Consider the following 64,194-nt stretch of genomic DNA (forward strand, 5'->3'; position numbering starts at 1 on the left):
TTGGCCTTATACTGACACAACTTCAGATTAACGTATACTACCATCTACTGTCAAAAAAAATGTCCCGATGTGTCGACTCCCATATCCAGTGGCGGATCTAAGGGAGCCCCCTCCCCTGGTCCCCCAAACAGGTAAATTAAACCCTTTTTTTTATAGAAAAAAGAAGACGGACCCCCCCCCCCCTAGCTCAAGGGGGGGGGGGGGGGGTGTTGAGTAAAAAAAGAAATGCTCACTACCTTCACCCCCTCCCCCCGTTGGGGCACGAAAACAAAAAAATACAGAGCTAAATATTTTCTCACGAATTGGGGGGAAAAATTAGTGCTCCTTACCCCCCCCCCCCCCGCTTATTGCTTAATATTTCCCACGTATTGGACCCCCTAGTTAGCCCCTTCCCATGCCGCCGACTGGATCCGTTGCCCATGTCCCACTATACATCGCTCCCCCCCCCCCAGAAAAAAGAGAAAATCTTGATTAAGATTGGATTCGAGCACAGGCAAGGCTCGTGTACAAAAAGAATGAAAGAACCCCAGCACTCTATAGCCCCCGCCCTATAAGCCTCCCCTTAATATTCTAGAACCAAGCCTGAGAGCATTCTTAAAGGTAATACAAAGTTTTGGGAAATTTCGAAAATTGGCTGGATAGTGAATCTTAACAATTTTGGTATATTTGGATGCCCCTGTGGATTATTATAAGCACTACAAAATGTAGCCCCTAAAACCCTTCTGCTAAAACCCTTCTGCTTTCGAGAAAAACTGTATATAAAAATTTTGATAAACTTCAAATAGCGCCTACGGCCGTATAATGTACGTAGCTGCGACCATGAAACTATCAGAATACATGTATGTAGTTGTGATATATAATTTCCAAACGGGAATAGCTAATCGGTCGATTTTAGTCAAGAAACTTTGTTTTATAGTTAATTAATATCTTGACTTTGAGAGGGAGCTATACAACATAAAGAGTTCATAACTTTAGACTCAATTTCAACTGCGACAACGATCACTGAATATTGTAGGATCGCATACGCTTCCAATATGTTCATTTGAACCAAATTCATGATCCCGTACCAAAACTTTGTATTACCTTTAATATGGCTACCATAACAAAATCTTGAATCAATGCTATGCAATTGTGTCGTGTATTCTAGCAGTGCACAATATCAGACAAGACAGCAATAAAACGTTTGGCGCCACATCCCGTGACATCAATCTTCGTATCGCGTCTAAAAATAGCTGTGATATGGCGGCGGTAAGGTGTCGGGTAGCCTAACCATGGAAATTATTCTCATTGGCCATAAATATTCCGAATTAATGCGTTTCATATGCCATAGTATTGTTGTGTATGTATTCAGCAGTGCACAATATGAGGCAAGTGTACCTTTGCAAAAAATAAAACGTCTAGCCACATCCCGATCCCGTGATATCAATTTACGGACATATCGCGTCTAAAAATAGCTATGATCGGATGGCCGTATGGTAATGCAGACTAATCATGGAAATTGTTTTCAGTGGTCATATTTGCATTTGAATAGCAGGTCAGGCGGGTGGGGGGGGGGGGGGGGGGGGGAGAGTTAATGAATAAATGCAGTCGATGTGTGTAATGTACTACGTGTAGTACCACTCCCCTATATTGGACTCTATATTATATAGGCAGGCCGGCGGCGACCCTGGTGGATAGGGGAGCTATAGTCACGCCCTTAGAAATATTTCATGGGTATATTTTTAAAAACCGAGATTGAAATCGGGACACGTCATAGAAATCAGCGCCACCATTTGCCTGCACTTAAGGGCGGCGGTACAAGTGGGGATGCACCAACTAAAAATGGCACTTCCTTTAAGAAAGGCCAGTATTCAAATAGTTATCTTAAAGTTTTTAAAAAAATACAATTGTTAGACGATGTTTTATAATTCTACATTGTAATTAATACATTAACGTTGACGATGTTCAACATTTTCTGTTTACGTGACCCATTATACTGCGTCACTTAACAAATACATTTCTGCTTTTTGTTATGTGTGATTTTCTGAAGATTCATTTGCGAGCGAGCAAAAAAGAAAATTGAAATTTGTGAGGTCGCATTACGACCCATTACATTTTATTATTTAGATGAAATCACCAACCATGATCAGATTTTAAGCACAATTTCATAATGAACTAATGAACAAGACCCTTTTGTGTAGGGGCACATGTTTAAAGGAGTCTATAAGAAATTTATTGTCTCGGGGGAGGTGAGGGGTGATCATCATGTCAAAAGACCGTTTATGAAATTATGATTGTCTCATTTTATGGTTTTAGTTTGAAAACTCCTTCATGGCTTGAACCTTTATATTCTTAAACAAAGGGCATTTGATTAACTAATTTGTATTCTACGAAGTTCAAAAGGGCATGGGTTTTAATGAGAATTTAGGAAATGCCTATATTACGGTAGTTTAATAGGGTTAACGTTTAGTGTTTAAAAAAGAAGAAAAAAAAAGGCAAACTTATATAATTAAAATGACTTTTCTAGAAAAGAGACATATGATACAACTGAAAACGAACACGAGTATTCTAAAAAGGGGCACAACTCACTCTTATCACATTTGGAGCAGTGTGCTCCCCTTCCCCCCGCCTACTGCCTTTCATCGTGGTGATCGGAAAAGGGTACCTGTTACTACACGCAGTTTCTCCGAATCTTTGAAACATAGGGAGATCATAAGGGGTACTTAAAGGGCGGTAAAAAAACGAAAAGGAGCACGCGCCGATGTAAAAAAGGGACACTTATCGGAGGGGCAATCCCATAAAAAGGGGGCATTTAGGGGAAAGTTGCCTTTATTCAAAGTTAAAGGGGCATTTAGATTTGTTTAGGAGCACTAAATATCAGAGGTGGAAAGGGGCATTTATTAGAAAGGGAAGGGGCACTTATTTATAAATAAACAGGATAAGGGCACTTATCAGAAGGGAAAATGGTATCAGAAAGTAAAAAGGTCACTTCTCGCACCTAAAGTGGGGCATTCATCAGATGTCCTTACATATGAAAAAGGGTACCTACTACCTAGCTGAGTATCATTATAGTTCTCCTCTAAATCAAAAAGATAAGTGGTGATAGATTTGCAAAATCGACTGATTTATTATCATTTTTTTTAATTATATTTTCCATTCAGCTATCTTATGCCGCGTAGACACAACACACATACACACTCTGAAAGCATAGTATAGTCGCTGGTGAAGTAAGCAACTTGGCGATCAGTACATAATGGGTATTACGTTACCGTGCGTACTAGTGCGTACGTCCGTGTGTTGCCCTCAACCCGCGCTAGACCCACGTATATAAAATTATAAATGCAATACCGATATGTGGTGTTTCCGTAGTGTAGTGGTTATCACGTGAGTCTAACACACTCAAGGTCCCCGGTTCGAGCCCGGGCGGAAACTCTTTTGCTTTGCATTTTCTTCTTTCAATTATCTTTAAAAAGTTTTTTCTCATGTTTTTTCCCCTAAGGTTACCTTTCAATACTGATTTTTATGAAAATGGTAATAAAAGCGACTTAAAATTCATACACGAAAGTGGTTATCTGTAGTTATGCTCATATAGTAGGTCTATTGTTATAATTTCTCGGGAAATAATCAAATACTAAGCTGCAAAACGAGTATACAATGAGTCAACCATCATGATGGGATCGAAAGCTTTGGAGTTTGGATTTGTGTGAAAGTCAGGCTTTTTCATAAGATTTAGCTTTACTGTTAAGCATTTTTATATTGGTTGACAAAGAGCATGAAATTAGGAACAAGCTCACTATAGGCCAGATATTGCCATTATATCGCGGACTAGTGGCCGACTGTTATCATCTCAGTGTATTTATTTGTTAGACTTAGAGAAATGCATGACGGTACTGTCATCTATACAACAGTTTTCATTTGCTACAATAATAATGATGATGATGATGATAATTAAGATGATGATGATGATGATAATAATGTTGTTGATAATGGCAAGTGATAATTTTTTGGTAGCTGACAATTCGAAAACAAAAACCTTGCATACCCGAAAACAAACGAATATTACTAACAAGCTATGAAATGTATAAACATAATTCCTTGCTTTTAAGTAAGTAGAAGTAATGATTTCAAATTAAACATTCATGAAATTAATCCATACGCTTTAGGCCTAAATTTATTATGAGCAGCATACCAGCAATATTTTGAAATTGTGCAAAATTTTGTTTGTTTGCTCACAGCTACCATCAAAACAAGGTCCGTCGCGATCGCGGTATATATGTTATGTGTGAACTTCGCAACTTTTCGCATCGTGGACATTAGAATCTAGATTTCTTTTGACAACCTCCCAACCGTGAATCCTTTAGAAAGATTGCTGGAAAATAAGGTACGTCTCAAGTTTGTCCCCAGTGACTCGGATGACGATATAGCCGAAACTATATAGCTTAATTTAACGTTTGTTTGTTAACGTGTGTGAATGTGTTCGACGATACGGTCGATAAGCCTGGCGCAGTTAGTGCGGTGACGGAGCCCGAGACGCTCGTGGCAGGCATGGCTATGGGATGGGAGGCCGTAACTCCGGCGTCGGAGCTCCAGAGCCTGAGCCTGCATAGGAAAACGATTAAAACAGCGGGTTGGGTCACATTTTTTCGAAATGTAAAGAAGTAGTAATGACAATTTTGGACTTACAATGTTCAACAACTTGAAATTATAATTTAAAGAAGCCTTCCATGTGGAAAAAGAGTGATTCCTCGCTTCATTAACCCAATTCATGTTGTTCACTTGGGGCCCGTTCCTAGAAACCGTCATAAGTCTAACTGCTTGACTATCCCATTGAAACGTGTGTTATAGAATTAACATGCGTTTCAATGGGATAGTCAAGAAGTTAGACTTATGACGGTTTCTAGGAACGGGCCCTTGTTCACTCGATTCAACATGGCGAAGAGAAAATGCGCAGTATCTCGTGTGGCGCTCTGTGCATGCGTAATTTCTCTTTGCCATTTTAAATCAACAATATACAAGATGGGTATTACTATTAGGACGAGTAATCGTTTAGGGATAATCTGTTATTCCCTCTGAGCTCTGGGGAGTAGTTTCTATCGAGTTCTAAATCACACTAGGCTAAATGTGAGTTCTATGTCCTTTGCAATAATAAAACTTCAAGAGTCGGTGTGTGATTTAATGCTCTGTTAAGTATTCATCACCCATGGATTTATGCTCTTCCTGTTATTACCTTTCTCTTTACACCTTCATTACTTATTTGACTGTATTTTCATATCTTGACTCTAATTGTACATGCAGTTACCAGTTTATTGAATTTACCCTCTTCCTCGTTTAAAATGCATATTTTGTAAGTCGTGAGCAATACAGCCACTGTCGGCCATTCACTAATTATAAAAAAAACATGAATAAGTCAATAAAATGTTGAATTTTCTCATTTTTTTGTGTACTATATGAAGGTCTATTGGGAGGATGAGTAGTCTTCGTGTCAGAGGTCAGAAGGTTGTGTTGCCTGAAGGGGTTGTGGCTCCAGCCATCATAGAAATCAAAGATGGAGTCATACAGGCCATTCACCGTTCAGATTTGGATCAGGTGCCCTGGAATCAAGACAGAGTAAGACTTTTTTTAAATATATTTTTCATGTGGATCTATTATTTTCAACAAGGACATATTTGTGATCAGTGTATACAGTATATTTTTATAACTTGTATAAGTTGGTGCCAGGGGCAGGGCTTAAACTAATCCAAGGCCATGGCCATGGATGCTCCTTTGATTGGCCTCAATGCCCCTCTCATTGGCCTTGGAGATTTTTTGTGCCCTCTCCAATTCTTCCTATTTGTGCTGTAATATAGGAATGTGCCCTACAGAAAAGTGGCCTTGCCCTAAAAATATCGAAATTTAAGGCCTGCAGGGGCAATATGATTTTTGGTCGTGACTATATTTGCATTGGAGCAATTTTAACCAAACTGCATGAGCATGCAAGGGTTAACGGATTAGAGTTCAGATAAAGGGGTCAATGGTGGAAGATGATAAGGTCATGAATTTTAATATTTTAAATAGAATTAATTATATACCTCATTTAAGAAATCCAGCCATCTGATTGGTCGAATTGCATTCATAAACTTCAACTGTTCCTGTAAAATTCCCGGTAACCATGCATAAAACATTTACTATTTTTAATAACCATGGTTATTAAAAAAATAGGTCAGCCTCCATGGTTACCCCATAGGTTTACATGTTAAAAAATGGTTTGAGCGATCGAGGATACCGTATGTGTGCGAAGGATTGGTCGGTAATTTCAATACAATTGAATCTCGATCGATCTTACCGACAATTTTATCTTGCATTGTTGACATGAAGACGAAAATAAACTTCCAAAAACAAAAAAACAACATCTGCCGATAGATCTTGATCTAAGTTCGTGCCAATATGCATTGCAAAAGTAAAAGAAGGGTGCTTTTGCGAAGCATTCATCACGCCGAAGCCGGTTTCAATCCACTTTAATGTATATATTGTACAAAACTGCCAAGCTCGTGAACAGCGCGCGATGGCCGAGTGGTGTAAGGCGTTGGAATAAGATTCATCACTCATTGTACGCGAGAGTTCGACTCTCACCTTCGACAAAAAAAAAATTATTTTTTATTTTTTATTTTTTAGTCTATTTTTTTTCGGCATATAAAAGTATTAATGACTGCTTTAATATTCGAGAAATAGTTGTTTTCATACGCTCTCGGGAAGGTTACAATTGGGCTATTCCCCTCGGCAAGCCTCGGGGAATAGCACAATTCTAACCTTCCCTTGAGCGTAATAAAACAACTATTTCTCTCAAAGCAGTCATTAATACTATACTATTAACCAGAACTGCAGAAGGTGTTGCCGGGGGCATTATGCTTTCAGGTTGTCAGTTCCGCTTTTCGTTACAGCAATATCTCTCATAATAACTCTCCTTACACGAACTGCTAGTGTGACCAGCTGTCAACTCTCTATTGATAGTTGCTATCAGTCCATTGCCTTGATGTTACCTTTTAGCTTCACTCTTGTGCTCCTGTGACCAGTTTAGTATATGTCTTGCGGCCCATGGGATCGCTGATCTCCGAAATAGCGGAGGAAGAACAAGATGATGATACCTGAACTGACTATTGTTTTCAGTTACACAATAAACACATACAAACACACACAGAAATCTGCCACTTCTTACAAAGTCTGTTTGTTCTTTTTGCAGGATATAGATGCAGGCCAAAATTTGGTAATGCCAGGAGTTGTGGACAGTCATGTACATGTCAATGAACCTGGTCGAACCCTGTGGGAAGGGTACAGGACTGCCACTAGAGCTGCAGCAGCTGGTGGAGTCACTACCATCGTTGACATGCCACTGTAAGTGTTCAAGGGATCCGTTAACTTTGTCTTAGATCCTTTAAAAAATTCTTTGATTTAGCTCATGCTGCAATGATAATTATAAACATTTAGGTCAGTCAGGAACCCCATGACTTTTACAAGCTGATCGCCTGTCTGATTATCAAGATATTTATGATTGAAAATCGATATCAAATTTCGTGTTTGCCAAACGGTTTTCATAACACTACAGTCTATTGGAGAAAACAAGTATGGTATAACCGGTTACCGGTCACTCAAAGGTTTTCACTTTTTTGAGGCACTTCGTGATCATTTTGAAGCTCAATTTTTTTAGGGCTTCAATATAAAACCATATCACAGACACTGATTACAGGTAGGGCCATGCATCTCAGATTTAACATAAACGATCCCTTTAAATCATAAGCACATAGCCAACACACACACACTCACTTGCTCCCTCACGTACCAGCAAAAATATTTAAAAGAATTTAGAAAATACATTTCATTGAGGCCGTTCACACTGCAATGAGATAGCGCGGTCTATCGTAGCACCCCCTTTTTTCTAGCGCGCGCTAGACCGCGCTATCTCTCGTGGACCACCCCCAAGAGGTGCTCCAGTGGCACGCCATTTTGGCTCGCCGTGGCTCGCTGTTGGGCGGACCGAAACGACGTAGTACCTTCCAAACCGCAGAGATAGCGCGGTCTAGCGCGCGCTATCTCTGCCGGTGTGAACAGCCTCATTGTTCTATATATTGCAGTTCTCATAGTGCTTTACAAACAAAAGTAATAAACTTATAAAAGGAGAGCAGGTAGTTACATGTATATAAAAAAAAGTAATTGCAACTAATTGTGTAGGAAATAAAACGGTAAGGAAGTTATAACAATAATAATAATGGGTTCTTATATAGCACTCATGTCAGTCAGATTTGACCCTCCTGGTGCTCCCGATTATTACCCTGTCTTTAGCACGGCTGCCATACGGCGCTCTAGCATTTCAAGGAAAAAATTCCTACCAGATACCCATTTACCTCGCCTGGGTGGAGTGTGGCAAATGTAGATCAATGTCTTGCCAAAGGACATGAGTGCGGCGGCGGGACTCGAACCGTGGACCTTGTGATCGACAGTCCGGCGACGTATCCACTCGACCGCAACACCTCTACATATCTATTATGTAATCATTTCGTTCTGACTGAGAGCAATGATTAGAATTATACATGTACCGGTACATGAAATAACAAAGTAGGCAATAATACAAATCTCTGTATTAAAGTAACAGACACATTTAAACAGAGAGCAATTGCCCAGCCTTGAAGGAAAAGAATAAATAGCACATTTCCTCTGTTTGTTTTTCCAGGAATAGCATTCCACCCACAACGACATTAAACGCATTCCATGAGAAGATGTCACATGCCAAGGCTTCATCCTATGTGGATGTGGCATTCTGGGGAGGAGTTGTGCCCCAAAACCAGGTAGGCAAAAACAAAGGGTCCTCACAATTCTGATAGCACACACAGGTGGTGTGTAATTCAAAAGATTGCTTTCAATAGAAGGGGTGTCCTAGTCAAGTGGTTTAATTACCTGGCTGGAAATGCAAAGGACAATAATATCAGCTTTTTGGTCAGTTTGTTTGTTTGTTTGTTTTTATTTATTTATCCACGGTTAAAAACACCTGCTATCAGCCACAAGGCTGTTTTTCAGCAAGTCCGTTAAAAACATTCACACAATATACATAAACAAAACAAATATAATTCATTATACAAATTAAAATAACAAGAATACACATGTGGAAATAACAACAAGAATACAAATGTCTAAATAAATGAATAAATAAATAAATAAATTCTTAATAACAAAAATACAAATGTGTAAATAACTCTTAATAACAATCAGAAATTTGAGGAGAAATACAATTTAGTGAAGTCACAAGCTCCTTATCACAAAACAAATCATCAGGTGTAGTTTAATTATTAGGCACTATAAAAGAAACATGTAGTGATTACTTTGCCCCTGTGGCGAGCAATGTTAATTAAACATATCTTAACTCTCTATAATTATGCCACACATATAGCTCTAAATGCCACATTGTATTTATCATGTGGTATACCAAAAGCCTTAACCTTTTTAATTGTATTTTTAATTTTTCAAAGTTCTTGTTATTCAATAAACGATGTTTCTTTATGTTCACCATTACAGCACGTAGAGAAATAACATTTGTGATATAATCATGTGCTTTACAAGAACTGTATCTTCCTTTTTCTTTTCTCACGGACCAGTTTGACCTACGACCCATGATCCAGGCCGGTATAGCTGGGTTCAAATGCTTTCTCATTCACAGTGGAGTGGATGAGTTCCCTCATGTCACTGAGGAAGATCTTCATGAGGCCATGAAACAACTCAAGGGTACTAACAGCGTTCTTCTGGTAAATATCTAGCATCAGAGCTGCCAACTAGTATGGATTTCCCGTAATTGGCACGGAAATTAACGATCATTACGGCAGTACGGAATGTTGTCTCAAATTACGGATTAAACTGAATATGATTTATCGTAGCGAGTACTGTGCAGTATGGCGGCCATCCAACATTCGCTGAGAAAGACGAAAAATATCAAGTATTCTCTTAATAGAAGCCAATATTTCATGAAAAACTGATGTGTCGTGATGACTTAAAAATCAATATTTAGCAAATTTGTGTGAGTAAAATCACCAACAATTTCAGATGATCATGCGCTCATGCGTCCGCGCAGTGATGTCGTGCCGTTTTTTAAAGATTCATAGCGCCGCCTAGGAAATTACTGATTTATTCCCAAAATTACTGACTTTGAGCCTTGTGATTCCTGATTTTTCGTTCTGGAGGTTGGCAGCTCAGATACATTTATCATACATGTTTGCTGACTTGTATTCCCATTTCAGCAGAATGAATCCTGTTTTGTGCCTTCAAACTAATATTATGAACCCTTTATTGCTTTCATTTTTTGAAAAACATCTGTATGAAAGCATGTAAAACACAAGGGATGTAATTTTGGCCTTGGAGATTACCAATTTTTGTAGTATTATCAGTAGTTAGGTTAGAGTTGACAGATAAAGGTCAGAATGAATTCAACTTTCTTATCCTCAAATTTCAAGTTGAAGTTGTAATCACTCAAACACAATTTTGCAACTGTGAAGGGAGGTCCTCTCCCATTTGCTAAATTTTTTTAGTTGTTGATAAAGCCATAATCTTTTCCTACAGGGGTATTGTAGAAACATATGTACCACAATTATATCTAGATGGCATATATGATTGAATATGATTGAATTATTAATTTGTCTTTGCATCCTCCGCAAAAGGCACTATATGAATCCATTTATTGTCATTACCATTTATAATTATTATTATTAAGAATCTACATATCGAGTTATAAGTCCTGTTTATAATTATTATTATTAAGTAATTATATATCGTGTTCTCCCTGTTTGATTAAACTCTAGTTCCATGCTGAGATGGAGATACCGAGCTCAGAGCAAGCCCCAGAGGTAGACACGTCTGCTGAGTATAACGACTTCCTAAACTCCAGACCTAAACAGATGGAGAACAAGGCAATAGAGCTGGTGGCTAAGGTGTGCCTCCAATATAGGTACGGTGAACATTTTACTGAATGTTGAAAGAGGGAGGAAAAGAAGAAGAGAGAGAAAGAAGAGGATAGAGGTCAAAGTGCATGACAGAACAAAAGTAACTTGCAGAAGGGTAAACAGAGAGAAAGAGAGATGTAGAGAGACAGAGAGAGAGAGAGACGGACAGGGAGAGAGAGAGGAAAAATGATTAGACAAGAGACAGAATAAAACTATATATCTTTGAGGAGAGGGAGAGAATGGATGCATCATTACTTTTCCTTATTTTCGTTTGTTTGTTTTGTCTTATTTTCACTTTTCCCATCACACAGACTCATACTTCCTTAAAGGCCCACTGCGCTACTTGTAGCTACATGCGCCCTCTATATAACAAACAATGTCTAATTGGTGACCATTGGTCTCCCATGATCCTCTTTTTCTTATGTTAACTGAGAGCTGAGTTGATGAGATAACCACCTGTCCAGTGACCTTGCTGGGCGCTCTAATCCCTCCTGTAAACTATGGCAGATAAGCTTTAAAACTAAATAATTCCTTTTAAGCACCAGAAGTATAATTGTAGAGTGACTTTCTATCATAAAGGTCCCCCAAAACATAACAAAATCATGGGAATTTGGTTATTAATTTGATCTTTTCAATCCTTAATTTAAAAAAAAAAAATGGCTCATTAGAAAAGGAGACCCTGCTCGGTGTGTACATGTACAAGTCTGTAGAGAAATTTGACCTCCAGTTGCCTTTTTCGGTCCTGTGTAATAAATGGGAATTCCTGGAATGTTGTAAAGCTAAGAACTGTAATGGAAGCATATAACTCAAGCTGTTTGATACTGGAGCAGCATAAGCCACTTATTCTAGTGGATGTAAGGATATTGTGCAACCTGTTTATAAAGACCACTCCAGGGACAAAGTAAAGGTGGTCTTTACGGACAGGATGTTTAAATTTAAGGCACCGCCATACTAGTTTGGCCAGGAAGGATTAGACCTCCCTGCATGGTCACTGACAGGTGGTTAATCTCATCAATTTAGCTCTCAGTTAACATAAGAAAAAGGGGATCATGGGGGACCAATGGGCACCGCTTAGGCATTCTTTGATATATAGAGGGTGCAAGTAGCTTCAAGTAGTGCCGTCCTGCATTAAGTACAAGTTTCAACACAAAGTAATTGTCAAGGGAAACTAGTTGGTGGTCTTTCTATGCAGGTGTTCGCTAAAGCAGGTTTTACTATCATATATTTGTTATCATTACTATTGGCAGGGTCCCATGCCACATTGTCCACCTCTCCTCTGCCGATGCTCTCCCCATTATCCGGGATGCCCGTCGCCAAGGTGCCCCCCTCACCGTAGAGACCTGTCATCATTACCTCTCTCTCAACGCAGAGGATGTACCGCAGGGGGGAACCCATTTCAAATGCTGTCCTCCAATCAGGGATAAAAACAACCAGGTAAGCAGGGAAAAAAATACTTGGGGGTTCAGGGGGAATTTGCCCCCCAAATGCCCAAAAGAGCCCCCGAAAGTCATAAAAGAGCTCCAAAATATTTGCATGGAGTTCAATACAAAACTAAGTAATGAAAATTAAAGAGTGTTATTTTCATGGAAGCAAGCTTGAAAAGTAGCCCCCCAAATTTGTTAAATATTTTTTTCCCTGCAGATAAGGTTTAAAAAATTCTACCACTCGCGCTTTAGGTTCCACATGACATGGGAATTAATATGTTTAAAAAATCTGCCGTAGCAAAACAAAATGATATAAGTTATGTAAAATAGTCTGACAATTTTGTATTTCTTTTCCTTTCCATTCTGATCCCTCACATCCTAATATCCTTTGTAATTTGTCTCCCCTTCTGCACTGTTCATCTCTCCTCTCTAGACAATCACCCCTCCCCCCCCCCCCCCCCCGAGGACAATCATTAATGATTCTATGTTAATGTATATATGACATTGTGGGATTTTGATGGAAACAACCAGAGAATGATTTGTATGCCAATTTTACTTTTAATTTGTGCATGACCAATAAATTGAATTGAATTGAGTTCTCTCTTCTCTCATGAATTGGTAGGTGGTGTTGTGGGAAGCACTCAAGAATGGTGACATTGACATGGTTGTCTCGGACCATTCTCCATGTACTCCAGAACTCAAGCTTCTTGAACAAGGAGACTTCATGAAGGCCTGGGGTGGAATTTCTTCCATGCAGTTTGGTAAGAAAAGCCTAGACACATTTCTCCATTATGAAGTCAAATGACTATGGATTGAAAACAAAAGATTATCAATTTTTGAACTATTTGAAAATGTTTTGACTGTATATACAGTACCATGAGCAGAGCATCTGCAGAGAGTAACTGATATCCAGGATGTATTATATTTTATATGTATTCATTGGGCTGTTTCGTATCAACCGACATCAAAACAAGGGTAAACATGTTAGAGAATTCCGCTACGAACAATGAGCTCATCGATGCACATGCGCACTACTAAAAAAAATGACCGCATAAGTAGTAGTCCACTAGCGAAAAGCAAATCAAAAAGTCCCTAGTGTATCCACTAGAACAGGACAAGTCTACATAACATGAATACCATTTTCATCTTTTTTTAGTAGATGTTTCTGCATTTATTGAAAAATCAAGTACCAAATATTCAAACAACAAATATATTATATTAGATAATTGATTTACATGAAATGTTACAACTGAATTACAAAAATAAATACATAGATATGATTGAAAATCTGAAAGTACATAGGTAAATCAAAGAATCAATATAAATTCACAGGCCAACTATCATAAGCATGAATGCTAGAGTCAATAGCAGCCAGGAGGGGGTGAGGGGGCACATGACACTGTTATAGGAGAATGGAGTGTCACAAATACTGATTTTTTTTTTCTTCCAAAAAGTATCTAAATAATAAGTTTGAAGAAAGAAAAGAAAAGAAAAAGGATTGCAAGTGGGTGCAGGTGAAGTAAGTCTTTGACTCATTTTGTTCAAACCCTATATTGCATCCAGGTCTATCACTGTTCTGGACGGGAGCTCAACAGCAAGGAATGGGACTCCATGATATGGTCAGGTTAATGTGTGAGCGGACGGCAAAACTAGCAGGAGTCTCCCATCGCAAGGGCTCCCTCGCTGTCGGCATGGACGGAGACATTGTTATTTGGGATCCTGATGCATGCATCACGGTAAGTGCAAGATGTGTTTTAATCTGAAATACACACAATATTTATCAAAACTAAATCTATCTTATAAAGAGTTGATAAGCGCAACTTATTTGTGATTGATATTAATCGCAACTATGTACATTAGAGATAGTAGACTGCAAACTTGCGATTAATTTGGTGGACTTTATAAGATGGGACATTTCATAACTTCATCATTGAGTATAGAGGGAATGCTTCATTCTATTATTTCAAACCAGTAGATGGATGAATGCACACCTGACTTGACTGCTCTTAAAGCCTGTCTGCACTAGTTTGACAAGGAGGGATTAGACCTCCCTGCATGGTCAGTGATAGGTGGTTATCTCATCAAATCAGCTCTCAATTAACATAAGAAACAGGGGATCATGGGGGACCAATGGGTACCCCTTAGGCATTGTTGGCTATATAGAGGGCACAAGTAGATACAAGTAGTGCAGTCCCGCTTTAAATCTGTTTAAAGGGTGGATATACATATATGTATCTCGAAAATGTATGTTATGGACCTCTTTATTAGGAAAGCAGAGAAGATGCATTTTATGAAAATGTTAAAAAGAGAGAAATGACATGTGAATTTGCCTGGATTTTGTGGTGACAGGTCAGGTATAAAACCTTGGCCCTGTGAAATAAAAAACTCCAATCTTGCTGCACTAAATTGTTTCTGACCATGCCTTGTTGAATCTATCCTCAACTTACAGTCATTGTAAATTACTATTTCATGTAAAGTTATGATTGATGAATGGAGATGCAATTAATCATAACTTTGATGTTACAGGACCCATATTCAACATCTTTCATTCCAATTTCTTTTTTTCTACCAATACTGCGTAATAGTCTTAAAGGTAAAGACCAGTTTTGAAAGCGCCCTCCTCTCAAAAAATGAAATGGAAGCTCTTATGACCAAACATGTGAAAGAATATGTTTTGACTAATACTTGATGGTACAAATTTTGCTTGGAAACCGCCTACTAATTGATGTATTTGGTAAATTATTATATCTATCTGGACCGGATAGATATTGCGCATGTGTCACGCATGTGTCGCGTAGTCCCATATACATCTTTCTGTGTACATTGCTTGTAACTTTAGCAAGACTGGGCCAAATTTTCTTATAATTTTGATTATTTTAGAAACTTGCAGTACACACCAATACTTATATGCTACATGTTCAACCTTTTCTGATCGATTCCACAATGTTTCTTTCACAATGTAATTGCATGACCAGAACTGATCTTTACCTTTAATGCGGAATTGGGCATATCTTAACTTTTGTTGTTGTTGATTGCATCTTTGTTCATATATATAGATCCAGCCTGAAAACATTCACCACAGGCACAAGGTGACCCCCTACAGTGGCCTGACCCTTAAAGGAGCTGTACAGGTCACCATAGTGAGAGGTCAGGTCGTCTACAAACAGGGTACCTTCAGTGAAACTCACAAAGGATCACTTATTATGTGCGACCCAAGCCGAAAGAGAGAGTCCTTAACACCAAATGCCCACCTCTGAACAAATTTATTGTATGACCAGGGGGGTGTTTCATAAGGCTGTTCGTAAAGTTATGCATGACTTTACAAACGACTTGTATATGAAAAGCCAAATAGGATGCTCAATCATTATTGATTATTATTTATTAAGTTGAACTGTGCAGATGTAGATTAACATTCTTATTATAACAACCATTTTTAAGTATATTTTGTGCCATAATTTAGTTTATTGGAAATTTCAGAACATTTTTTGGGCATCCTATCTGGCACTTCATATACAAGTCGTTCATAAAGTCATGCATAACTTTACGAACTGGGGTGTTTCACAAAGACTTAGATTGACTTGTAGTTGGACTTAACTATGGCAGGCCGTTCATGCCACTGTTTGCTCTCACCATTGGCATTGGTCTCTCAAGGGACGTACAAATCATGGTCACAAATCTACAGAACTTACATTTCTGATAATTCATTATTGAAGGGTAAAATATCATATCAATATCATAATGGTGAGAGCAATCAGTGGCATGAACCGCCTGCCATAGTTAAGTTCAACTTAAAATCGATCTTAGTCTTTGTGAAACACCCCCCTGGAATCCGAACTTGATCATGATTTTCTTTACGTGACTACGAGGAAAGGAAGTATATATCCGTGTAGATAAGCACTAATAATGAATGTATTTTGTTCTTTTATAGCACTTCTCTTGGTATGATGTAATGTCCCTATGCGCTTCCAAAGCACCTTGGACATTATGCTCTTGCATTATGCAAACGGGGAAATCTATGGTTTCAATTCCTATCTGATGGACGTGGTGATTAGGATCAATGTCTATCTGCAAACTTTCAGTTTACTCATTAAAAGAATAAAATAATCAATGAAACAGTGCTTATAAAGTGCTTTAATTTATTAGTGTGCAATCTCTTTTAACTTTCTATGTTGATTAGGATCAATGACTATCTGTTAACGTTCAGTTTACTCATTAGATTCTGCTAGTATATAATTCTTTAGTGTGAAACCTCTTTTAATTCTCTACCACGGTATGTATTCACTTTTTTTTAACGCATTACTGGAGCTTGACTTGATGACGTAGCAAATGAAGAGATAAGTTTTCCCAGTGTTTAAAGTGGAGTATATGTTGAGTGATTGGATTTATAAAGAAAATATTCAGAAAAATTATTGAAGAATTGATTATGTATTACTAAAAGAATATTTTTGTATTGTGAGATTTTTTTAATCATGAAAATTATCAAAAAATCAACTTGATCTTGGTGAAAACCAAGCATAGTGAAAAGAAATACACACATATATGTTTTGTAAGGCGTAACATGTACATGCAGAATCTAAATTTGGTCAAAAATTATTTCATATTTGAAATACAATGGCATTTTAAGAACAAAACTTTTCATGAAACATCATGTCGCTTGTCTGATATGACTGTATTTCACTTTGGAATAAATTGAATGATAAAATCCACACATTATTTTCTGTTAAACTTCAGTGCCTTGAACTGGCCTAATTGTGCCTTTTCTTGCCCATTCTCTACTCTTTACCTACTATCAATTCAATTTAGATTTATAATACTTATATAATACATACTTAAGATTATTTCTTTTCATGAAATGTTCTGTTTAAAACATGTTTGAAAGGGGAGGGGGGGGTTGCAATAATCAAGCTGTTTTGCTGCCTAAGCATTAGTGTCGTTTAAATAAATAATGATCCTTTTCAAAGATATACATGTACAGGTAATACAGTAATATATTCACTGTTCTCTTTATATCTCATTACTAGAGTTCTGCCTGATCATTTTGGCGTGTGTGGGTGTGGGTGTGCGTTTGTGCATGTACATGATAAAGAAAGGCTGGCATTGATGTTCATTGGGTAATGCAACTGTCCTTTCTTTACAGTAAACAACAAAATTATTCATACCCTTGTCAAGTTTTTTATTTTTTCAAGTGTGTGAAAAATTGATTTGCCCCTATTTCTTGAGAATGTGACATGGTAAAGCTTTCATCTAAAAAGTATTCAACAAAGGGCCTAAGTCAACCAGTCAACCTTTCATTCTTGAGTTATGAAAAACACAAAAAACATCAAATTTATGAAGGGTATGAATAATTTAGATGTTAAATATATTTATTAATTCCTTTTTAAGTTTTAGAATGGTTTCGAGTTTGAAAAGTGTGGTAAAATGAGACAAGTATGTAGCATAAACTTGTTTTTGCTGAAACAGGTAGTCGTCCCTCTTCCCTACTCCACCCCCCCCCCTTCTTATCCTTTTGTCAGGCGTATGCACCATCTGTCCCATACACAAACATAATACACACCCACACACACGTCTCTATACTGATACCCCCCCCCCTCTCTCTCTCTCTCTCTCTCTCTCTCTCTCTCTCTCTCATTCACTGGCGCCTCAGTTCAGCAAAGAAACAGTTTTTTGAGTTTCCTGGTTTATTTTTTCCTAAACAAATTATTTTTGAAGAGGAAGGGGAATTCAATGCTGAAATTGATGACTTATAAGCTATAAAACAGCAACCTTTCTCTTCTAACTTTGGAGGGGAAAACGGGTGGTCAGAGTTAACCAGCACTTACCACTATTAGCCCGGCCCCCCCACTCAGAGGTCGGAATGACCGCATGCGTGTTGCCAAAATGTCCGGTAAAGGGGTACTTTTCGTGCGACAAAGTCCGGCCCGAGAATTGTAAAAAAAGGGGTGTATTTGACTTTTCGCCCAGAGATTTCTTTAAAAAGGGGGTTTTTCTTTTTTTCTCTCATCTCTTTGGACTCCTGAGAAATTATTCCGAATTTAGGGGGGTAAAATGAGCATTTTTCCTGATTTAGGGGGGTCTCCAAGGCAGGAAAAGCCCGCGAAAAGCCCGCAAAAGGGGGTTCGGAAATGTTGGCAGTCCTCAGATAGGGGGTGCTTTCAAAAATTGGGTACGAGCATATGCGTACCCTAAATATCACTGAGTGGGGGGCCGGGACTATTAGCAACGAGGCGCATGAAAAAAAAATTACATACATGATGTTCTCTGGGCATACGCGAACATACAGTCTGTTTAATTAGAATAGAAGTTCTGAGAGCTATAATAGAGAGAGAGAGGGAGAGAGAGACAGACAGAGAGAGACACAGAGAGAGACAGCTAGAGAGAGAGAGAGAGAGAAAGACAGACCGACAGAGACAGCGAGAGAGACATGCAGAGACAGAGAGACAGAATATACTTTAAGCTTTAGGTGGAAATAAATAGGCGGAACAAGACGGGATGTCGATTATTTGTTAGATCAAGCTGCTGTTGAGAAGAGTATGACTATAGGGGAACTTGCTTTTCGTGTGTTTTGGTTGTCATATTTATACCTTCTATGTTGTAGGAGGCAATGCACTGTATACAATAAATTGGACGCCGTAGTTGATATTATAGTGCGAACTTGTCATAATAGATGAGTGCATGTGGACATCGATAAAGCTGCCATTATGATATCATGAGCTCGCTGATTGAAGTGAAACCATGCCAACGCCATTATACAACGCCAAAAGTTCAATAAATTCAATTTAATTGACAAACCGTCTGTTGGCCGGGAGCCAGACGGGCATTAACTCAAATAACTGTACAGAGAATTAGCGTCCTTCTTGCTCCAAACAGACGAAATGAGCTACTTATCCCCGAAGTTGCATAATTATACATGTATAGTCATTCAGATATTGTTGTTGATTGCGCCAGCTTGTGTGAAGTAACACGTTAGGTGATGCCGGTGTATAAAATTAATGTGGCGCTTCCATAGAGCTATATAAAAAGACTCTATGGGCGCTTCCCATTTGATACGCCTCAATTAACTATATCACGTCACGTGACCCTCTACACACGCCAGCGCCATCAACAACATCACACCAAAAGTACTAATCCAAAGACAGGTAATGTTTGCAAAAATATGTTTCGTTCCGATGAATATTGATTATTATAATATTGATTCTTCTTACTCTACATTATTTTGTATGTTATTTTCATGTGGGGAATACAACTTTGTTAAATTCTATTTGCTGTACAGTCCACGACGATGAATAAAATGCGGAAAGCTTGGCTAAAAAATAGATATAGTGCAGCTACGTCCTAATGTAGTCTTATTTATACATTTTTTTACTGCGCACAATACAGCCTGTCAGTTGTAGTCCACTCCTTATAATGTAGGTACTAAGAAAGTGAGACATGGGCCATGACCAAAAGAGATGAAAAGAGGATAGATGCATTTGAAATGTGGGTGTATCAGCGAATACCAAGGGTTCCGTTGACAGACAGAAGAACAAACCGATGTGTACTGGACAGGCTGCATGGATACAGAGATATATATTGCTCATAAGATGGAAGCTGCAGGTTTTTGGCCATGTAGTAATTATAAGGAGATGGTCTTGGAAAGTCTCTATGACAGGAACAGTAAAAGCCAGGCGAAGAAGAGGCAGACCTGCTAGTTCCTGGTTGAAAGACATCCACATAATTATGGACAGGGGAAAAGCTGTCAGAGGCAACGAGTGCATTCAACAACAGCTAGAGAAGGGTGGCGTAAACTTGTGATGGCCTCAGCAGCGCAGCTATTATAGTGCCACTTGACTGACGAAGACTACGTAGCAATACATTCCGAATTGGTTGAACAATGAACAATGCTATTGATTTCATTAATGCTATTGGTTTCTGAATGCGATGTATTAGTTTATTTGCAATGAATGAAACTGTTTTTCTTCATTTAACAATCGACTGTGACTTTGGTCAAACGATGGTTTTACATGCATTATAATACATCTACTGACTTATGGACACTCGTATATACCTTGTAATCATGATTGGCGACGTTTTCCCAATTACTTCACATTTTAAAGTGTATTTTTAATAGGTAAGAGCATCGAGTCTGATACATATATGCCTAGGGGGAAATTTGAGAGTACCGGTTGGCCAGTTAAGGATAAAACAATCGGATACGTTACATTTCGGCAGTTTTTTACCCTAACTCCTGCTGGTTATTTTACATTAAAACATTATTATCATTATCATTATTATTATCATTATTTTGGTAGTGGTTGTTATTATTATTATTACACTACTTATCATCATTATTGTCCTTGTTATTATAATTGTTATTTTAATACTTTTCTCATTATTGTTGTTATCATTATCATTATTAATATCATATTGTTATTATAATAACTGTCATCACCATCAACATTATAACTAAATTAATGAGAGGGATTATACCAAGGATGTTATTAGAGATAGTAGAAAAGATAGTAGAACAAATATGGCGCGAGTTGAATAAGATCACCTGTAGGAACTTGATAGCAATGTATTGCCTAATCAATTAAGTGCTAATAGACTGAACGATTTTGTTGTTGTTGTTATTCAGTTGGAAAATTGAACAAGCCTAAAAGTTGTGGTTTTACTTTGAAACATCCAGAATGTATATAAATTTGAATTTTAAAGTCTTTCGGAAAGTGATGTTTATGAATTGTTATGCAAATTAGGGAATGGTCAGTACTCGGAACCTTACATAAATGACTTGCCATACCAACTTTCAACGAAAGTCAGACTCTTCGCCGATGACACTGTTCTGTGCCCTACCATCCAGACACACAGAGGATGCAGAATTGCTACATCAGGATCTTGGTCAGCTTTGTGGGTGGTCAAGCAAGTGGATGATGGCACTAGATCCAAAGAAATGCCAGGTCATAACTGTCTCCAGGAAGAAGACATCTGTATTACCTCAATGGAGAAATCTTAGAGTCTGTGTGAGCTGCCAAATACCTTGGCATTACGTACTCTCACTGCTAACCTCAACTGGACACAGCTTGTATCTGCCACTTGCAAGAAGACAAACAACACCCTAGCCTTTTTTAGAAGGAACCTGCGTGTCAACTCCACTCAGCTCAAAACTACTGCATACCAGGCTCTCGTTCGCCCTCTTTTGAGTATGGGAGTGATGTCTGGGATCCTCACACCATCAGATGTGTAAACCAGTTGGAAATGGTCCAAAGACGAGCAGCATAATATGTTCTCAACCGCTATCATCATACATCTAGCGTCTCTGACATGCTGATTTAACTTGGATGGACCTCCCTCCAGAAGAGAAGAGAGCATCAAGGTCTCACCTTACTGTACAATGTGCACTGCTCTCTGGTTGACTTTGATATCCACCACTACATCCATCCGGCAACAGTCGTAAGAACTACAAGATCGTCTAGTCCTTACTGTTATCGTGTCATGCAGTCACAGAGCAACATATTCACTCCTTCTTTCCTCGCACTGCTCGACAGTGGAACGCCCTCCCCCTCGAGGTTCGGTGTAAAAATGTCAGAGGTAAAAATGTCAGAGGTAAAAATGTCAGAGGTAAAAATGTCAGATGTAAAAATGTCAGAGGTAAAAATGTCAGAGGAAAAAATGTCAGAGGAAAAAATGTCAGAGGTAAAAATGTCGGAGGTAAAAATGTCAGAGGTAAAAATGTCAGAGGTAAAAATGTCAGAGGAAAAAATGTCAGAGGTAAAAATGTCGGAGGTAAAAATGTCAGAGGTAAAAATGTCAGAGGTAAAAATGTCAGAGGTAAAATGTCAGAGGTAAAAATGTCAGAGGTATAAATGTTAGTGGTATAAAATAAAAAACAAAAGCATGTGACAAGTTTGTTATGGTTAAACCCGGGTTATATATTAGGCTTATCGAAAAAGAACAGCGAGGGATATTCTGCAGTCGTTATTTCACCGCTGCTTTATTTTCCACTTTCCCAGTTTAAATTTATTTACCTTTCGGCCCCAAATTGTGACTTTTTGCCCGATTATTGCCGAAGGAAGACGGGAGGGAGGGGGTATTCTTCTTCTGGGGCACGGTGACCCGGCTGCTCTCCCCTTCCTCTTATATGCTTTGCTATATATCCTTCCGAACAGTGGTCAATGCCTAGGCAGAGAAGGCAGACTAATGGGACATGGTTTCTACTCCGAGTTTCGCGCCTTGCAAGCAGTCATGAGGCAACTGATAGCATTCTTAAAAGTACATGATTATCCTACAACCTTGGTACAAATACCCCTAAAATGACCTAACTAATAAAATACAATTGGAATTACTCATGAGTATTCTTATTATATTGTATTCAGGTATTGTAGTCTTATTGTATTGTATAGCTCTTATTTTGAGCGTATTTGTACCAAGGTTGTAGAGGAATCATGTACTTTGACGAATGCTATCAGTTGTCTGATGATCGCTTGTAAGGCGTGAAACTCGGAGTAGCAACCATGCATGTCCCATTAGTCTGCCTTATTCAATACTTATATACCGGTATATTATGCTTCTGTATAAGCAAATGGTACTGGTACACTGAGCAAACTTCTGGGGGAAAAGATTTCTAAAATCGAGAAGTTTGGCCATGTTTTATAGGCTGAGTTGTCGCTCCATGGTGTAATCATTAAATAAAAAGAAAAGTCAGAACAGCCCACAAAATAGGATCAGATATCTATGAACCTCCCCCCCCCCCCCCCCCCCCCCCACTTCTCCTTCACTTTTGAAGATTGTTGGACATTTCAACTGCGTGGCAATGACTAGTATTATATGTAATTTCCAATAAATGCATATTTCCAACAATTCCACCTTCTTGTGGGCTTGGTATTTTGATACTCTGATAGTAGGGTCCATGCTGAAAAAAAGCAGAAAGCCATGTTATCAGCGCTAACCGCACCATCACATTCCCGAAGTGCGCACGTTGCAATAAAATATTGTCGATTACTATTGCGGTATAAAATAGTCTGGGAAAAAAAATCAATAAGCAGCTTTGTTACTCCGATACAAAGCAGAAAGCCGCCCATGTTACGTCAATTAAAGAGAAGGTTGAGTTCTGGGGAAAGGTGAACAATAATGTGTGAGCGTTTGTTATCATTCTTATTATGCCAGTGTGGAAGAACATCAAAGAAAAGTTATTCCCTGAAAATCTATTTCAAATGACTTCATATCCCAGATATGACAAGTAACGTCTTTAAAATGAGGCCCGATTTGTATGCCATATGTTTGTGTAGTCCCATATCAATATCTGTCTGTGTACAGTGCTTGTTACTTTACCAAGACTGGGCCAAAATTTTATCATTTTAATGACTCCAAAACCTTGCACTTACATGTTTATGCTAGATGATCAACCTTTTCTGATTGCTTCCACACCGTTTCTTTCACAATGCAATCGCAAGACCAGAACTCAACTTTATTTTTAAATGCCAACCGCACCATCATATTTTAGAGAAGCGCGCGCTTTGCAGAGGTTCGGTTTAAATTACATCGTTATTTATAATTGTCGGAGAGTTTAAAATGGGGATGAGCTTCTGAATCGAGACGGTCTTTTACTTTTTGGAGCGGGTTTTTAGTTTTCGGAGCGAGTTTTTACTTTTCGGAGCGACTTCTTGATTTTCTTATTCTTACTCCACTTCCTTTGCCGCCATGAGGTGCTAAAGCTTTAGCAGAGTTCGGGGCGCCAAGCCCTTATATGAAACTTTTCGTGATTCCTCGTGATTATGTAACTATTTTGTACTAAATGCACTACTCACTTTAACACTTGACTTTTGTCAAGAATTTTCATTTCTTCGTTTGGACTTTGTTCGTCTCTGGAACGTTACACGGGCTATGTTGCAGGCTGCCACCGGCCAAACCGGTCCGTTTCACAAACATTAACACATCAACCAATTCAAAATATCACAAAATGTTAGACATTCATTATATGCAAGCCTGATCACAACAAAATAAATTTCAAAATCTATTCTCCACATTGTATTATCCTCAGGACATGTACGAAATACAACACACAGCCATTTATAAAATTTACATTATGGAAGAAAGGAATATAACAGACTAGCCCATGCAGTAGCAGTACGTCTCGACATTCTGTGTGATAAAAGTGCTGAGATATTATGACGGCACACATTTTTTTTGCTTGTACCTCTGACATTTTTACGACTGACATTTCTTCCTCCGACATTTTTACCTCTGACATTTTTTCCTCTGACATTTTTACCTCTGACATTTTTTCCTCTGACATTTTTACCTCTGACATTTTTACCTCTGACATTTTTTCCTCTGACATTTTTACCTCTGACATTTTTTCCTCTGACATTTTTACCTCTGACATTTTTTCCTCTGACATTTTTACCTCTGACATTTTTACCTCTGACATTTTTTCCTCTGACATTTTTACCTCTGGCATTTTTACCTGGCACCGTCCTGGTTCCATCAGTGGAAGCGACAATTAAAGACAGGAGGGAAGTAGATTCCGGCAACCTTTTTCCTTGCTCTATGTATATAAGCACCTTTCACCTGCACACCCCATCCTGCAACACTATGTCGCCACACACAAACATGCACTACATCTGCAAGAATCTTCAGCAGTAAAGGAGGCAGATTATCCTGAAGAAGATGAAATGTAAATCATCTTTACATTTTGAATGTAGATTATAAATTGCTTTTTATTGGCGCATCAGTTGTATCTAAACCATTGGTTTTGTTATCTAATGCCAGTTTTATTAATGGCTCAGTTCCGTCTGACTGAATAATATCCAAAGTAACACTGATTTATAAGGGTAAGGAGAAAAAAGATGACCCAACCAACATTAGACCAATATCTGTAACCTTCATGTAATTAAACTTCTAGAGAAACTCTACTATTATTATTGATTTATCTTCGCTTGAATGAATTGATTTATATTGATCAATCAGCTTTCCTACCCGACCATTCAGCCTATACATGTATTCATAGAACTATAGATGATTGGCTGGAATCTTATGATGAAAAAGAATTAGTAGCTGCGTGCTTCGTAGATGTTTCCAAATGTTTTGATTCAATTAACCATGAAGTATTTCTTAAGGAACTGCAATATTATGGTATAAAGGATGAATGGTTTGCTAGTTATTTGATTCAAAGGAGACAAACGGTATACTGTCATGGTATACTTTCGAACTCTAAAACATTATCAAATGGAATACCTCAAGGGAGTGTCTTAGGACCTATCTTATTTTTACTTGTTTTTAATGCTAAAAGCTCAGTCTTTGCAAACATGTACTTGTAATATGTTTACTGATGATGTAGTTATATATTCTTCTCATTAGATTATTGATGAATTAAGTATATTGTAACAAAATTATGTTGAGATACAGAGATGATACAGAGTGTCTTAGGACCTATCTTATTTTTACTTGTTTTTAATGCTAAAGCTCAGTCTTTGCAAACATGTACTTGTAATATGTTTACTGATGATGTAGTTATATATTCGTCTCATTAGATTATTGATGAATTAAGTATATATTGTAACAAAATTATGTTGAATCGATACTGAGATGATACACTCAGAATAACTTAAAAGTTAATGTAGACAATATTACAAATATTTTTTAAAGTACACGTCATACAATTTAAATATATACATGGATGGAATGAAAATTTAATAGGTTTACGATTTTAAATACTTAGGGGTGGAAGTTGATGATCACCTTATTTGAGACATTCGTGTTACGTTAAAGACTAACTCGTAAAGACTAAGAAACTGTTCTCATTACGTAATATGTCCCAATTTTCAGATGTAAAAACCTTAAAGATACTATGTCTCTTTTGGAGCCAACATCAAATTATGTAGAACTTTGCAGGAACTATGAATATTTTGTCCTATCTGTGAAATTTAAACATTAGCAGTGTCCTAGTATTCAAATTATGCAAGGAAACCCGTTTACCTTCTAGACTTCAATGTCAGACACTATTGAATGACTGTCTGACATATTTTTTTTTCTTTAGGTAATTAACTGCATACATAAAATGAGCTGTAATAGGTACATGAGCTTTTGTCTACATCAATATCCCATTACTTGTAATGGCTAAAATTATACTGATTGAGAGTTTGGGCAGCACAAAATGTACGACCATTTAGTAAAAGGATCTGAAAATCAGACTATTAATTAGGTGATTGCAATCACTAAAGTCGATTCGACCACTAATTGTTATTTTCCCACTTGAAGCTATTTTCAAGCCCTTTCGATTTGAGGGAAGTTCTAGATAAGTATTGTCTTTCAAATGCCGTTGGAATTTAACTTTTTTATTTTTTTGGCCTGCAAATGGGATATAGTACCTTTAAACGCAAAGTTGAGTTCTGATAAAGTTTTAAAATAATATGTGAGCTTTTGCAAATTCGTGTTCTGTCAGTTTGCAAGAGAATCACTGCAGAAGTTTATCCCGAAAAGGATTACGGTCAAAATTCCTTTATAGATTGGAAATTTGACAAGAAATAATTCAACATTTTGAACGAAACGTCCCTTCTATGTGCAGTGCAGGTCTTGTGGATAAGTCAACGAATTGTAGATCACATGGATTGCGATTCGAGTCCCGCAGCACTTATGTCTTTTGGCAAGACATTTGTCTAAATGTGCCATACTTGAACCATGTGAAGTAGATGGTTACCTATATAGCAGGAATTAATTCCTTTTTTTAAATACTAGAGCGCCAAAATGGCAGCCATGCTAAGGCCGGGTTGTTAACAACCGTGGAGCGCCAGGAGTGTCCAGTTTGACAGACATGAGCGCTATACAAGAACATATAGGCCCGAATTCACAAAGGAGGTTTGTCGACAAACCTCCGTTGTGAATTCGGGCCATTATTATTATTTTGATTTTTATTATCATTATTAACAAATAAATTATAGGGGCCCATGTATGCACAAAGGCCCTTTGATATCATTAATTGGTGGAGTTTTCATAGGTTGACTTGACTTTTTGAAATGTGTGTTTGTTTTAAAACTAGGGGTCGTGTCGTTAATAAGTGAGAAATGGCTTTTCCGTCGCGACTGCCACTAAGGGACATGCCCTTCCGATACCTTCTCAACTTCTTCTCGGCGATTCAGTCCTTAGCCATTATCCTGGACAACTCTGAGAGTGTTGCCAGAGAGGTTTTACGTGAACTCGGCTATGGAGAAAATCAGATAAACTATATGTATGACAAATACAAACGACCAATCTTTGAAGCATTGATATCGCATCGTGACTGGAAGGGAACTGTTCAAGATCTCTACAGGTATTCAAAGAAAAAAATATATCAAAGTTTTTTTTGGATTTAATTGTGTTTATTTACCTATTCGAGTTCAATATTACATCTCAAAATGCTTCAATTGATGAACAAAGAATTGTGTTGGATATTTCTTAGCTGATAGATGTCAGTCAAAGTAGCCTATATTTTCCCATTTGAACGGGAATTTCTCTATTTTTCATTAGTGAATACAATTGTGTCAGTTCCAAAAATATCGCGATTTGTCAAATTAGAAAAACATAGATCTGCCTTTTGAGGGATCAAACCTTTCGGTATTGGGTGTACGCCACATTATTAAATCATGTATCGATTGATTTTTTGTCCTAACGTGTCAGGTATATAATACTTTTAATGAAGTGATATCTTTTTTTTTTCTGATGATGAATCTTAATTACAGTATTCCATAATTAGAGCCATCGTTACAAATTATTTCATGCACCTGTTATGAATAACTGCATAGCAATAATTACAATGGAAATTGCAAACATCGAGTGTTGCTAGGTAGGACAAACATTATGATTTGTCCTACCTAACAACACGTAATGTACGCAATGTATGGAATTAGCATTCTGACTATTAAAATACACTTATTCGTAAGAGGTGAATGAAAACATATCTAACGAGGCACTTAAAGATTTGTGCATAAAATTTGATTACATTACGAAAATGGAATGTCCTTTGATTTTTCAGGGTTCTGAGTTCGACTAATCAGACGGAGGCTTTACAGACGTTGTTCACCTTTCTCCGTGAGAGTAAGTTTTACCTTTCATGATCATAACAATGACATTATAAGAACACAACTAACAAGAAAATTATGATTCAGCACGATCACAGAGACAATTTCAATGGCTTGACCGTTTCCTGCTAAATTACGTACACAAAGACATATTATTTTCATAATGAGATACATAATAGGACATAGACTATACCCTTTAATCTATTTCTTGAAAGTCTTTCTTCTAGTTTCTCATTAGATACAAATCTTTTATTTCATCACGTAGTAAAACGCTTTATGATACCATTGGCATTTCAGCAAATTTGTAACTTATTTTTGTATGTGCTTCAATTTCGAACGAGGTTTTATAATTATCTGCAAACCAGAAGTTAACCGTGCATACTGAACGATTGATGGCAGGCGCACCGGAAGAAGTTTTGGATCGGGGGGGGGGGGGGCAAACATTCCAGGGGGCTCACTCACCTTCCAGTGGCAGTGGCGTAATGCGCAAAAACGTTTCGGGGGGTGGCAGAAGAAAAAATTGCATCACCACCACTCTTACATGTTACATGTAGATGAGGGCCCCACGGAACGTTTTTCAAAGTGGAGTATTAACGATCAGGTAAGAGTGTAGCGAGCGTAAATTGGCGTGGGGTCCAGGGGCATGGCACTGGCGGGGGTCAAGGGGCTAAGCCCACGGAATCTCGTGGTTTTTAGGCATTTAATTCCTGTTAACTTTCCTTTTCTTTGAATAGAATATAATTTATTTGTGATTCAATTCAGGTTTTTCTTCTTTTTTATGTTCTTTTTGGTTAAAAAATACCAACCATCTTAATACTCCTTTACTGCTTTTTTTTCTTTTGAGGGGGGGGGGGCGTTTCCCCCCCTCACTTCCGACGCCTATAATTGATTGTAACCCGCCCCTTCCCTTTGGTTCCACTGAAAGGAAGGATGAATTTGCTCTTGTGCACTACGGAAGTTAAATCGGTTTAAGATGAAATGTCTCGCACTCATGAACAGAAAATTTGCTAGCAATAGGCCTATAATCGCAAGACTTGATATTAACTAAACTTTTCATTAATTTCAGACCTGAATGACCGTCGGCATGTACCAGATGAAGCAACGAAGGCGAACTGGGCGATCTTACTGGATTCAACGCAGTATAGGATCTCCCCTGATATTTCTTGGCCCCGAGTTTTCATGAAAACATGTAAATATGATGAAGATGTTATTCGGATTTCAGATTTCAAGTCTCTAGAGGGAAATCATAACCTGTCAAATTTCTGTTTAAAATCATTACCAAAAGTCAAAAGGCTTCCAGCACATTCACCCTCACTAATGCATTCTGACTACATTTCCGTATCTCTTTAGCACAGCCATTACCTTTGTCGCTCTATCTACCATCTCCTCCTGTCATCTTCTCATACATCTTTTTTACTCCCATCCCCAACATCATTTTGTATATAGGAATTATTACGTTTTATAAAGGTTTACCTATTGCGCCTTCAAGCTTAAATGGATAGTTGAGTTCTGTTTTCCGACCGCAAATGCCTTCAAAGTGTATGGTTATTGCTCTTATTCTTATCTGTGGCATTTCTAGTGCCCTTTTAGAACCTAAAATTGCTATGAAGGTAATTTTAGACCCCAAAATGTGTGAAATTTAGCCAATACGATACTAATAATCAGCTCCACTTTCTCAAAAATACGGTGGCCGTTAATTAATTATTTAATTAAAAATAACAATATAATGGGTCGGCTGGTTGTGCATAATATAACCAACACGCAAATGCCAAAAAAAAAAAAAAAACATTGGCATTGGCTGAAATACGACGTAAAAGGCATAAGTTACATCAATCAATGAACATAGAGACGAAAAAAAAAGTCTTGCATGTAACAGTGTATAATCAAAATAACAGTAGAGGAAGGTTTAAAGTTACATATTACCATCCTATCACAACACTCTCACACCCCCCCCCCTCTAGCCCACCCACACCACACCCCCTTTCACACACATAAACAACCATACAAACACACACTGCATGCAACCTGTTCCCTCAACTCACACCACACAAACTCTTCACCCCCCCCCCCTAGCCCACCCATCTCACACCCCCTTCACGCCGACACACACGCTGCATGCAACCTGTTCCGGTTTGTCCACCTGTACACGAGAGAGAATTAATACTACTACTACTAATAATAATACCCACATCCATTAAGGTAAAAATGTATCGATTTGTTCCCATTTCTGTAAGTGCATCCCCAGTTTCTCCTTTTTGAAGGCTATTTTGTATTCCTCGTCTCTGTAATTTTTAAGCATATGTACTGTTTTCTGTACAGATGGCAAAGTTCCTTCTTTTCTAGAAATAAAAATGATATACTTTACTAAAAATATGATACAATTTATTACAAATATTCTAGCAGTATTGCCGGATATTCCCATAAATATGGGTTTCCAATCATCAATGTCAATCTCGATTAAATGTAACTTTTGAATTACCTCCTGCCATAATCTTTTAACTTTAAGACAAAATAAATGTTGGTATGTCTCTACTTCTAGTCTACAAAAGGAACAAAAATGGTCTGACTCAAAACCAAATTTAAGGATCTCTCTTTTCGTATATACAGCCCCTTGTAATTGTTTGTATTGAAACTCTCTATGTTTATTACAAAGCATTGCACCTTTCATCCTTGTGAATGTTTCTTTCAACTCCGTCATTCCAAGATCAAATTGACAGTTGCCATCTGTAACATGTAATGTATACTCTTTTTGAAGGTCTTCAATGAAGTAATCATATAACCGCCTAGATTTTATATCACATAGTTTCTGTAAACGTCCAAATATCATCAATTCTATTTCAAAAGTTTCAGTGTCCACTTCCATAAAATCACTTTGTATCCATTCGTTTCTGATTGCTGAAAAGATCTTTTGATCATCTTACCAAAAAGATACTTTGTGTAGCGCCCTCTATACCAAAACTTAACTATCACTTTAAAGAATAACCTCAAACTACCCTCAAATGACGTTTTACCTCAAATCATTGAAGAGGTGTCATATGTTTTACCCATATCATCACTCCATCTAAGTTACAGAAAAATCTCGTTATTTAACGATGAACTCTGATGACCCCAATTTGGCTTTTGACATAAGTATATTCTAATCATTCTTCCAAGGAATACGATATGAAAACTTTCACCATAACCAATTATTGTAAGATATCAATTTTCAGTTTGACCTCAATGACCTTCAACATACGACCGTTGACCTAATATATACTAAGTTATCATTAATACAATTTTTTTGAGATTTCAGAGTAATGCCTTAGTGAGGGAACGGTTTTTGAGATAAATGACTCAGCCGACGTTTTTGCAAAATAATTGACTTCTTTTTCGCTTTGACCGCTGACTTTGGACATAATACTGTTCCACATTGAGCCATGTTAATATCACCTTCTTTCAGATGTCATTGTAGTTAGACATCTATTTATGACATGACAATGATTCATCTAAATTTCCTCAAAAAAACTTAACCTGACTCAATCGACGTCAGAGCCCAGTTGCATAAAACTTACCATTAATGGTAACTTTGCCATCAATGACAACTACTATGGCAACAGGGCTCAACAGCCAATCAAAATCAAGTTTCCCATGGTAGTTACCATTGATGGCAAAGCTACCATCAATGGTAAGTTTTGTGAAGTTTACCCCCATCTGACGTTTGGTTGTAAATGAAACTTGTGACGAAGTTCAGTTCAAATCCAGGTAAAACTTGGAAATAAAAGATGTTTTTCAACACTGTTGTTTCATGTATTTGTAATCATTTTGTGTGTACAGGGCCTCTCAGAAAACAGTATTAATACTGAGAGAGTTACCCTGTTTAAATAAAAAGAATAAATAAATAAAATTAAAAAATTTCCATCAAAAAATCAAGCCTGAATCCGATGACCGAGGCAATAATATATTAGTAAAGCGCTAAAAGAAATCGTTGATGTATTAGGCGCTTTATAACAACGGAATATTATTATTACTATTATTAATCGACCTTAATATTTGCCTAGATCTGCAGACCATTGTTTACATTAAAAAAAAAGTATTTTGACCTTTTTTATATGAGAAGAGAACATGCACCGGATCATTCAATAAAATGATTAATATTGAATGGAGTACGACGGTGCTTAGAATTCTGGTCTTGTCCATCAGTTAGGCTGTCACGTAGTTCCCCAAAAATAGTTTCCATACGTTGCTTGTGGTTATGTACTTTTTCATAATAACTGGCTTTTGGAATATAATCCAGCTTTTATAGAATGCAGCATATGATGACGATCAGCCTATGACCAGTATATGCCTATTACATAAAAATCCCTGGATTGAGTTGTCCTTTGAATTGATGTATTTCTCTTCAATATATATGTTCACATATCTATTTCTATGTGGGCTATAAAAGAAAAAATCTTTTAATTAAAAAAAAATAAAACTGTTTATACCCTTTATTGTGTGGTGGTTCTTTAAATGGGAGAAAAAATGGGCATTTTCATAGAGAACCATTTATTAATATTTTTAGTGCCCTAATCTTTTTGTATAATGTTGTCAGGTTTATTCTGTATGTTCGAGAATACCATTTGATGATAAGACAACGATCATTGTGATGACTATAATTTTATCTGTATAAATTATTTCCTCTCTCATCCTGCTTTTTTTAAATTTTCTCCCTCTCTCTCTCTCTCTATACTCCTTTGCACCATCTTTTTCTATTCATCTCTCCGTTTTCTCTATGATAGACATCTTTCCTATCTATAGCCGCGTGCAGAAGATTGTCTACATGATGTTCCCGTTCAGTACGGCTTATGCCTCTGACATGTACCGGTCTATAAGCAACCTGATGAACAACGTGATTATCGTCGTTTGGTTTCTGACCGTAGCACAGAATGCAATGACCATATACCAGGAGGGACGTCTTCAATACTCGGTTACCATCTTCATCTCACTTTCTCTCTGGATCAAGCTTTACCTCATGAACGCACCTTTCAATCAACTCAGAGGATTGTTGCCGTTGGAAAACGATGAGCAAAATCTTCGAAGGGCCGACTTTCTCTACAAGGAGATTCGAATCGCATTGCTCTTTGTGTTCTTCTTCAAGCTGGCTCTTGCTATGTTCGGTTGTGCCTTGTTCTACGCCTTCCCAGATTTTCTCCTCGAAGATCTCCAAAGCAAGATGACCCAATTCGCCTTGTTTCTTTTCGTCTTTGAGTTGGCCCATAATGCATTCTATTTGAATGCATTCTATTGGGACCCTAATATTTTCCGTATCATTAATGATTTGTTTCCTATGTAGAAAATATTCAAACCGCACATTCATGGCTGAAATACAGTGTGTACAAGCATGCACATTTAGGTGTTTGCCTTAGCGAGTCTCCAAATGTGTTTTTTTGTTAAGGAGTGACACAGAATCGCTTGGTAGGTTTAGAATGACAGTATTTGAGGTATTCAGTTTTGTTGTGGAACAAAGGCAAATAGAAATTTGAAACTCTTGTGTTTTAATAAATTCAATTTTATGCAAATGTAAGTTCATTATGAACCTTATATGGACCTCATATCGAGTTTTACTGGCATTATATTTTACCCAAAAAAATATGCAACATTTGATGTTAAGGGAAAATTCTGAAGTTTGGGGACAAAAATACATTTATGTAGTTCCAAAAGAGATGGCAAATTTAGGCAAAATAATTACAGCACTCACAAGTAAATTCTGTAAGTGCTTACCATTCTGAACATCGGATGTATAAACTCATGGAAATGGCGGAGGGGTTACAATATACGTTAATGAAATAAACTTAGCCACAAACTAAGATCAGATCTTTTGTAAATGATATTGAACTTGTTGCTGTTGAAGTGAAGCGATCTTTTTCTTCACCCATGGTTGTTTTAGCTCGGTATAGACCCCCCTGGAACAAGCATCGAACTATTTAAAGTCATTGCGAATATTTTGTTAAAAATTGACAAGGAACGAAAATATATCATATTTTTAGGAGATTTCAATTGCAATATACTCGCATACCCTTTATCTTGCTATACAAAGCGTTTACTTGAAATTTGCCAAAATTATTCTCTAAGTCAACTGATCAAAGAACCCACGAGGGTAATACCGCTTTCATCTACCCTTATTGATTTAATTTATACTTCCAACTGTATGAAAGTGGTCGAAACTGGCGTCGTTCAATTAAGAATGAGCGACCATTCACTTATATATATTGTATGAGGTACAGTTCGCAAATCCTTTCCTGACCATCTTTGTAGGACCTATAGAACTTTTAAGAATTTCAAAGAAAATAACTTTTGTAGCGACCTAGTAAACATTGATTGGAAAAGTGTTTTTAAATGCTCTAATGCCGTTTCTTTGCTACATTTGTTCCAACATTATGTAATTTTCATGCTCCGGTTAGATAAAGTCGTATCAAGAAAGATCGGAAACCCTGGATAACTTGGATGGGATACGCTTGAACAGAAAAGGAAAGAAAATATCACTTTAATGGTGTTGAATATACTTAATAAAAAAGCCCCTACTTATTCAATTGAATTTTCGTTCAGAGAAAGACCATATAATACGAGAAGTGGCAATCAACAGTATGTGTTCAGACAATCCAGCTTAAAACGGGTTGTACCAAACGCACAATTGTGTATAAAGGCGCTTGCCTGAGGAATTTACTACCACACGAAGTGCAAGTACAGTTTCACAACAAGACTAACCAATTTAAAATCATATATTATTCATGTATAATCTACTATGCTACAATATGTCTATGAACTTTCGAATGGTTCCTTCCATTTTTTGGTGTGTCCATTTTCGTGTTGTTTGAATTCATTTTGTTGTGTATGCATCTGCTCGGCTATTTTTAAATTTCCATATGATATAATATAACTTCATTTAATTTCATCTGACAATGATTACATAATGGAGTTTTATATTTTTTGCTTGTAATTTTGCGTTACTTTCAAGTGTTCTTTTATTGACTTTTTTAAATTGTAATCATATTTTTAATTGTAATACTGATTTTTTTTGTTATAGTAATCATTTATATATCACTTGAACTTTTAATAATTCTTATTTTCAATTTTGATTTTGAATATTTGTGGTATCTTGTCCAGCAACATTTGATTATTCTCAATGTTATATGTCTTTACCAGCAGTTTTTTTTAGCACAATTCTTATTACCAATTTGAATGTGTAGTATATGTACAGTAGTACTCTTGTTCAGCAAATCATGATTATCTTTATTCATATACATATTCTTTTCCGGTAATACTATTCTATTGTTATTTTTTTTAGATATATTTATCTTATTCTTGTTATTTCTTGTTTGTTTTAAACATGTCATTTGATGGACCATTGTCATTTCTTTTTATTTATTTTTTAAAGTTCATAAATGATTTGTTTATTTGATGAATTTACATTGTTTTACACGGCCCCAATGGAAATCAGTCTTGTAACAGTTTGGTATTCTCTAACCGTGTATAAATAAAGATATCAATTCATCCAATTCAATCAAATACGTACTTGACAGAAGGCCCGCGAGACTGCATGTGTAAATAATATGCCGCAAGTTATCTGGGCCGAATTTGTTTGGAATTCTTCACCGAATTCAACAATGCAATGCTTATCTCTCGTTTTTCTGTAGAATGTCTTTAAAAAAAGTTGTATCGAAATATGAACGGTATTGATTTACAAATACAATATGTCATTATTGGTATCTCATATTTTGGTCACATTGCAAGTCAGTTTTAATTTTCGTATGCTTTGTTCCTTTATTGAAAAGTCAACATTTTTCTACCCCATCGTACAAAACAGAGATACGTGCACATGCACCATTTGCTACACCCACACACACGCACCACACACACACACACACACACACACACTCATACACAAAGATCGTATGAACACATTTTCATTTAAATTTCACCTGAAGATTTTTCTTTTGAGGCCGCCATCCTAATCAAGCGTCGTTTTATTATGACGGCGATTTCCTGCAGTATTTCACAGTTAGTTAGGAAAATACTTTAAACTCATAATATTTAACTTGTATTATAGAAATATGAAGTTCGTTATAATATGTTCATATGTATATCACAATTTGACATTAAGTTATTACTATTTACATATTTTTTATTAAAACTTACGTTTACATTTTCAGATATCGTATTTTGAAAAATTGTATCATACCTTACGTTTACATAATTATATTCATCATGCGGTATTGATCAAATTAGAAAAACGTAACCGGTAAGGTTCTGGAAGTGATAACAATTGTTTTGAATATAGTTCTAGAAAGTAGAATAGTGCCTCATGATTGGTGTGTTGGAATGATTGTTCCAATATTCAAAAACAAAGGATGGGACAAAGATCCAGACAACTATCGTGGTATTACCCTTTCAAGCTGTTTATGAAAGTTGTTCACTTCAATATTGAATCATAGAATTACTTTATATTTTAAAAATGAATCTGTACTTGGAGAAGAACAGGCGGGTTTTCGCGAAGGTTATTCCACAATGGATCATGCATTTGTGTTGGAATCTTTACTGGATATGTATTTGTCAAAGGGAATGAGGATTTATTGCGTCTTTATGGATTTTAGAAAAGCCTTTGATATGATAGATCGAGCATCCCTTTGGTATAAATTGTTATTGTCAGGAGTAAACGGCAAGGTATTTAAAGCCATTAAGAATATGTATGTCTCTGCTAAGTCGTGTGTTGGGGGTAAGGCACAGTGATAATTTATCCCCTTACTTTTCGCAATTTATCTTAATGATTTTGTTGGATATATACGAACCAAATTTAAAGGTTTACGGTATTTATATGATGAGGTGTGTTCTGATGTTCTTGATAAAATTTCTGATGAAGAATTATTTATTAATTTACATGCATTGCTATATGTAGATGATACTATTATCTTGGCAGAAAATCCAGAGGAACTCCAAATGGCTTTGGATGCTCTGTCTAAATACTGTGAGAAATGGAAATTGCATGTGAATAATGAAAAAAACAAAGATAATGATATTCTCTTAAGGAAAGGTACGCAAGTACCCAGTTTTCAAGTATGGGAACGATATTATCAATGTAGTACATGACTTTGTGTATCTTGGGGTTAAATTTGATTATAATGGTAATTCTTAAAAGGCAATATGTAAACAGGTGATTCAGGCAAGAAAAGCCTCATTTGCAATGACCTTGAAGGTGCAAAGGTTAAGATTATCATTGGATATTCAGTGTGAGTTATTTGATCAGTAATCATGCCAATACTCTTATATGGCTGTGAGGTGTGGGGTTTTGAGGATTTAAGTCAGATTGAAATTTGTCATCGCAAATTGTTAAGGGCCATATTGAATGTCAATAAATATACACCTGACTGTATGATTTATGGTGAGACTGGTAGATTTTTGCTCTTAAGCTAAGGTTGACTGACATGTCAAAGCGAGAAATAATGTCAAATGTTTGGTCAAATCGCATTTTTGTTAACTACCGAATTATCAAGAACGAAATTTTATTTGAAAAGTATCTGGTAAAGTGGAATAGAAGAGGTGCGATCACTTTGTGTCGATTCCGATGCAGGTCACACTGCTTACCAATTAATAATGGAAGGTTTGAAAATAATCCTGAAGAAAGTAAAATTGAATGTCTTTGTTGTAATTTAAAGGTTTTTGGAGATGAATTTCACTATATTTTGTCTGCCCTTTTTTCAAGAAAGAAAGGCAGTTATACTTAGATCGACAGTTTGTTGTGAGTAACCCTAGCACTTTTCACATGGACAAATTGTTTAATAGATCTAGCGTTAAATAATTAAGAAACTTGTAAAATTCATAACAGTAATAATACGATTCTTTTTGTTGGTTCCTAAAGCTGAAAGGCATGGTCCTATTTTTGTTAATAAAAGTGTAGTTACTCGTAGTGGTAGACAAACCAAACCACGTCATATTTTAGAATATAACTTTAAATTGTATAGTGTATACTTAGTCTTTAGCTCATGTTTATTGTGTTATAGAAATATAACAATTGCATATATCATGTCTATGTATTTCATTATCATATCTTAATTTGTTTTATATATATTTCGGTATTGTGTTGTAAATATGTTGTGCTCTCATACCCCTGAAGAGGGTCGATAGAGTCAAATAACATCTTATCAAAATCTTATCTTATCTTATCAGTTATTGTATTTGAAATTATGCAGAAATAAAAATGAAAAAAAATATATATAATTTCGGGTGCGTACGGTTTACAAAACATACATCGTTTATGTCCCGTTCACAAGACGATAAATAATTCTTTATAAAGACCTTAGTATACACTTAGATTTATCATAACACTTTTTTAATAGCGCGGTTGCAGCTGAGTATTATTGTCATAATTTCGATTATGTTAAAGGTGCTAAATACAAGAATCCTCTCAGTGATAAAGGTTTGTTTCACCAGAAAGACAATAAACATATTGACTATCAAATTGACTAATATAAGGACTTGCTCTCCATTTTCATGGGGATGTTTGTATTTTAATAAGACGATAGGCATGCATGTTTACTTCATTCTTTAAAAATTAACACAACAGGTTTTATGTTGCTAAATCAAGTAGAATCTTAATAATAAAAAGCATTAATCGGGAGTTGCAACACAGACGATATGTTAAGAAATAAATGAATATGGATGTGGCAGTTTGATTGTAATCTCATGCAACGATTCTTTGTGTGTTTAGTAAATTGAGTATATCAATAAAGAGTAATTTACACGAAATATTCCATTGTCTTCAAATGTGATGTGTGTGTTATATTTTTCTTTACACGGTTTGAATGTTGTATAAATAAATCTTTATGATTAAATATTTTAATAAAATATGAAAACGAGATGTCCGTTTCCGCTACATATCCTTTGTCTCCCCATTAAACATTGTTTGGGAGAGACTAATATGGAAAAAACTCGTTGAGATATCTGACATTTGACAGATATGGTCGCAACAATTCAAGGACCTTTACCGGCAGGGAACGAAACTACGCTTCTATGCCGGTAGGTGGCGCCAACTTGGTGGCGCACCCTTCGAATTCAAGGATTCATTTTATCACAGTAATGCTGTGTATCAATAAAAAATGTTCTGTCCGTAGTGTAAACAAAACTTCTTTTTTTCTTCTCTCAGGTCCCCCAAATTTTTCTGATATATCTAAACTAGACTATGTATTGCATAGGCCTACATATACAAAATCAAAGGTCTCAATAACATCTATACTCATTATAATTATCTGTTATAAACGCATAGAACTCTAAAACTCAACTGCATAACCAGGACCAGATCGATCTACAACTTATTAGGCCCATTAATCTATGCACTTGGCCTATTAAATCGTCTTTTTTGTCATGATCCATGTAAATGGGGGGGGGGGGGGGTGCGAGATAGGACTCTTGTAGCGTGCCCCTACTTAACACAATTACACAAACACAATAACAATTAACGTTACATTTAATTAAAAGAAAGAAACGATTAAAATTACTCTCATTTTACGAGGAAACATTATTTATATACATTATGAATCAATTGATTTGGTCGATCCAAGTGAAGTGTGTTGTGTAGTTATAGTTCTATCATTACTTTTTTAATTTTTATATCACTATATCAGTGTGAGGTAAAGACCAGTATTGGAAACGCCCCAATTTCGAACAATGAAATGGAAGCTCTTATTACCAATCATGTGAAAGAATATGTTTTGACTAATACATGATGATACAAATTTTGCCGGGAAACCGCCTACTAATTGATAAATTTGGTAAATGAGTTTATCTACATGGTCTGTGAGAGATAAACGCACGTGTCGCGCACGTATGCATATAGTCCCATATACATCTTTCTGTGTACAGTGCTTGTAACTTTACGAAGACTGGGCCATATTTCTTATCATTTGATGATTCCAGAACCTTGCAGCACACACCAATACTTATATGCTAGATGATCAGTCTTTTCTGATCGATTCCACAACGTTTCTTTCACGATGCAATCGCATGACCATAACTGGTCTTTACCTTTAACTTTGTACGATGTGCTATCTGTAAACTCCCTTATAATAATATAATCCCTTTTATAATTGCTTTATAGTCTTATTACTATCATCATTATTAATATTATTATTATTATTATTTTATTTTTCATTATTATTATTATTATTATTATCATCATCATTGTCACTAATGTCATCATCAACATCATTGTCACAATCTCGATCAATTACCATGTTTTAGGGTCTGTTTTTATAGCCCAAGCCAGGACAGTCTTTGTTATGATAATTAGTTATCCCTTTTGAGGTGCTCTGTAGCCCTAGCTCTTTTCATACTGCATTGCTAGGCATGCACCCAGGTGCTAAATTCCTATATGTTCTGGACTGGGCTGGTTCAGTCATACAGTTTGGAATCAGTCTGCAGCCAGCTCCCACACTGAGAGGACCTCTAGCTGTTTCACGAGCTGGGGTGACTCCGGATAGCCACACCTGTTATCCATTTAAGTGTCGGCAAGTTTTGCCAGCAGTAAGTCAATTTGTTTTCTTATTTTTAGAGAGGAAAATTATTCCTAGTTTTGTACTTGTTTATCCATACAGAATATGAAGATACGAAACTAGCAGATGATTTAATTTGTGAACTTGTTGTGCTATGTTGTGCACATTTAGGACATAATATCGCATTTTGCACGTTTACTGGGTAGGCATGCTGTATATGATTATAATCATATACAAATAAGCGCTAACAATCTCAGTGCTTTTACACCTGTGATAAACCAAGGAGTTTTAAGAGATGGAATCATATCTAGCTCATTCCCTTTAATTTGTACCATCTTCGATGCCGCCAGGAGAAAATATGTCAAGCATGTGCTTAACTACGTCTTCCTTGCAGATACGTAGACAGAAGATTCCTGCCTAGCTGCAAACTTAACGGGCCACTTTCAAAGGGAAATATGCTTTTGTAATGATAATTACTTTTCGTTACCACTTGTCTAGCTGATAATACGAGCAGTACACAGTGCTTACCTTTACAGGAGACAAAGCGAAAGGAAATGGAGCAAGATTTCCTGAAACATTAATCAAAATTACTTGACTGGGCAGGTGTGGGCACTAATCTGACATAGTGCATAAAGAACTGTACATGAACAAATTCATTTTGTATTTTCGTGAGCCGGAAGTAATCGGCAAAATGTCAAATGGCAGGTTTTAGGATTGTACATTTTTTAAAACTTTTGTTCAAAATTAAAACTGCTATCATACAACGTGAGCAAATTTCTTGATACAATTAGGTTTTTGTATTCATATTTTATCATCTCTTCGATTTTATCCTTGTTAGTTCAAATAAAAAGTGAAATATTAACGATATTTCTTTGTGAACAAAATCACTACTCAAGCTTTTCAATGATACTGGCGGCTTCGAACCTCGGACATCAACGATAAACAGCACACCTGTAGATTCTATTATGCAACCTAAGAAAACGGCAGCTGCTTGGAATAACTTGTTGCCAGTTGGGACTCCAACTCATCAAACTCCTTGCATAAACGGTATAATCTTATATTATTATTGTAATGGTGATGATGATGATGATAAATATCTTGTTTCAACAAACTTCCACTGATAAAATGGAAAGTTCACACTAGTATTCAGTTGGTTTTAATAAGATCGAATAAAAGAGAGACAGCTAGATCAGTGGAATTAAAAAAAAACAAACATGATATTCATTATCATCACCATCATCATTATCATTATTATAATTATTATTATTATTATTATTATTATATTATTATTATGTCAGCTAATTTAGAATTTCAATTCTGAAAGTTTGAAACTCAGTCGTTATGAATTTAAAAATTGATTGAGGAAAGACAAAATATGATATTTAGATTTGCAAGCATATTAATCAAAATTGATATTTTATAATCATTCTAGAAAACAACTTTGAAAAAAAAAATCTTCTTTAAATGTACTCGCAGTATACAGATCCACGTCCTCAACCGGAGGAAACATTTTATATATATCATGGACTGCGTTATTGAATGCATTTGCCAAGTCTTCTTGATTTTTATCAATTTGTCCGTCTATTAGAGAGTCAAAACTGTTTCTGCATTTGTTTCTTGGGATCAACTCTTTATTTTTTCTTCTGTTTATCTTCTTTCGAGGGACTTTATTTGTTCATATCATAACATAACAGCTATTTACAACAGTGTTTATATACAGAATTCATGCAATTTTAATATTTTATATATTTAACTAATGTGACATCACTAGCTAAAATAATGAAAACATTTTTTTTTTACTTTGTTTGTATCAAATATACAGCATGTATCCTGTGCTTTTCACTTTTAAAAAATTCTCTACTATATAGTTTCTTTAGATAATAAACTGAGCAAAGTTTAAAAGATTCATTGCTCTCGTTTCTATTTCATGACCTTTTAAAAGAATTTTTTCCTTCAAAAAGATTTTGAATTAAACAAAATATCGACTAATTTGGATACAATCTTCCAAAAAAGCGTAACCTTCTTACTAGCCAGGAGAAGGTGAGTAGTTGTATCCGGGATCTTACAGATATCACATAGATTATTATTTTTAATCTTCCATTTACATAAATTGTCTTTGTTGGGTAATATTCTATGAATATATTTAAAATTAAACTGCTTTATAATTCTGTTGTCATTTACAAAGTAAAATTTATATTGAAGCACCGTCTTCCAGTTAAACCCATTAGGTAAATCAAAAAAGCGTTCCAAAAATAAATACACTGCAGATCCTGTTCTTTTTTAACATCAAATTATAATAGTGTTTGGCCAGCATGCCCGCTTCAACAATGGAGTCACATGTTACCATTTCTATTGTACTGGATTCCACTGCAGACGGTGGATTATTGACATATTGTATCCTATTACGTAACTTCTGCAACCAAAAATTCGGGAATGCACTTTTTAACTTTGCCAATTTAAAGGCGGACAGTAATTCATTTTCTTGAAAATTAATACAAATGGAATCAACTTCTTTCCAGATACTGTTTACTGAGACTTGTTTCAATTTAAGAATTGTATTCAGTTTGGAAAATACAATAACTCATTCCTATTTTTGATATTGCTACTATACCAAATCATTTAATTTTCAATATATGTTACTTTAAAACACATCACTATACTTCAATCCAGCCTAAGAACAAAACATGTCAAAATAAAAGTTTCAACTCTTTATAAACTTTCCAAGTTTTGGTTATCCAAAGTGTCATAGTATTTCTTTTTCATCTTTTTATTAAGATTGTTAGCTCTGTTTCTGTACTTTCTAAATTCATTCCAAAACTGATACTTTTCGTAACTTGTTAAAATCACGTGTTCTTGAAATTTCAAGATAATTTACTGTTATCCAAGGTGCTCCTCTTGATTTCCTTCTCACTGATACTATTGGCGCATGTTTATCATATACGCAATTAAAACAATTCTTAAAGCTCTCCCAGAACTCATCGATACTATCATTGTTTAAACTATTCCAATTGGTATTTCATAAACCTTGAAAAAACAGTTCTTCATTAAAACTTCTATATGACCTGAATTTACTTATTACAGGAACAGTTTTGATACCTAAAGATTTTAGTATAACGTCCACAAGGGAATGGTCATTTAGACCGATTGACTGAACACCTGATGTCAATGAACTTATACAGTTTAAAACCAAAACAAGGTCGATTAAAGTACTGCTAAATGGGGTTATACGAGAAGGACTTTGTATCAGCTGCGACATATTATATAAAGCACATATTTATTTAACTTTGTCTGAAAGGTTGTTTTCAGTAAACATGTTCAGGTGCGGATCTAAGGGGGTTAGGGGGTTTAACCCCCTTCCCCGAAATATTGGTGGGCACTTTTTCCGAATTTCGGGGGGGGGGGGCAAAATGAAAGAATAAATTTAGTGCTCACTACCTCCCCCCCCCCCCCCCCCCCCACTGAGCAAATTATTGGTCGGCGCGATTTTCAAATTTCGCCCCCCCCCCCCGTCTTGGAAAATCCTGTATCCTCCACTGGGTCACCCCCCCCCCCCCCCAAAAAAAAAAAAAAAAAAAAAAAAAATGCTAGATCCGCCCCTGATGTTGCAATTGAAATCACCCATAACTCTTATGTTATGTTGGAAACTCAACCATGAGTGAATTATGAGGATGAAGTAAGAAAGCTATGACTATTCAACATTGTTAGATGTTCGAGAGATGTTCATCAAATCATTGTTTAAAAAAATGTCCGATCTTCGAAGGACGTGATAGGCTTCTTAGCAGTCTTTCCATCACTTGCTTGTAGGGCTACGAAAATTCGTCTGTCTTGCGACTAAGCTGCAGTGACGTTACTTGCTTCTCTGGCTGCTCTCAGTATCTTGTAGTTAGCAAAAGTCAGATCTTCTGCTATTGAGACTTTTGACTGGAGTAATGCACTCTTGTACGGATAATAAGTTCTCCACCAAAGATGATTCTAAGGGCACGCTTTTGTACCTGTTCGATGACTTTAACTTGTTGCTTTGTGAGACCTCCTAACAGGTACAGCATATTCGACAACTGGTATCATGAAACTGGTATAACCAACAATAAGGTCCTGAACTGTAATAGACTGTGATTCTTCAAGGTGCGAAGTACATACAAACGACTATTTGCACGTTTGACCATATATATACTCAACATGCGTATTAATAACAATAATAATACGAACAATTTATATAGCACTTGTGACATAACAGTTTTAAAGCGCTGCACACATATCAAAATTACTTCAAGAAAAATCAATATTACTAATGGAATTAACAATACTCAAATTACCAAGAAAACAAAATATTACTTACATAACTTAATAAATTAACATTAAGTTACCAAGTATTCCATTTCGATTCAGACTGGATAAAGACTCCAAAGTAATTTTGATGTATCGCTACGTTGCAACGTACGATGCGTCCTTGAGGGTAAGCACTGTCGGGCCTGTTCGTAGTGTCGTTCACAGCGTACCTCTCTCATTTGCCTTTGTGGGCATAAAATGATTATGGATGGTGTCCTAGACATGAATTAGAAATGGTCAGAAAAGAAATTGAGTGAACAGTGGGGTGGGAAAGGGATAGTATGGAAAAGGAAGAGCAGGATGGTGATAAATAGAAGTAGACCATTATTATCTTTTTCACTAATTTTGTTTTTCTCTTCAGGCTATTCACACATACCTTCATGACTAATGTCGATCCTGAAATGGAATTCCAATGGAACTGGCTGAAACTCTAGTCGATGTTTTGTGACTTCTGCCATACTCTTGGCAAATTTGCAGTCGGTAGACCAGTTCCACTGTTTTCTGGTACCAATGAATATGGAATTGAAATCTCTCAGGGAAGCACTTGGAGATTGGCCTTAAAAATGTAAGTTATATGATTAGATTAGTACACTACAATTATACACTACAATTAAAAAAATGCACTCAATACACTGCACACCAGACTAAACAAAACTGTAAATTAGGCATGACTATGAAACAAAGTACGTGGTGAACTAATAATACATATTAAAAACGGTGATTATAAAGCGCTTACCACTGAAGGCTCTAAGCGCTATAACAAACAGAATACAATGATAAACAATTACATAAACGAAAACAAAAAATTACAAATAAACCTTCAAATTACATTATATATATGAAAGGATTTTTTAATGTATGGATATTTACAAGTACATTCTCATGTGAAATTGTAGTTCATAAAATCATAATGGAGTTTATCTGTAACAAATTGGATATATATTTACCATTCTATTAATCGACAGTAAAACCCATGCAGTGTGTTGTGTGTAAAGCCCCAGAAGACGTTATTGGAGTTATTGAAATGGACAATGTATATGGGATATTTTTATTAAAGTCATTTGATGAAGAATTTCGTAGCGTTCTCATTTCTTGCAATAACAAAACACAACGTATCTGCTCTTAAACAACTTTTAGATAACCACACAATATTTAATGTACAAAGATCTTACAAGGAATCCGTCTGGTTAAAGTTGCTTGTAGTGTCGTTCACAGCTTGATGACGAATAGATGCTTCAGATGTTGAAGAGTAGCTCTCTCATTTGCCTTTGTGGGCACACACAGTTCTTGGATGGTGTCTTAGACATGATGGAATAGAATGGTCAGAAAGGAAATTGGGTGAGCAGTGGCGTGGGGATGGTATGCGAAAGGATGAGCAGGAAGGGGATATGCAGAAGTAGATCCCTTTTTTTTTTATTAAGTTTTGTTTTCATAGGCTATTTACAGATACCTTCATGATTAATGACCTGATATGAAATTCCTGCGGAACCGGTTGAAACTCCTGGAGCCGATGTTTGGGGATTTTTGCTGTACTTCGGGCAACTTTTGCGGTATACACCAGTTCCACAGTTTTCTGGTCCCCATGGATTGGGACTTGAAACCCCTCAGGGACGTACTTTGATATTTCCGTCAGGATTTTCATTGTATCACCTGCAGTGGAAGGATTTTGCTCGACTATACCAATATTGGCCATGAAAAAGCAAGTTATATGTTTTGATTAGTACACTACAAGTCATGATACACTACATTTATATACACTGCATACCAGAGTAACAAAACTGTAAATTAGACATGAATATGTTCAAACAAAGTATCTTGTGAAATATTAATAAGTAATAAAATCGGTGCTCTTAAAGCGCTTACCACCGAAGTTTCTAAGCGCTATAACAAACAAAATACAATGATGAACAATTACATATTAACCAAAACAAAAAACTACAAATTACAATACATTATGAAAGACTTATTAATGTATGGATATTTACATGCACATTGCCAATTGATATATTGCAGGTTATAAAATTATAGTGGGGTTTATCTGTAAAAAAAAAATTTAGATATATGCTTACAATAGTATTAATTTTCTACAGTAAAACCTAATGTGTTGTGTGTAGCCCCAGACGATTGGGTGTATTGGACTTCTTAAATGGACAATGTGTAAGGGATCTTTTTGCATAAGTTTTATTAAATTCATTAATATGAAGACTTTCATAGCTCTCTCATTTGCCTTTGTTGGAACATACAGTTCTTGGATGGCGTCCTAGAGATGAAGTAACATAATGTAGGCAGTGCATCTGTATTACTGATCAAAGGGAAGGAATTCGTCTGGTTAAAGTTGCTTGTAGTGTCGTTCACAGCTTGATGACGAATAGATGCTTCAGATGTTGAAGAGTAGCTCTCTCATTTGCCTTTGTGGGCACACACAGTTCTTGGATGGTGTGTTAGACATGATGGAATAGAATGGTCAGAAAGGAAATTGGGTGAGCAGTGGCGTGGGGATGGTATGCGAAAGGATGAGCAGGAAGGGGATATGCAGAAGTAGACCCCTTTTTTTATTAAGTTTTGTTTTCATAGGCTATTTACAGATACCTTCATGACTAATGACCTGAAATGGAATTCCTGCGGAACCGGTTGAAACTCCTGGAGCCGATGTTTGGGGATTTTTGCTGTACTTCGGGCATATTTTGCTGTATACACCAGTTCCACAGTTTTCTGGTCCCCATGGATTGGGACTTGAAACTCCTCAGGGACGTACTTTGATATTTCCGTCAGGATTTTCATTGTACCACCTGCAATGGAAGGATTTTGCTCGACTATACGAATATTGGCCATAAAAAAGCAAGTTATATGTTTAGATTAGTACACTACATGATACACTACAATTATATACACTGCATACCAGAGTAACAAAACTGTAAATTAGACATGAATATTTTCAAACAAAGTATCTTGTGAAATATTAATAAGTAATAAAATCGGTGCTCTTAAAGCGCTTACCACCGAAGTTTATAAGCGCTATAACAAACAAAATACCATGATGAACATTTACATATTAACCAAAACAAAAACCTACAAATTACAATACATTATGAAAGGCTTATTAATGTATGGATATTTACATGCACATTGCCAATTGATATTGCAGGTTATACAATTACAGTGGGGTTTATCTGTAAAAAAAAATTAGATATATGCTTACAATAGTATTAATTTTCTACAGTAAAGCCCAATGTGCTGTGTGTAGCCCCAGACGATTGGGTGTATTGGACTTCTTAATTGTACAATGTGTATAGGATCTTTTTGGATAATTTTTATTAAATTCATTAATATGAAGACTTTCATAGCTCTCTCATTCGCCTTTGTGGGCACAAACAGTTCTTGGATGGCGTCCTAGATATGAAGTAACATCATAGAGGCAGTGCATCTGTATTACTGACCAAAAGGAAGGAATTCGTCTGGTTAAAGTTGCTTGTAGTGTCGTTGACAGCTTGATGACGGAATAGATGCTTCAGGTGTTGAAGAGTAGCTCTCTCATTTGCCTTTGTAGGCACATACAGTTCTTGGATGGTGTGTTAGACATGATGGAATAGAATAGTCAGAAAAGAAATTTGGTGAGCAGTGGCGTGAGGATAGTATGGGAAACGAAGAGCAGGAAGGGGATATACATAAGTAGACCCCTTTTTTAAAATTAACTTTGTTTTCATCGGCTATTTACACATACCTTCATGACTAATGACCTGAAATGGAATTCCTGCGGAACCGGTTGAAACTCCTGGAGCCGATGTTTGGGGATTTCTGCTGTACTTCCCGCAATTTTTGCTGTGTACACCAGTTCCACCGTTTTCTGGTCCCCATGGATTGGGACTTGAAACCCCTCAGGGACGTACTTTTTTTTTTTTTTTTTTTTTAATTTGGCATGAATATGAAACAAAGTACCTGGTGAAATAATAATAAATATTAAAAACGATGCTTATAAAGCGCTTACCATCGAAGTCTCTGAGCGCTATAACAGCCAAAAACAATTACATATTTCACAAAACAAAAAATTACAAATAAACCTACAAACTACAATACATTATGAAGGGCTTATTAATGTATGGATACAGGCGCGTACGCAATGATCTTACTTACATATTGACTTTTTTGTGCACTTTCTGCAGAGTACTTATGTGGGATGTGATCAGTTTGTGTATGATCAGCAAACTCTTCCATGGTGGCATCTAAAATTCTAGAGAATGCACTCCACCCTACTCCTTTGACTCGGGAGGAACGATTTTGTGGGCTAGTCTTTCGCCTTCGTCGTGCTCTGATCCGTCATACGTCTAAAAGAAGGAGGACTTATTATGTTATAAAATTAATTTTATGAAAATGATATGCTATTTATAATACATTTTGAGTTGTGCCCCAAGGGAGAAGGCACTTATTAGATATACAGGAATTGATGATATTTTTGTTCATGACAAATGGGATAGTTGTCCAGAAATATATCTGAATCCACTGACAAAATTGCCCTTAACATGGATGACATTGCTTAAGTGCAATGCTCAGCAAACATTTTATTCGTATTTGTCGTTTTATTTCGAAAGGGTAGCCCTTTCAGTTATAGAAAGCTGCTCGACCAAGGGCCCTGAATCAACATGAACAAAAACATATTTACCAAACATAAAAACATACATAACTTATGATGAGCGCATAAATTAAACAAAATATATGTTAAATAAATTATAAAATTACGTGAGGGACAGGAGTATGCAGAGTTTTTTTTTTAATGAATCCAGTGAGTTTATCAAACGTAAAGAAGGGGGTAATGCATTACATATAACGGAGCCTTGATAACAGAAAGATCTTTTGAAGTAATCGGTTCTGGGTTTTTCAATGTATAGAGGACAGGTAGTCGCATACCTAGTATAAACGTTTATCGTTCGATAGCACATAAATATATTTCGACATTTTATTATTTATCACCTTAAACATCCATATTCTACATAGGTATTGCACTCTCTCAACAACATTCTAAACAGGATAATAATGTACTACGATGTGTCAACATATCAACATTTAGTATCAAACGGGCATAAAGATTCTGAAGCTTTTGTAACTTTTATCAAAATGACATTTTGTTGAACAGCCCAACAAAACAATACCGTAGTCAATATGTGATAATATCAAACTATCATATAACAATATCATATAATATTCAATATTTTATACATTGCGAGACAAACGAATGTCACTAGCGATATTATTTTCAATGTTTAATTTTTTTCATACATGATATGGATCTAGATAGCTTGGAGACAATTTTCGATATATGTATATCCCAGTTCAAACAATGATCAATTTTGAAGATTCTTGCTTCTTTTTTTTTGCAGTTGACGTGCACCTTTTTGGGACATGATGACGTTCCTAATTTCAGTTCAAAGCAGATAGTAGTTGTAGACTAACAAATGGTTGCATCAAATGAGATTTGTGAAAGAGGTAAAAATCACAGATTTTCCTCCAAAATTCTCGATCAACTCAAACCATGTAGAATTAGAGAGAAACATGTGTGTGATGTTGCTCACATTGGTAACGATTATTTTATGGCAATTCCAATAATATATGACAAGACAATGCATTATCTTTATAGTCTTAGGTCTTTTATAAATATAAAGATTTTCTGACTTATATATGGATACTATCAAAGATAACTTTCTCATAATAATTAATATATATTCTGCAAACATTGTGCTGTAATAATAATATATACACAAGAGATTTTTTTATATCAGAACTAACGTTGTGTATTTGGGCCAGCCTCCTCTCGTTGACCCTCTCTCTGAAGAAGAAAAAGAAAGGAAAAGAAAAAAATCCGTAAGCGTTGGAAAATACTTTTCAATAAAAACATCTTTTGGAGCCTTGCCAAGGAAAAGGTATTGAAGGTAAAGTATTTTCCCAGAAACCTGTTTTTCTGTCTGGCTTTCTTTGTATTTCAGGAACCATTATGTGTGTGCACTTAAAACTTGATGGCACGTATTACAATGTGATAAAGTAACCAGATTTTTATAATCTTGAATATTCCCCCCCCCCCCCCAAGTATTGAATATAGTGTTTTTAAAACCATTTTGGGGGATGCATTTGTAACTTCTTTATTACCTGAATTGTCTTACACCATTCAGAAATGATGTCATTATCCTGAGTGAGTTTGTCTACGTTCCTTCGAGCAGTGTTCACACTTTGTGTCATTCACACATTGAGTTGATGGCCTGAAAGTGAAATGGAGTATTAAAAAGGTGGTTTTCATTCTCTATTTATTTTGTCAACATCTATATATAACTCTAAATAGTACATTAACAGGACATCATACAATCTGTTGTATTACCCCAACTCTAGCTCTAATATTTATATATGCTATACACAAGTACCAGAAATAATGAAGCTCCGTAGACGAAGAAATTGTTTCACAAATTTTCACCCTTAGGGCTTTGTCAAGAAGTGATTTGATTTGTCTTTGAAAATGTTATTGTTTATTCATCAAAATGTGCACATCCAATCAAAGTCAAATGCAATTATTTATAAATTACTTGACAAAGCCATAAGGACGAACAAATTCTTAACAATTTCTGCGTCTACGGAGCATCATTATTTCTTGTATTTTTTATTACTTTCCCGAACTCAGCAGAAACCTATACTTTCTTGTATGTTGCAGTCCTCTTCTTTTCTCTTTCTCCAAGCTCTCTATCCTCCTCTCCGCCTATCCCTTTCTTCCTTTCTTCTACTTATAATGCATATTATTTATTTGTGTATTCGGGCGTACCAATTACAAGCTCTGCTTATCGGGTTTCGCGCTTTCTTCCTTGTAATACAAGTTCTTTAATTAATGTTCCTACGTATAAATTGAATTGTTTGAACAGATGTCAAATAATTATGTTGTCAAATTGAATGGAAGAAAATAATATATATATATATATATATATATATATATCTATATAAAAGTTCGTCTCTGTTTTACTCTGAAATTGATCAAACACAGATGGGCAACTCTGTGACGTATATTTTGAGGTCCTCAATCGTTTTTTCTTAAGTTTACAGATTTGTGCTGGATAACAATTCACTTGAATTAATTTTTTAAAAACAATTGAAATTGAGTTTAAATGATGATTTGCATTTGTCTGCTCTGAGTATTCATTTACTGTTGTGTTCATATACCTTTGAGCAACTCTCTGATGTGTTATTCTTACTTTTCCTTTCGTACCACACCTCCACAATACAGATGTAAGGGACCCTGGCAAGTATTTGTGCCGATGTGGACTATGATGGAATAGGGCTGTCATGATCATGCTTCCCATTCTTGATCTGGTGGATCTAGAGTCCAGTGAACTAGCTATCAAGGAGAAAGAAAAGGTAATCACCAAGATGCCTCATGTTTTGAAAGTTTAGGGAATTGTTCACCTAAAATAAAAGAGATAGAAACTGGTTTCTTTCCTACCTTGTCTCGTAGCAACACCTGTTGAAACAGACACTTGGGACAAATTATCTCACGAGGTGAATAATAGGTAGTCGTTCAAATATTACAAAGTACTGATAGAAAGAATATGTAAGACTATAAAAAAAAAGTAATACCGCTTCTTTGCTGAAGAAGTAAGTGAGAAGAAACTCATAATCTCTATAAAGTAATAAAGCCTTAGAACCGAGTATAGAAACAAGCGAAGAAGTAGGACATGAACTATTATGAAGCTGAATAAGCTTTGGTATAGACTTTAGACTTTAGGCTCTAAAAGACGTGTGCTCTGTAATAACAGCTCGGGAGAAGTTATGAATATAGGTGTGACAAGAAAGTGTAATATGCATGCCATACCAATGTACCAATACCTTGGGTGGTTGCACATACCAACAAATAGGGTGTGGAATATGCTTGCCAGAATAACTGCGAATCTCAATACAATAATGTTTAAAATGTGCTTGGCAGAGAAAGTATGTGTGGCACTCTAAAAATGTTACAGGTGAATAAAAGGCCAGACTTCAACCCACACAATAAAGACAAGACAATAATATTTACAAATGTAAAGTTCTAAGGTCAAGTCACTACAAGTATTATAAATCTGCATTATAATGAAATCATAAAGCCTGTATGTATTATAGCCATGTCGACTGATAAGGTCATATTAACCATTATCTTCTCTTAATTTCACTTAAATTATCTTATGAAATGTAAGTAGATTTCTTATATTTTATTTGAAATACTTTATAAGAATACCGAAGCTGTGACATTACATTTTTTCTTTAGAATTTCTCAATTTTCCCTTCATTTTCCAAAAGAGCATAAAAAACAATGTCCGAATGTCGAAAACCAATTGAATATGTTAAGTATTGGCTGAGATATGAACATCTTAATAAATTTATTTCCTATGGTAACTCGGTGTTATAGTGCTCTCAGCTGGTTCCTAATGTTATGAACCAGAGCAGTATAACACCGAGTTCCCATAGAACAACTATATATTCAGATGGTCATATCTCAGCCAATACTTAATATATTCAATTGGTTTTCGACATTCGGACTTAATTTGTTATGCTCAATCGGAAAATGAAAAAAAAATTGAGAAATTCTAAAAATAGATTTTTTATGACATCACACTTCACCACTCTATAGGAGAACTTAGGGTAATATCGGTACAATATCACTGGGAAAAAAAATCATCTTGTTATTAATTGAATCTTTTGTATGTTCAACCTCTGTTGTATCTGTGTCATTGCAGCTTATAAAACACTGTAAAGGGTGGGTGCTGCAACTCTAATCTTCTGAGGAAAAGTCGTCCAGTCGAATTTGGCCTTCTGGTTCTTGGGGGAACAGGTCCTTCCTCTTTACCATCTCCTTCCTCACTTTGATTTCGTTGGTGCCGTTCAACGCTTCTACTGCTGACGTGGATGGGAGGATTAGGAAAAGAGCCTTATACTTTGATTTTGCCAAGTATTGCACAGCTTTCCTCTTCATTCCTTTGCTAAATGGTATGAGTCCTGGCAGCTTCTCCTCGTCATTGTTTGCCATTCCAGTGAAAGCTAATTCAATTTCCTTTCTATACAAAGAGTAAACAAGGTGGTTCTTAGAAGTTAGCACACCAGCCACGTTAATATGTAGGACAGCTGGCCACTTTATATACAACTTGGAAAACATCATTTTATTATCAGAGATTTCACTGTGACTTGCGTGACTGTTTAAGGAAAATGTACTTTTAAATCATCTGCCAACTCTTTGTCAAGTGCTAATTTCGTTAACTCTAAAATAAGACCTGATTCCAAGTCACAGATATTATTTTTCATTGGGAAACGTACACAGTGCATGGTATGGTTCAGAACTATCACACACACAATTTCCATCTTCAAAATCCGCAAAAGGAAGTGCCATTAATAATGCATTAATCAATGTATATCACTAGTGTTACAATGCACATATTTTCACAGCATATTCTTGGTATCAAAAACATAATGTCCGAAGAATAAATATATACATAAGATATACACACACACACCCTCATGCACACATCACCCGACCACACTTCCGCACACATACCACACACTGTTCCTAGCATCCTCAGAATACCCACAGTTGGAGCAACAGAATAATAGAAATAATCTACAAAAAAAAATTGAATAAACGATTAAAGCGAGGCAACAATAACTCTGTGTTAAAAGTCCAATATTTCATCGCAAAAAATAATTGTATTCAATATTTTTATTCGTGGGGTCCCGTGGGGTTACCGGACAACCCTTAACGAATACCCACCCCAGGCGCGTACACAGGGTTTTTTTATTAAAAAAAAAATATATATATATATATATTCCCATGGCTGACCTCTAAAAGATGACCTTACCCCCCCCCCCCCCCATGGAGCAAAATGTCAAATTATCTAATTTCGATACCAAAAAAAAAAAGTGTCCTCTTAGCCCCCCCCCCCCCCCCCCTCCCGCTTATTCAGCGGCTGGCTGGGTCGTTGCGAAATTTTCGGCCCGATTTATAAATGTTAAACCCCCCCCCCCCCTTGAAAAAATCCTGCGTACGCGCCTGATCCACCCAGTCGACAGATCTTAATTCCCTTGGCTCAAAGTTAGCTATTACATTCTGCCATAACCATTGAACATGTACACGCATCAATACATGCACACATCCTAGCACGCACATAACAACATAAATTTAAACAATTTTGATTTATTTCTCCAAATATGTAATACAAAGAATAACAGACAATTGAACAAAAGAAACGTTTTCAATATTGATTGCTTATTCATCAAAATAATTAAACCAAATCTTATTTGCAGTATATATATATTAGCAACAGAGTAACATATAAGTACCTAAACATAATATATCTGTCAATTGTAAATGTTATTCACTTATATTAAAAATTAAAAAAAATTAAACAAATCTGGAGGTAATTTTAATGGAACAATGACTGCTCCTCCCTGCCCCCCTCCCTCACACAAAACACACCCACCCACACGCATACTCACGCGTACACCCCCTCCCCCCCCCACACACACACACACATACATTCTAATCACTCAGTGGATGTCTGCTAACATTCTCAACTCAAGAAAAATATACTAAATAAGTACATTAACCAGGCAGCAAATCCACTTTTAAAACGCTCACGGTGGTGAAGAAAAATCTTAATTAACACTAAGCTGCTCCCACTTTAAAAAAAATGTGATCCCAGCTCTCCCATTTCAATAGCTATTTTCTTTTCCTCATCTCTATACTTAAAAATGCTTTTCTTCATCTTTTCTAAAGTTGGTACTCTCCCCCCCGGATCTTGAAATAAATGTAACATACTTCACCATGAACATTATAGTATTACACATTTTTATTCTATATGAATTACCTGCCAACCTAACAAAATATCTCGCCATTCTAAATCACACACACTAACACGCACAAACACACACATAAGCACGAACACGCACGCACACACGCACACAATGGTTTGTGTGTGTGTCGTGGGTCGCATGGGGGGGGGGGGGTTGTGGTGTGTTTGGTTGGATGGGGTTATTTGTTTTATATTATTTTTCTCCATCAATCGTACAATCTATGTATCCAAAATGTATTAAATCATGTCAAGATAAAACAATGTATTTTAAAGAAGGATTTTTATTGTTTTGGAATCAAAGAAAACTATTGAAGACAAAAAAGTTTTTTTTTTGTTTATGTGTATATATACATAGATGTATATATATATATATATATACATAATTATTACCCGTATCAGACATCTGGGCTGGTCATTTAAAAAAACCGTATTGCACTAGTTTTCACTAGAAGTGGGAACGGAGGAGTATATTCTATGTATTTTTCTTGGTCTCCCTGCCCGTATAGACTTTGCGTGTAGAGACGAGTGAAAATATAGTCTTGTATTGACCGCGCCGTTTTTTGTCATTTTCATTGCGCATCTATTGTGACGTAATAATCACACCAATTAAGGCACACTGTTTGCAGTGTATCGAAAATTTCGTCAAGCACTGCTGGTTGACAAAGTTTGTTCAGTTTTTTGAGATTGTCATAGTTGTATATGTATTTGCTCTAGATGTCTGATTTGGATAACAATAAAAATATTGACTGGCTTAACTTTCGGGAGACCACATATATTGCCCTCACAATACCCATATTGCTCTCGTCTATGACTCGGGGCAATATGAGTCTAGTTTGGGTAATATAATTTGTTTCTCTCTCAAGGCCAGTCAATATTATGTAAATATATAATTAATAAAACAATTGAATTACTTTTATACTTTTCAGAGTATGGGCACACTTGTGAAGAAGCGTATATATATCCATGTGGTGAATCAAATTTGGTTAAACTCTTATTTGATGCACAGTCCACGACGAAGACTAAAATGCCGAACGCTATGGCTATTAAAATAAGACTAGCAGGACCCGTGGAAAATCCACGGGATTCTAGGGGAGGGGGCCAAATAGATAGATAGATAGAGGCCTATGTGCTATCCAAAAAAAAATTAGATTATCTTTATATAGAGAATTTTTATAATATATGCTGTTTGACCATGAATGGCGCATCGTAAAACAAACTATGTCAGATAGGATCTCGATAATTACTATTTATTTGCATTATTATTGTTGTGATTTCAATGTAGTTTCATGAAAAGACTACATATGCAGAGGCTTGGATTATGATTATGTTGGCATTATTCACAAAATGTGTATAATTATTTTCAAAGTAAAGATTTTACGCGAAAAATCGGACGGTTTGTGCACAAATTGACTCGACTGTGTGTGGGACTGTGAGCGTAGAATCCAGTGAAAGATTTTTTTTTTCGGGGACTCGATCTATATCAAATTTTGGGAAAATTTTTGGGGGCTACTTTTTTTTATCTTTCGGGAGCTCCTTTTTCTTGGGCTAATTTTTCATTAATTCATTTAAAGATGCAGTTTGTTTAGTTTAGTAGCGTAGTGTTACGTAAAAAAAGGCGTACTTTCTGCGTCCAGTTTCTAAGCCGAAAGTACGCGAATTTTGTTAAACATATTAAATTGTTTGCGTCCATCTTGCATACATTTTTGCGTCCCTCAGGGTATAGTAACGTAGGCCAGCGTACTCTCAGCTCAGCGTAGTTGGTACGCAACTCTTCTATGGACCCCACGCCAATTATTGATCGACCTGCCAGTGTCACAAATAAGGCAAAATATGCTCATCTGACCGTAATTAAATGCCTAAAACCCCTGAGCTTTCGGGGGTTCAGCCCTTTGTACCCGTGGACACCACGCCTGCACTCAAATCGCTTTGAGTTACCTGACCCCCCCCCCCCCCCCCCCCCCCATACTTTAAAAATTGATTTGATGCAAGAACTGTATCATACTAAAAGTATTATCATGTTTTTAAACGACCATGACGACCGTCTGATTTTCTTGTGAAAACTTTACTTTGAAAAATGATTATCGAAATTCAGTATACAACTATACATGGCCAGAATAATCACAATCCAAGCCCAGGTTTCATACATCTATTCACGAAACTATATTGAAATCGGGGCAATAATAGCAATTTCAAAGTGTTGTTTAGACTCTCCTCACACCACGGACAGACCTGGCTACTCCATGCTCACACACTCAGCTCCGACAGCACCCCCGACAGCAGCGCTCAGCTGCCGTGGCAATACACTGTGGACTCAAGGCAGTTTGCAACTGAACTGTCACGTGAAGGCGTACTATCACAGATCTATTTGCGCTATTCTTGTTGTGATTTCGATGTAGTTTTCATGAAAAGACCAATAAAACAGAAGCTTGGACTATGATTATGTTGGCATAGATCACAGAATTTGTATAATTATTTTCAGAGTAAAGATTTTACGTGAAAATAAGTCCATGGTTTGCGCCAGTTGTCGCAATCGCCTCGACTCGAATCGACTGTACTGTGATGTGTGCATGTGTGTGACCTGAGAGCGTGTAATACACGTACACTGTGGGCGCCTGGCCTAGCTACAAAGCATATCCTATAGAAAGACGCATAACACGGGTACGCTCAACCCGTTGAGCGTACATATTGGCTACATCCCATCACCCGGGTGAGTCGTCTGTTAATGTGTATTTCTCTTACATGCTACAAAGCGAATCCTATAGCAAGAGGCCTTACTCGGGATATGCCGCAGCCTTTACAATGAGACTTGTTACACCCGTTGACGCGAGTGGATTCTCGTCCATCGTGTGTCTCTTCGTCTCTCTTTTATAATTAGACAGAGGGCGGGTGCACGCCTTGCCGACTCGCTCTCGCGGGTTCGTCGCCTCCTCGCAATCCGCGACGCCCGCCGTGCTCTCGTCCGCCCGTCCTCCCCGGCCGCCCCGAAACCGCGTTTAACGGCGTGGACGTCGATCGCGGGGTCGACGTGGCACGCGGGTTACGGGAGACAGGCCTCGTGAAATTGTGCCGCCCTCCCCGCGCCACGGCGGAGGCGGGCGGGGTCGGGGAAAGACGTTTTTGAGGAACCGTTTTGGCCCGTGTTGGACCCCCCGCGGCGATTTTGCGTATTAGTAATATAGACTAGCAGGACCCGTGGAAAATCCACGGGATTCTAGGGGAGGGGGCCAAATAGATAGATAGAGGCCTATGTGCTATCCAAAAAAAAAATTAGATTATCTTTATATAGAGAATTTTTATAATATATGCTGTTTGACCATGAATGGCGCATCGCATATGTCAGATAGGATCTCGATAATTACGATTTATTTGCATTATTATTGTTGTGATTTCAATGTAGTTTCATGAAAAGACTACATATGCAGAGGCTTGGATTATGATTATGTTGGCATTGTTCACAAAATGTGTACAATTATTTTCAAAGTAAAGATTTTACGCGAAAAATTGGACGGTTTGTGCACAAATTGACTCGACTGTGTGTGGGACTGTGAGCGTAGAATCCAGTGAAAGATTTTTTTTTTCGGGGACTCGATCTATATCAAATTTTGGGAAAATTTTGGGGGGCTACTTTTTTATCTTTCGGGGGCTCATTTTTCTTGGGCTAATTTTCCATTAATTCATTTAAAGATGCAGTTTGTTTAGTTTAGTAGCGTAGTGTTACGTAAAAAAGGCGTACTTTCTGCGTCAAGTTTCTACGCCAAAAGTACGCGAATTTTGTTAAACATATTAAATTGTTTGCGTCCATCTTTCGTACTTTTTTGCGTCCCTCAGGGTATAGTAACGTAGGCCAGCGTACTCTCAGCTCAGCGTAGTACGCAACTCTACTATAGACCCCACGCTAATTAGTGATCGACCTGCCAGTGTCACAAATAAGGTATTAAAAATATGCTCATCTGACTGTAATTAAATGCCCAAAACCCCTGAGCTTTCGGGGGGTTCAGCCCTTTGTACCCGTGGACACCACGCCTGCAATCAAATCGCTTTGCGTTACCTGACCCCCCCCCCCCCTCCCCCATACTTTAAAAATTGATTTGATGCAAGAACTGTATCATACTAAAAGTATTATCATGTTTTTAAACGACCATGACGACCGTCTGATTTTGTTGTAAAAACTTTACTTTGCTTGTGAAAACTTCACTTTGAAAAATGATTATCGAAATTCAGTATACAACTATACATGGCCAGAATAATCACAATCTAAGCCCAGGTTTCATACATCTATTCACGAAACTATATTGAAATCGGAGCAATAATAGCAATTTCAAAGTGTTGTTTAGACTCTCCTCACACCACGGACAGGCCTGGCTACTCCGGTCACCGCTACTCCATGCTCACACACTCAGCTCCGACAGCACCGCCGACAGCACCGCTCAGCTGCGGTGGCAATACGCTGTGGACTCAAGGCAGTTTGCAACTGAACTGTCACGTGAAGGCGTACGATCACAGATCTATTTGCGCTATTCTTGTTGTGATTTCGATGTAGTTTTCATGAAAAGACCAATAAAATTAATATTAAAAATATGCTCATCTGACTGTAATTAAATGCCCAAAACCCCTGAGCTTTCGGGGGGTTCAGCCCTTTGTACCCGTGGACACCACGCCTGCAATCAAATCGCTTTGCGTTACCTGACCCCCCCCCCCCCCCCCCTCCCCCATACTTTAAAAATTGATTTGATGCAAGAACTGTATCATACTAAAAGTATTATCATGTTTTTAAACGACCATGACGACCGTCTGATTTTGTTGTAAAAACTTTACTTTGCTTGTGAAAACTTCACTTTGAAAAATGATTATCGAAATTCAGTATACAACTATACATGGCCAGAATAATCACAATCTAAGCCCAGGTTTCATACATCTATTCACGAAACTATATTGATATCGGAGCAATAATAGCAATTTCAAAGTGTTGTTTAGACTCTCCTCACACCACGGACAGGCCTGGCTACTCCGGTCACCGCTACTCCATGCTCACACACTCAGCTCCGACAGCACCGCCGACAGCACCGCTCAGCTGCGGTGGCCATACGCTGTGGACTCAAGGCAGTTTGCAACTGAACTGTCACGTGAAGGCGTACTATCACAGATCTATTTGCGCTATTCTTGTTGTGATTTCGATGTAGTTTTCATGAAAAGACCAATAAAACAGAAGCTTGGACTATGATTATGTTGGCATAGATCACAGAATTTGTATAATTATTTTCAGAGTAAAGATTTTACGTGAAAATAGGTCCATGGTTTGCGCCAGTTGTCGCAATCGCCTCGACTCGAAACGACTGTGGTGTGTGCATGTGTGTGACCTGAGAGCGTGTAATACACGTACACTGTGGGCGCCTGGCCTACAAAGCATATCCTATAGAAAGACGCATAGCACGGGTCAGCTCAACCCGTTGAGCGTACATAATGGCTACACCCCATCACCCGGGTGAGTCATCTGTTAATGTGTGTTTCTCTTACATGCTACAAAGCGAATCCTATAGCAAGAGGCCTTACTCGAAATACGCCGCAATCTTTACAATGAGACTTGCTACACCCGTTGGCGCGAGTGGATTCTCGTCCATCGTGTGTCTCTTCGTCTCTCTTTGATAATTAGACAGAGGGCGGGTGCACGCCTTGTCGACTCGCTCTCGCGGGTTCGTCGCCTCCTCGCAATCCACGACGCCCGCCGTGCTCTCGCCCGCCCGTCCTCCCCGGCACCCCGAAAGCGCGTGTAACGGCGTGGACGTCGATCGCGGGGTCGACGTGGCACGCGGGTTACGGGAGACAGGCCTCGTGGAATTGTGCCGCCCTCCCCGCGCCACGGCGGAGGCGGGCGGGGTCGGGGAAAGGCGTTTTTGAGGAACCGTTTTGTACCCGTTTGGACCCCCCGCGGCGATTAGTGGTATTAGTAATATAGATATATCAGCTACGTCCGAAAGTCTTGCAGTCTTGCATTTATATTTCCACAACACACAAGACAGCCCATCGTGTTTAACAGTTGTATTTCACTCATTACGATAAATGTTGGTATGAATGTATGTAGTACAGTGAAACCTGTGTATAAAGACCACCCAAAGGAGACAACAAATGTAGCCTTTATGAACAAGTAGTCTTTACGTACAAGTTTCTATGATACATTTTTCAATAAGAAACACAGTTAAGGGAAACGAACATTGTGGTCTTTATAGACAGTTGGTCTCTCTGTACAGGTGGTTACTAAATTAGCAGGTTTGACTGTACATGTATGCTGATGTAGGGACGTTTCCTATTATTGATCGATACCCTTTTGGAGCTTAGACACGTCATGAAGAAATTCTTTGAAAGTTACAATGATATCATTGTTCTTGACTGTTTTACTATCACTATGAACATGACGGATAAAGAAAGAGGACAAAATATACAGTTTCTCATGTAGATAAAGGAACATCCCTTCACTGCTATTATGTAAAAGTGTGTAGCACAGGTGTCACATGCATATTCACCTGTTCAACACATTTTTACATAATAGCAGTGAAGGGATGATCCTTTGTCTACCTGAGGAACTGTATATTTTGTTCTTTTTTGTCCGTCATGTTGATAGTGTATTTTAGTGGAAAATTATGCACTTTTCACGATATGATTATAACAAACGAGACATTTAATGATACAGCGTCACTACTGTGTAAATTATTCACCTTTGTTCACCGTTGTTTGGATTTATTGAGCGTGCCGTGTGTTATTGTGTTTTCAAGTTCATCTCATTTGCGTTGACGATTAAGTAGATTTTTCCACGCAATCAACTGCAAATAATTGATGAAAGCCCATCATCTAGGTTTGTCTGTTCATGTGCATACAAGCATGTACATTTTAATGAGTTTTATACAGGCTGGCATATTGGGTATTAGCGGTGCCTCGTTATAATCGAGGGAGTTCCGTAAACTGCATATTTTCAATCCAGGGAAAATGTGGCGTTTCCCCCTTTACAGTGTTTATTGTTGATATTTAACTTCAGTATCATATTTGTTGTTGCTGTGTATGACTGTATTGCAAGAATGAGAACCAATGAAATTGATGGGGATCGAGAGGGAACCGTTGAGCTTTCGAACCACAATTACACTAAGTCGTTCTGAGAGCATGCATTTTAATAATACCATGCTTGTAACTTATTTTAAGTATTTGTTGTATCTTGTCACAATTTATGAAATGTTAATGTTTTAATTTGCTTTTTAAATTTCATTTGTATATTTACAGGTTTTTAATGTCTTGATTGCTGATCAGGCTACTCTATCTAAATATTCGTGAATAAATAAATAAATAAATAAAATAAATAAAAACGATATCCTTGTCTGATTTGTTTTGCTGATTTATCTCTAAACATCATCCTATGTAATAAATCGCATGTTTGAACAGTCATAATAATACACATACTGTACAGACGTTCTTCAATGCATGAGTTTGTATGCATTTAATCGTTGAACACGTTTTCCAAAGTCAGGTATGATTAACAACAGAAATTTTGAACAATTAAAAATGTCACTGTGGATATGGAGATGAGTAATATTTTCCTGGAATTACAGAAATCCCCCCTCTGTTTTTGTTGTTGCAATCTCCCATGAAATAGAGCCGAGGTGCGGTGGGGGTGGGAAGTCAAAACGTTGACAGATCAAAATGTGTCGGGTACATGCAGTGCACTCATTGTTGATCCTACGAGTATAACGCGTTGATCTGAACAGAGAGAGAGAGAGAGAGATAGAGAGAGAGAGAGAGAGAGAGAGAGAGAAAGAGAAAGAGAAAGAGAAAGATGGAGAGAGATAGAGAGACCATGACTGGAATCTATATATACACTATCATATTTACTTAATATGATGAAGGAGAATTTCAATGAAAGGGAGTTGACAGTTCAGAGAAAATGTAGGAGTTTGTCGAAAATTTGGATAGTGGGCCTAACTAGGTAGATAACTATGATTCTATCCCAGCTTATAATGAGTAGTTTCAAGTTTTCAGTAACTTGGCCAGTTTGCACTTTCTATATTTTGTTACCCCATCATTTTGTGATGGGATTATAAACACAAGCTCGTTTCAATAATGAACTGTCAAACGAATCAATCAACGAATTCTCTTTCCTT

The 64,194-nt window shown here is 36.8% G+C and overlaps 2 protein-coding genes, 1 long non-coding RNA gene and 1 other non-coding gene across 4 annotated transcripts; all 4 read left to right on the forward strand.

Annotated features, from left to right (window-relative positions):
• The first annotated feature begins 3,338 nt into the window (after positions 1-3,338).
• On the forward strand, positions 3,339-3,411 carry TRNAV-AAC. Its single transcript has one exon. It is a non-coding gene; the product is annotated as a tRNA-Val (tRNA).
• Positions 3,412-4,239: 828 nt separating this feature from the next.
• On the forward strand, positions 4,240-15,935 carry LOC105446769 (allantoinase, mitochondrial-like). The gene is made up of 10 exons (XM_030987109.1): positions 4,240-4,360; positions 5,433-5,586; positions 7,196-7,347; positions 8,681-8,795; positions 9,600-9,746; positions 10,794-10,939; positions 12,182-12,368; positions 12,981-13,119; positions 13,922-14,094; positions 15,415-15,935. Exons 2-10 carry the CDS (start codon positions 5,446-5,448, stop codon positions 15,613-15,615), a joined length of 1,401 nt encoding a protein of 466 aa, XP_030842969.1. The 5' UTR covers positions 4,240-4,360; positions 5,433-5,445; the 3' UTR covers positions 15,616-15,935.
• An 11,331-nt stretch (positions 15,936-27,266) lies between these two features.
• Positions 27,267-33,985, forward strand: LOC115918693. Its single transcript, XM_030987110.1, has 4 exons — positions 27,267-27,638; positions 28,341-28,402; positions 29,453-29,575; positions 33,144-33,985. The coding sequence occupies exons 1-4, from the start codon at positions 27,394-27,396 to the stop codon at positions 33,695-33,697; spliced, it is 984 nt and encodes a 327-aa protein (XP_030842970.1). The 5' UTR covers positions 27,267-27,393; the 3' UTR covers positions 33,698-33,985.
• A 6,774-nt stretch (positions 33,986-40,759) lies between these two features.
• Positions 40,760-52,567, forward strand: LOC105443964. Its single transcript, XR_004064380.1, has 5 exons — positions 40,760-40,917; positions 41,783-41,933; positions 45,574-45,777; positions 51,371-51,484; positions 52,465-52,567. It is a non-coding gene; the product is annotated as an uncharacterized LOC105443964 (long non-coding RNA).
• Positions 52,568-64,194: the final 11,627 nt, after the last annotated feature.

This window comes from Strongylocentrotus purpuratus, unplaced genomic scaffold (genome assembly GCF_000002235.5).
Source record: "Strongylocentrotus purpuratus isolate Spur 01 unplaced genomic scaffold, Spur_5.0 spur5_scaffold_16, whole genome shotgun sequence".
Lineage (NCBI taxonomy): Eukaryota > Metazoa > Echinodermata > Echinoidea > Camarodonta > Strongylocentrotidae > Strongylocentrotus > Strongylocentrotus purpuratus.

Bases quoted from the DNA above. Each gene is read 5' to 3' on its own strand.
- LOC105446769 (XM_030987109.1), top strand. From the start codon at position 5,446: ATGAGTAGTCTTCGTGTCAGAGGTCAGAAGGTTGTGTTGCCTGAAGGG. The intron at 10,940-12,181 runs GTACGGTGAACA...TACTATTGGCAG, and splicing joins AAGGTGTGCCTCCAATATAG to GGTCCCATGCCACATTGTCC. The intron at 13,120-13,921 runs GTAAGAAAAGCC...TATTGCATCCAG, and splicing joins AATTTCTTCCATGCAGTTTG to GTCTATCACTGTTCTGGACG.
- LOC115918693 (XM_030987110.1), top strand. From the start codon at position 27,394: ATGGCTTTTCCGTCGCGACTGCCACTAAGGGACATGCCCTTCCGATAC. The intron at 27,639-28,340 runs GTATTCAAAGAA...TTGATTTTTCAG, and splicing joins ACTGTTCAAGATCTCTACAG to GGTTCTGAGTTCGACTAATC. The intron at 29,576-33,143 runs GTAAATATGATG...TCTCTATGATAG, and splicing joins CCGAGTTTTCATGAAAACAT to ACATCTTTCCTATCTATAGC.